General features: G+C 30.1%; 1 protein-coding gene across 1 annotated transcript; it reads left to right on the top strand.

Moving 5' to 3' along the window:
• Window positions 1-2,213: 2,213 nt before the first annotated feature.
• LOC107457557 (uncharacterized) lies at window positions 2,214-34,706 on the top strand. Its single transcript, XM_016075732.4, has 2 exons — window positions 2,214-2,477; window positions 32,839-34,706. Exons 1-2 carry the CDS (start codon window positions 2,470-2,472, stop codon window positions 33,902-33,904), a joined length of 1,074 nt encoding a protein of 357 aa, XP_015931218.1. The 5' UTR covers window positions 2,214-2,469; the 3' UTR covers window positions 33,905-34,706.
• The last annotated feature ends 37,383 nt before the right edge of the window (window positions 34,707-72,089 follow it).

The following is a 72,089-nucleotide window of genomic DNA, read 5'->3' on the forward strand; positions in this document are numbered from 1 at the left end:
ATATATATATATATATATATATATATATATATATATATATATATATATATATATATATATATATATATATATATATATATATATATATATATATATATATATATATATATATATATATATATATATATATATATATATATATATATATATATATATATATATATATATATATATATATATATATATATATATATATATATATATATATATATATATATATATATATATATATATATATATATATATATATATATATATATATATATATATATATATATATATATATATATATATATATATATATATATATATATATANTATATATATATATATATATATATAATATAACTATCTTTATTATTATTATAAACTAACTATGGTCTATATTTGTTCTATTTAGTGTATTTTTTATTATGCAAGCAGCGGTGAATAAAATGAGTTAAATTGCAGAGCTGTCGCTAGCGGCGAGATCCTAAGTAAAATGTTCTGCGGCACGTTTAATTTTTTTTTAAATTTTTTAAAATTTTTATCTAGGACCTCTAGGAAAATGGATTACTTAGAATCCTGTTATATATTTAAGAAAAAAATTTTGAAAAAAAAAAACATGATGAAATTGAATGAATAAGAAGAAAATCTAAGTATAAGAACTAAGTTCCAAAGAATGGACAGATTAATTTTTTTTGTATTTATTATTATTTTTAGTTTTATTTTAAATTTTAGGAATATCGTTTAATTTTTATGAATGATATTAAGTATGGAAGATTTAGAAGAGTCCTGTTTAATATCATGAAAAAATTTTGAAATATATCTTACTTTATGAATTTAATTTCTAATTAATATATACTGTTTTTGGGAGCTATACCTAGGTTATTACATATATGCTTGCAATTGAAAGCAAAGTTATAAATATTCAATGTCAAATTTTTTTTTTAAAACTAGTCAAAGCTTTAATAATTATTACAAAAAATTATTTTACTTTATGTAAAAAATTATTTTACTTTACTCCCTAAAGTTTTAGAAATTCGGGTCTTTGCCGAAGAACCCTATTGCCCCTCGCATGCGACGTTTATGTATGATATCTCAAAATAAATAAATCGATAATGTAATATTTTGGTTACCATTTTTTTTCTTCTTTTTGCAAATTGCTTTCAGCGAAATTTAACGCTTTTTGTCGCAGAAAATTAATTGATAACGAAATAATTTGACTACTACTTTTCTTCTTCTTTCTTTTTTTTAAAAATCTTTTTACACTGTTAGCCATCTGCCAAATATTACGCTTTTTGTGGTAAAAAATAAATTTATTATTTAATATTTTTGCTTCTACTTTTTTTCTTCTAGCAATGATTGTCAGCTGTCAAATTTCTCAATATTAGGTAGAAAGTAAGATCTAAAATTTATCCTCATCACTTTTTTATCAGTCATACAGCTATCATAAATTAAATTTATTATGCAGTGAATAATGAAGCATAAATTTTGTTATCAATGGAACAAAAACTTTTCACATGCAAAAATATGACATATATGACACGACATATATGACTAATCTCATTAAAGTGCATGTATATTTTTAAGCTCATTAACTAGGTTAATTAATCCGAAGTTATAAGTAAAAATAATATGGGAACATATTTTTATAAACTTTTGAATACATTACCTTGCATGGAATGAATATTTAGAGTAATGAAGATTTCATAATTATAAATTACGTTAGAAAATGTAATAATTATGTAGAGTTACATAATGATTATGATGACTACTGTGATCTAGTTTATTTAATAATTGATTCCATTCTTCTTTTTTGCTATTTCATTTGTCTGTCTGACAGACAAGCGATTGAAAATGACACTTCTTTCACACATACAATTATAATTTGCGTGCGAGAATAACTGATGAAAAAATAAAACTAGAGTACAATTTAATAGTAAGTTAACGGTATTAAAAAACACATAACGATTTTTTAATTCATTTATATTCAGAAACCATAATTGTTACGTTTCCCCTGGAGAAAAAAGAATCAATATTGGTATCGACAACGCAAACGATTTTTTTCCCTTACCGCCAAACGATTTTTGAATTTTTATATTTTGAAGCTCTAACTGTTACATTTCCTTGCGTTAAGAGAAGCGCCGGCATTAAGATGTATTAATGGGATATTTATTAACATATAGAAAAGGTAAATGTCGCAGGTGACCTTCCCCTTGACATTCGCCTGCAGTGTGTTTACAGCAGGAGTGCATCCGGTTCTACCTGTCCGATCTTCATCTCGGTCACAGCCTGGGGGTCGTATCATTTGCCGTAATTGAAGCTTGCTTAAGCAGAACGGGCAAAAAAGGAGGGCAAAAAGCGACTCGGACTCTTCAAGATGCCGATGCTCTTCTTCTCTACCGAAGAAACACTCTTTTGACGGCATCACTCAGTTACTGATCATCATTCTCTCTTCAGAAATTCCGATTGTCACAATCATTCACCATGAGGAGGTAAATAATCTTCATTTTATCATCTGCATTGTATATTTGTTAAATTCGATCCATTACTTAAAGGAGAAAGTGAATAAATGACTAGTGTTTAATCATCAAAAATGTTTATATCTTTTGAATGGATGGAGTTACTGTAATGTTTATTAAATTTGATTATACTCTAATTTATAATTTAGTTAAGTTTTTATATTAGCGCTCAGACTTTGAGGGGTTCTTTAATTAATTTTTTTTCTGTGGTGTTCTAAGGAAATGAATCACTTATTATCCGATTTTTGCTCGAATATTATTGATAAAAATACGGTTTTCTCTTTCGAATTGCATTCCAAAAAAACCATTCCATTTTTCTTTTTACTTTTTTCTTCCTCCAATTTTATACAATAATTTAATTTTTATATACACAACACTAGTTGTCCTTTGAAGTAAAAAAATTGTGTTTAAGAGTACCGTTTAATCATCATCTAAAGAAGTTGAATTAATTTTATTTTTTTAACTCCACAATTTTGATTTATAAGAAATTTTCTTTTTATTTGTTTCTTTCTTGTTTGGAGGTGCTAGGAAGTCTGTATCTACTGCTTTCTTTTTACTTCATCAATATTATTAAAATAGGTAAAAAAATGTTTCAGTACTAAAATACTTTTTTGATCAATACAAGACATCGATCCCTGTAAAGAAAAAATTCTTTTATGCTACTGAATTGGGATTTTTATGTGTTAGAATTAGACTTTAATTAGTTATGCTTAAAAATGTAAAGGGTGTGTTCAAAACTTCCCTCGCAGTCATGACAAATTCATTGAATAAACTTACAATTCCAAATTCTTACAAGATGTATGTTTTAAAATTTTCCATCTGATATATGTGACTATGTATTTAATTGTGAGGGTACCAGCAAATATTTTTTATAGGGTGCAACCAGGAAAAATATTTATGAAAGTACATCGAAAATCATGTACAAATATTATAATTTCAAAAATTTATAAAAGTAATGCTCTTTTTAAACTATTTAACTTTACTGCGTAATGAGCATTATAAAAACGAGTTCTAGTGTTTTATATAATTTTTAAATTTACTAAAAAAATATGGAAAAACTTATTAAGAATTAATAATGAATTTTAAAATACAAATTTTACTTCCAGTTTATGATTTGAAATCGATTTAATATGACAAGCAATAATATTTATAATTATTAAAAATTAATACCAGTTAAAATCAAAATATATTCTTAAATTTATTGACATTCAAGGGGTTGCAAGTGTTCACTCTGTGCCCTCCTTGCCGGCACCTTTGTTGAGTCTTTTTGCTTTTAGTCAACTGTAATACTTTTGCCTTACTTGATAAGTCATATATTGCTTTAACCAAAATAATTGCTTTAAACTTTTATGGGGACTTGAAACTTATAGTTTAAATCAATATGTTTAAAAAAAAATTACAAGAAACGTAAAATTATACTCAAAGCAGAGCAGGCTAATTTCTATCAAATTTTTAGAGTGCTATCAATCAAATTTTCACGGCGAATATCAATTACATTTTAACGGTGGCCTTAACCATGGTGGAAATTGTTACATTGAGAACCTTAAAAAAATGGATTTATGTTTTGGTATAAATATAATTCTTCATATTACAATCTGCATGTAGGGCTTAAGGTCAAATGTTCAATAAATTTTTCTTATACAATTTAACGTATATTGAGAAGAAAAAGTTTAAGAAAAATTCCTTTTAATTGCATACATTTTTAAACATAAATTGCTATATGCTAACAAAAGATCTGCTTATAGATCTATCGTTGTAAGGTTGCTTTAAAAATGATATTCCAATAATAAAAAATAAATAAATAAATAAATAAAACAACTTTAAGTATTCTACTAATTACTTGTGCCGCCATTATATCCTTATACAAAAAGAGATAGGTAATATGAAATATTAAAAGGTAAATTACTGTAAATGTAGATTAATCAGAAGCCATCTTTATTTTTGTGTTAAAATTTAGGGCTTTTTAACTACTTTTTTTTTAGACAATTCTGTTAACAAATTAATCCAATTTTATAATCTTGATTTTATGCAGTTACAAAACTTTAAAATTTACGAAAAAAAGATATATATGTTATGGTTAAGGTAATAAATCTGCCTATTATTAATAATTTATGTATATANTGTAGAAAATTATTATATATATATATATATAATAATTGCCAAGTTTTGATTTTACTGAGTCAATGTTAAAATTTCTTTTGAAGATGAGAGCTCTCAAATAAAATAAAACAGTAAACAAAGTACCAATGTACCTGCTTTATATTATAATTCCCATTTTAAAACAATTACTTTTTTATATATTAACATTTATTTTTATACATTGACATTGAACATGTTTTTTCTTCTTCTTTTTTTCTTAAATTTATAGAAAAGATTCCTCAGCAATCGTTTAGAGCCAGTGCTTATGTTCATCAACCTTTAGAAATAATTAATCTCCTACTTGATTTTAGGTCTATGTTCTTTTCTTTTCCCATCATCTTTCTTTTATATAAAAATACGTTTCAAATAATATTCTTTATTTCAAAACTTATTATTTACGTAATTTAATTGAACATTTTTAATCATACACAGGTGTCCAAAAGTTAAGCATAATTCGTAAAATGTGGTAAAATAAACATTGGTTAAATTGTTCAAATTCACTTGCGAAGTATCACTGTTAGTGCATAGACAAAAGATTTCAGTTGGTGTCGGCATAACGAGTATAAAGCCAGTTCTTGTTAACACAACAACTTAGATCAGACAGGCAATGAGAAATTGTTATACCGAGGTGCGGGTTAAACGATCAAAAAGGACGTAGGATGACATAAAAACGCTGAATGGACACGTTTTTCAAAGAAAGAAATATTAGAATGCTGGAACATGGATGATCTCAATCCGAAATCTGAATGTACCTCAATTTGTGATGTGGTGACAATTGCGGAGGTTTGAGAGTAAGAGAGACAGTTACTCTAAAACCAATACCAAGTCCACCAAGAGTAACAACCGGTCGTCACGACTGATATCTGACAAAAACTGCGCGACATCAGAAGGACAATTGTGCCAAAGAACTCAGCTCAGCGCTTATAGCCGTCGCAGAGTATCGTAAAAAACTGTTATACTCAGTCGGCTGGTCTATAATACCAGAAGACCAACCGTTTGCATTCCTCTCAAGCCAGCACATAAAAGCTCTCGTGTAATCTGGAGTTTGGAACATTAGCATTGCAGTTGGCAACTGTGGGCCAATGTGATGTATGATACTCCAAAAGAAAAGAAAAGTGATATTTCCTGAATGACTTATCGGATTGACTAATTATCGGATCTTCACGTAGGATTCAATCTTAACAGTTCAATGGGGTGACCTGGAATATGCTAATTAATTAGTGCTGACGATATTTTAAGTTACGAAACCGCATGCAAAAAAGTACTTTCTCTGAATAAACATACCTTTTTTTGTTGTTGACGGATTTGGATATCAGACCCTCAAAATATTGGGGGTAGTTGCATTCTGGGAAATATGGTCCCAATAGTTTGGTCAGAAGAGTGGTCAAAACTTCAGACCCTTTAATGTTAACTTTACTTTTTGCATATTTCGCCATACCTCGAAGATTTTTTTTCAAGCAAAAAATTTTAGATTATAATTATAACTTGTTCAACCGAAGATAATTCTCTGAAAAAATTATTTTTAATGATTATTTATTATTTTTGATTTAGATTATTATGAGATTTAGATTTTGAATTGAAAGGTACACAAATTTTTACATTATTTCAAAGAATGTACTTTTATTTGTCAAAATGCAAAATTTGAACCGACGAATAGCTGCTGAGAAATTGAATTTTAAAACTATTTTATATGTAAAATGCAATTTCTCAATTCACCCGATTTCGTTCAAATTGACATACAAATTACGTTCTTTGAAACACTGTAAAAATTTGTATATCTTACAATTTAGAATTTTTTGTCATTCATTATATTAAATAGAATAATAATAAATAATTATTAAATATTAATTTTGTATGGAATTATCTTTGAATAAACGAATTTGGAAGGAGTGGGGGAGTTCACCCTCTTTTCTATTTTTAATCTTTTTAATGTATTCTTACATTTTTTCTCAATTTAGACATTTTAACAACACTCATAACAGTTTTTCCACTTTCCTTATCATTTTATTCGCAATCCCTGAGAAAAGCTTAATTCTCGTGAAAAATTTTCTAAAACCACGATTTTTGTCCTCTTTATTTTAATCTTTATGTAAACATAGTCAGGAGTGTGAGTCCCCCCTCTCAATTTATGTTTTTTCTAAATAACAAAAGTAGTGTCCCATCTTCTAAAATGATAATTTTTAAGTGCATTTCTCGTTTTAGATTATGACTTTTAGCATTTCGAAAATAATGAAAAATTTATGTGAAGCAAAAATAATAATCTATCAGTAAAAAAATTGGAAACATAAAAATAGTTTTATTCAACATGTTTAGTACAAAGTTGACCCTTTTTTAAAATTAATATCCTAAGTTTCTAGTTTCCTTTATGGTGATTACACATTCAGATTTATTTTCTTATGGTTAATGTCTGTTTTTTTTCCAGTTCCATAAGAATGATGCTACGTATGTAAACAAAACTATACTTTCTGAGTCACTTAATTAAAATTTTAAGGATTCATAGTTGCTAAGTAATGGAACTATAAATTAGTCAAATATTTTGTATTGTTTGTCAAGTTTATTTAGATTTTATTCCTTTATTTTTGCCATAAAAAGAGCTTAACAAAAATACTTGAGAAAGATAGAAAGGTGTTTACTTATTATTACACATCCTATGTGAACATTGATTTCACATACAATGAATGTTAGGGTAGGAATGACAAACTATAAAAATGACATATGGACAACAGTGAATGTTAGGGTAGGAATGACGAACTTTACAAAATGACATGTGAACATTGATTTCACATACAATGAATGTTATTGTAGGAATGACAATTATTTGCAAAATGACACGCGAACATTGATTTCACATACAATGAATGTTAGGGCAGGAATGACAATTACTTTACAAAATGACAAATCCATCGATCATTGATTCCATATTCAGGAAATATGTAAGAATTAAATGATGATTTCAGATATATTTTTTGTATCTTTATATCTATTAAGCTAAAATATGCCTGAAAATTTTTTAGTAGAGGGTAAATGTCCTTGAAAATTTTTTAGCTAAAGGTAATTGATATTTATTATTAGGAACCTAGAATACCTTGGATATTATTATTAAAACAGAAGTGTACATTTTATATTAAACATGCAGTTTAAAACTTAATTTTTTTGTTTTAAATTTCTTTTTTAACTTTCTTAGATTGTTATTTGTGTTTTATGCAAAGTTTTCATTCTCATTGAAATATTAAGAGTTATATTCTAAATTAATTTAAAAAAATGAACAGTTAAATATTAGAAGAGAAATGTTGTTAAAAATTTGATTTTAGGAGAGGGAACACTTGAGGCGGGGCAGACTATTTTTGTTATTTAGAATAAATATAAAATTGGGGGGAAAAAACTCACATTCCAAATCTTATTTGTAAATTAAAAAAAAAAAAAAAACAGACCAAAAATCGTGTTTGTGGGAAATTTTTTAAGAAAATTGGAGGGCTAGGAATAAATTGATGAGGGAGATGGAAAAACTCCTGTGAGTGTTGTTAGAAGTCTAAACTGAATAAAAGTTTAAGGAAATAGACAAAAAATTAAAAAGGGAAAAAATCCTACAAATTATGATTTTGGGTAAAAATTATATTTATTGGGAGCTCTGAGCATAACTACACAGAAAAATAAAAAATCCCATCAATTTTTCCAGGTAAAATTCTTTATTGTCTGGACTATGAGTGAAGTGTCTCCTTTTTTTTTCTTGTGTTTTAGAGAGAGATGCTTCACTACAAAAGTAAGCAGCTGTGGGTGTTTTTTTGATAACATATCAAAATATCTTTAAAAGCTGCATGTTGTAAAAGATGTTAAAAATCATGATGATTTGTTAGTCTATCTTTTTATATATCTGTTTTAAATATTTATAAGCAGAGGTAACAAAAGAATTCTAATTTATTCAAATATTAGCGCAATAAATTTATCACTAGGAAAACCATTTTCTGTAACTACGAAAATTTCGTAGTAGTTAGGTGGTATGGCCTAATGGATTGAATAAGCACAGCAGTGATTTTGAAAGACAAGTTTAATCACATCAAAAATGAAATTGGAATAATATTTTTGTTTATGTATTTTACCTAAATATTCTTTGGAAAATATTTCATATTTAAATATAAGAGATAGTTAAAATTTTCTGCAGAATTTGAAGCATGAGTTTTATCACACAGATAAAAATAAAGTAAAACTAAAATATTTTAGCTTATATCTTACACTAAAGTATCCTTTCTAAGTTGCTTTCACATTTCAATATAAAAAAAAAAATAATTTTATATTTTCTCCCGAATGTTGAACTTAAAATGCATCATCGAATTATAACACAAGTTTTATCGCAAAGATAAAAGTAGAGTGAAACTAGAATAACATTTTTGCTAATATCTTTTTACAAAAACATTTTTTAAAAAATACTTTAACATTTAAATATAAGAGATAATTTTATATTTTCTGCCGAATATAGTTGATAGGCCACCGAATTTAAAAAGTTACAAGTTTCATGCCATCAAGAGTAAAAATGCAATTAAAAAAAAGCATAAAACTAGAATAACGAATCTGAAATAAACTTGAATATTTTAGTTGACGCACGCACTAATAAACGCACTAGTTCCCACAACATGTAGGCTAACCCATCGATAAATGAACTTATCCTAGTGATTAATGACCTTTTTAGGCAGTTACCACCTCATGATTAACTTCCCAAAAGTTACTCTCCTAAGCTGAATAGTTTTTGTCTCACCGGATAAAAAAAAAAAGCGTTGTTTTTTTTAAAGGATCACTGTAATTAAAGGATGACAAAATAATAAATTATGCAAGTTTTGTAATTTATTTAACCTCTCTAACTGTCAAATAGACACATTAAAATAGATCCAAAAACATCTTCTTTCATTTAAGATGGTAAACTAACTTAATTTTAAAAAAATGAAGGTTGTTATTCAAAGATTCTGTCTTGATTTTTTTTTTTTAAATAAAGAATTTTATGCTATTTAATTTCTGTGAGCAGTAACGTGCAGAGAAAGGATGATGTACGCAACGGTCCGAGGTGACTAAGGACATTATGGCCTTAAAAACTAATATTTTTGTTATGAATTATGTATTTTTTAACTTATTTGATATTTAAAACAGTCATTGAACAGCCTACCCAATTTTGAGTTTATGATTTCTAATGTACAACTCCGTAGCCTTGTAATTTTGAACCCGATTCAGAAGACAAGGGAGCTCCTGGATCAGGTATCGAGAGAAATTTTACCTTCGTAGAGGACTTTTTAATTGGAACTTATCCGCATTTGTGTTGCATGGAGAGGAAAACCCCGAAACCTCCAAGGCTAACCTGATGACAAGGGGACTCTAACCCATTATCCGTCTATCAGTGAGGATATTTTTCGTCAGCTCTGTGGTCGGTGCAAGCTGGGTGCGGAATTCGTATCGATCAGCCATCGCTGGAATTCGAACCCGGGTCGCCTCATTGGGAGGCGAAAGCTCTATCCCCTGAGACACCACGGCGCATGCATTTTAACTTATAAATATTTGTCTTTATCAAAATATTTCATAAAGAATAAAGCTGTATCTTCAGACAAAACAACCCTTTTAGGAGTATAATCGCGCAATTCTCCCTTCTCGGCCCACGGTATCATATACGAAATGACTTTTCTGATTCTAGCGGCACGAGATCACACGGGTATGATCTCAATTCGCCACTCTCGTATTATGGCATATTAAGTTTATCTATATTAAGAACTCCCCTTGCCACAAAATTTAAGGCTGTCTAACGTTATTGAAACAAGAAATTTTCATTTCAAAGAGGTGAGATTCTCTCTACCCTGATTCCCTTTCTCTCACCAACGCTAGCAAAAACCTATCTTATTTGTTGACCTGTAGTTAAATAGTTAACCTCGTAATCATAACCACGTAATCATAGTCACCGTTCCAGACGAATGGCGAGGGAGTTCTTTCCAAAGATAGACTAAACATACTCTTTAGTATGATGTATTAACTAGGAGCGGTCAAGCCTGGGGAAGCAATCCTTTCCTCTTCCATCGGTACTGAATAGGCTATTAATAATGTTTTAGGTAATTAAAATATTGTTTGCATTTTTTCTCTATCAACTAATTTCAGCTAGCATTTATATTAAAAAATAGATTTAAATTTTTTATGCATCTTTCCAGTTTATTTATCCTTGCCTTTTCCAATGCGTTACACCCCTCTTTTCCGGGGCATCCTTCGATCTGCAAATTTGTTGAATGTTAAGATAAAAGTTTTATCCATTTTTGCCAACACTCTATACTAATATCAAAATGGCGCAAAGTATCAAGATAAAGAAAGAAATAGTTTTCTAAAAATGTGATCCAATTTTTTACAGGATTACCACGGATCTTCAAAATTTTTAAAAAGGATATAGCAATAAGAAGATGAGCCTTTAACATATTTGCAACTACCATTATATAACCGCAATCTTTTAAATGAAACATATCTAAAAACTTTGGCCATACGAAACCTCTAAATGTTATTGTGGTATATTGAAAAAAGAAATCTATCACTAATCACTAATTTACTACCTCAATTAAGAATTTTTAGGCCTGTGGAAACCCTGTTCAAATATTTGAAATGTTACTTCGGTCTTACTTTACTTGGCTTTTAAAAATTTAATTAAATGATTTTCATTTAAATAATAAAATTTCCCAAAACTGATAATATGTTGAAAAGTTTAATAATTTTTGAATATTTAGGAATTGTTTCCTTTTTTTGAAAAAAAATTTCCAAACAACTCCATTCAGCAAAATAGTTTAAATTTAGCAGCAATTAATCCTTTCAGCAAAACAGTTGAACTTAAAAATTAAAGCTTTGAAACTGGCCAAAACTGATGGCACACTTTTTTTCTCAATATTTTTAACTTGGCTTTGTTACGAAGTGTAACACTTCAGAATACCCTCTTGTCACATGTCACGCTATATTACATAAACATCAAGTACTAGCGGCTTAGAAAAAAAGCACGGCATTAAGGTCACACTTCAGATATTATTTTCAAATTTTAATTATATGTCTTAATGGCAATTGTTAGGATGACAATAATAATGATTACACGTGTTCTTATTTTGTAGGAAATAAGATTCAGACATACCCGAAAAAATATTGATATGTTATAGAAATAAAATATCAATATAAATGAGCATTTAAAAGCAACAATACTTTTCATCTTGAAATGGTATTACTCTACATTCTCTTTTTAGATTGTTTATCAAAAGGATGTACCTAATTTTCTTGAAAAGTATAAATGTCTTAGAATTCCTTTTAATTTGAAACATTTAAAATGTAATCATGGTTCTTTTTTGATACGACAAAATAAATATCATAGGAGTATCGGATTTATATGTGCCTGTTTGAATTGTTTGTAAGGTATAATAGTAAAAGTTAATCTAAAGCAAAATAATTAAATTAAAGATTGAAATTATAAAAATTGAAAAATAAGAATTATAATTCTATTTAAAATAATCAGAAAATAAATTACGATTATATTTGAACCATTTGCATTCTGATCTGTTCTTTATTTGAAAAACACTTCTATAGTGGTTATATGTGTGTGGCTTATTCCTCAAGGTCTAGCTACAAGCTAGACCATGTCCAGGAGGTCACGAATCCTCAAAAAGTCATATACAATACGAGGGTAGTAATATATAATTAATATAATAATAATTATAAATATTTAATTGATAAATATTATTATTTTATATTATATCCGTCGTTGAATAGCCGACCCAATTTTGGGTTAGCGACTACTAATGTTCAACTACGTAGCCTTGTAATTTTGAACCAATCCAGAAGACAAGGAAACTCCTGGATCAGTACCCCCAGAGGTAATGATTTGTTATGGGAACATGGAGGACTTCGCGACTCGACAGATTTAACGTGCATGAGTCACCATTTACTACACGGGGAATCTTCGACCGGCTGGGATCGAACCCACGAACTCTTGGACATGGGCCCAGTGTCCTACCAACCAGGCTATCTCGCCCTCATGATAAATATTTTGTAATTATAAATAAAAAGAGCTCTTTTTACAGCTATAAATGAAATGGTTTTGATATCAGTTTTTTTTTCCTTTTCCGTCTTATTTACAGCCCTGCTTCGGATATTTCAATAAAGAACTTTTGGATTGAATGCTTAGGAGGATTTAATTCAAGAATGTCTGGGACTCGTAAAGCTAATTGTCTGTGTAAATTGCCTCCCTCAATTCTCGTAAGATGTAATTTTTGTCAGACAGCGAGTCTCCCTTCACCCGCAATATAATATATTAGCAGTTCAATTGGTAATATAAAGGAAACATACCACCAAATATTGTTCTTTTTGTATTCTTTTCAAGCTTTTATAGTCAATGGAATTATTTATTTTACATGACGAGTAAACGCACCGCAATAGAGATTTGGCCCGATGTGCATACATGTCAAAGAAAATTCAAATTACTATAGAGATCATGAAAATTATGAATTGTTTACGATAAGACTTTTTATTCAGGCCCGTTACCTCACCGCTAATACAGCGTTTGATGGAGGACGAGATCGTTCGGCCAGGAATGCCACTTGCCGTGAGTAGGGACCGAGGGTGTGCGGTATTGGTCCTCGTTAAACTGTTCTACCGTAAAGTGCTCGACTGCGTGTGCAGGTCGTCGGACTACCGAAGCGGGGGTGCCATCCCCTCTGCAGAGGATCAAAATTGTGATGGCATGTCTTCGGATCATCCTCAGGGATGTTTTCCAGACCGTCGCCAATAGCCCATTGTGTAGCTCTAGTGCGACAACAACAACAGCCCCTTGCCGTGAGCAATCCTCCGAGTAAGACGGAAAAAAACTGGACCATTTCATTGTTGCTTGTTTTCGGGAGAAGTGAAATAAGTTCTGTTTTTCATAAACTATTCATCACTTTCTCACTGGTAATAAAGTGCCCTATATATATATANGTTCTAAATGTCAGTATTCAGACACACAACAGAAGCTTAATATGAAGTTGTAAAATGCAGAAATTATATATATATATATATATGTAATAACTGTAAGAAATTCTTAAAGTATCTAGAATGAAATGATTTACTTACTTTTTCGTTTTCATATATATAACCGTGGAGTATAAAACTCCTCTTGATTTTTTGCTTACTGCCATTATTTTCGCGGTTACATGTATAGTTTGTCTAAAGTAAGAACTCCCCTACCCATTTGTCTGGAACCATGGCTGTGACTATGGACACGAGGTATAACTATTTCATGTAAGGTTGTGGGGTCACTGTTTTAAGACAAGTTATGGCTGAGATCGGCGAGAGAAGAGTAGGTTTGTTCTGTCAGCCCTAGAGTGAAGAGAAGCTACCCTCCCTGAAGTGCGTTATTCTTGTTTTCATAGCAGCAGACAGCCTCATGGCGGGGGGAGTTCTTACCATAGACAAACTGCACATAGTGTCCGCGTTGTGCAATAAATTAGTTCAAGAGCGTAGACAACGTGTTTATCTATATATGATTAAATTAACTAGATAGGGTGGATGTCAATAGCATTTTAAATCAGATGTATTACATCAAAAAAGTATTGAAGTATAAATTTTGCAACCGTTTTTATTTCTTGGTAAATCCGAAAAAGTTGACAGCCATGCTATATTATATGTATAGTGAACAGCCATGTATAGTGAACATGGATAAGTTAATGGTAAATTTTTTTATAATAATAAAACAATTAATGGAGTTTTGAAAGTGGGGAGCGCGTGCCTGAGAGTTATGAATGTCAAGACGGAAAAGAGCAAAAAGTTGTAGGAAAATCATTTTATTATAGCTTGTTTTTGGGAAGATTAAAATATCCATGACCACTGCTAAGTGTTTTTATTTTTTATTAATTTATTTTAACACATTTATGACGCGTATAAAAGATTTATTTCAGGGTCGGGTTTTTTGACGTCCTAAATTGGTTTTGGACAATGACACGTTGATTTTTCTGTCTTAAAGCGTTCAAAACCTTGAACATTGGTAAAAGGCAAAAATTCTATATGTGTAACCATTGTATAAGCAATAATTACATATATTAATAAATATTTGTTACTTTTTATACAATTTGCTTTAACTTATTAAAGGAAAATAATGTAATATAAAAGGAAGAGATTTATAACTTTTGAAGCTCCGTAATTCATTGATCAACATAAGTGAACAATACCTTTAAATATGAATAAATATGCTTTTAATACTGATAAATTATGTGTATGCGTAAGGATAAAAATGCGATATTAAAAATAATGATCAACTTTCTTAATAAAACAAAAAAATTTTTTCATTTTGTTTCTTGCTCAAAAATCAACATTTTATTTTTCACAATCTTTTTTTAGAATTGTGACATAATTTGAAAAAAAAAGGGTTTTGGGCAGTTCAAGACAGTTTTGGACAGGACGGTTTAAACCGTGGATTAATCTATTCTGTCCTAAACCTTGCAAACTCTGATTTATATTTTTTACCGAGAAAATGTAAGTAGGGATGAATACATTATAATTAAGAGTTGTAAGAGCTTATTTTAAAATAATCCACGAAAAACAGCTAAGAATGAAATGGTTTTACTACAATTTTTTTTAAAAAATGTATTCCGTTATGTCTTGTTGAAAAGACACAACACCTGATTTGTACAATTTATTATGATTTCTCTAAGTAGCTTGTTTAAGCTACTGAATGGAATTTGATTCATATTAATATCTTGTTTGCCCTTATGTTCTTTTTCGATTGTTACGGATCACCTTCCATCATGAACTAATGTTTCTTTTTCTTTTCTTCTTTGGCTGACTTACAATTCGTGACCTCATACACTGAATTCTTAAAAGATTGAAATAACTGTGAGAGTGTGTTGTTTAGCGAGACAAACTGCTTTTGCTATGTTTTCGAAATATGTTGAATAATTCTGGAGGAATGTGCGATTTTTTAAAAATTTGAAAACTCAGAAACTATTTGACCAATTGCGTTAAAATTTTATATTTTGCGATATAAAATTACATTCATTAAAGGAATATAAAAATTTGTATACTTTGCTATTCAATTTTTTTTTACTATTATTAAATAAAATATTTTTTGAAAATTATTTCTACATGAAATTATCTTTGGATAAACGAAACTTATAATGGTGCGCAAAATTCTTTCGTTTCTCTTATTAAGTTCTCGACATAAGACGAAATACGCAAAAAGTAAAATAAACATTCAGAATTCAAAATTTTCGATCGCTCTCCTAACTTAAATATTAGAAATATATTTCCTAGATTGTGGCTATCCCCATATTTTGAGGGTCCAAAATCCAAATCCTCTGAACCCAATCCAGAAGACAAGGGAACTGCTGAATCAAATATTGGGAGAAATTTGAATTCGTGGAGGACTTTTGATGGAACTAACGTGCATTAGCTTTACATGTAGAGGAAGACCACGAGAAACTCTCACGGTTAGCCGGTCGGTAAAGGGACTCTAACCCATGATCTGTTTACCACTGAGGATATTTCACGTCAACACTGTGGTCGGTGCAAGCCAGATGCGGATTCGTATCGACCAAACATCAGTGGGATTCGAACCCGGTTCATCTCATTGGAAGGCGAATGCTCTATCCCCTGAGCCATTGCGACTCTAACAGTTAGTATGTAAAAATCCATTTGGTTAGAACAATAGATATTCAGTGGTATTTTTTTCCGGTGGGAGCAGGAACTCTTTCTACCATTAAAATCCGATAGCAAAATGTCCTATAGAAATTTATTTTTTTTACTGAAACCTAGATTTGACAATCTCTTGATTAAACTTTTTTAAATTTGAAGTGACAAAAATGAAAAATTATCCTTTACACCTAACCGATAATTTATTACCAATTTGTTTCTTTCTGTTTTTCGGGGTTTATCTCCGTTATCTTCACATATAAAACAGGGTTTATACGCACCTGGAAAAAATTAATAAGTGATAGTAATATGAATATACATTTTTTTATATTATTATATTTTCAGCTACCAGAATATTTTATTCATTCTAAGTAAACACATATAGATCCGAAGGTGGTGGATATAAAATTTCAATTCTATGTTGGAAGCTGATATTAGGAAATTTTCAGTTTTTTAATGACAAAATTGATACCAGTTATTAATTTTTTCCAGGTACGTACAAACCCTGAAAAATGATTTATGCTGAGATAATCCCATTTAATACGCTTTAGTTTCTGGCACTCTTGTTTAACTAGAAAAAAGTAGTGACAGTTTTTCTAAACTCAGTTTTTGGTAAAGTCTTGGCGCAAAATCTTTATAGCGAAAAATTACAAATCTTAGATTTGGGATTCTTCAGACAAATTTTTAAATTTAAATTCCGTTTAAAATGAGAAATTATTCACAACATTTTATTATCAGAAAAAAAAATTGGATCCTCATGCTTATGTTTTACGCGGATTTCTCACAATATGTAAGTCAATATTTTTTCTGTTGCCCTAGTTTTGACTACTACACAGAGAAAACATACTGAGAGTTTTAAAAAAAGTTAGGCCAACCTAGAGCAAGCTATGCAGTTTAAAATGCATTCACATTATAAAATGTAAACAAATAATACTCAGGGCTTTCCGTAGGCGTGGGTGAACTGAGCAACCAACCAGGGTCGCTGAAATTTAGGGCCGCCAAAATTTCAAAGCTTGTTAATATAGTTGTTACTGTGACTGACTGAAATTGGTGGTGGTTGACTTCCACCAGTGAATGTTGACAAACACATAGTCGCTTTGGTAAATGTCCGAAATATAACTAGGTATACATTTGCCCGGTATGCCTTACATCAATGTTTTTTTTTTATATGCATTTAACCAGTTTTCCAAACACTGATGTTTCTCCTAATCTATCCTCAGTAGATATTAAAATTTTGGATAAATATAATAATATCAACGAATAAATTAATATCAAATCGGATATAACAAATGTTTCGGACATTCACCAAAACGACTATGTGATTGTTGACATTCACCGGTGAAAGCCGACATTCTCCTGATTTCGATCATTTACGGTAACATAGTTATGTTAAAAGTTTTTTTTTTCTCCCTCCACTTTCTTGCCATATTGAGAAAATTTCTTTAACTCTTACACTCATAGTTCTATCTTTTTCCCAGTTGAAAAGGTTGCTTATCTTGCAGCCCACTAGACATGTTGTGAAAAAGACATTGCTATTGTCATCGTCACTCATCTTGTTTTTTAGTTACTGTCAATGAATCAAGGTGTCTAGTTTCAGAAAGAACGGTGAATACTATAGTAAAACAACTTTACAATACAAAAACAATTTTACTGATACTATGTTAAATTTTGGGATTGCTTTAAAAATTCTTCTTACTGTTCCTATAACCATCATTATTGCAGAACGTTCAGTTCCAAAACTGAAACTGATAAAAATATATTTTGAGATCAATGATGATTGATGCTTGCTTTCATCTTTGGCACTCATTTCCATTGAGAATGATCTATCAACTTTTTTGAATTTTTCTGTTTTAATAAACAATTTTGCTGCTCAAAAAACAGGAAAATTGCATTATAATTAACTTATCCACATTTGTAAACAATTTTAACTTAACATTTAACTTAATATTAACATTTTAACTTAAAAAAATTACTTATAAATATGGATAAGTTAAAATGTTAAGTTTTCCTCATATTTGCTAAATCTTTTTTTCCTATTTCTAGGATTTTCCTATTTCTAATTATCTCAATTTATATTTCCAAATCTGCCCAATTTAATTTCAGTTAATGAGTGTAAATTTTAAAATAATAACATTGATGTGTCATAGAAATGAATTATTTTAAAAATTTCAATTATTTTCCATTTGTGAGTGGAATGCAATCCCTAAGACCTGCCGCGGTAATGTCAAGAAAAATAAAAAGCAGGGTTTGCATGATTAAAAAACATTTTACTTAAAAAAAATCATGATTTTTTAAAATCATAGATTTATGTAGAAAATATTATTTATACAGTACTGCATTATCAATATGTAATAATAAATCACTGATTTCAAATCTCATTGATAATAAATGTTTTATTCTTTTAATAAGGAATAGGTTGGTAAATTAAAAAAAAAATATATGATTTTTCTTTCTGTTCAAGATTTTAAATGCAAGTAAGAATGTACAGTCCCTGGCCAAATTATTAGACGCACTGTAAGATTCTGTGTAAAATCTTAATTTAGCAGGTGATATTATACAGCTTATTGTTTTTACGCCACTGAAACCGGTTTGTACTATTTTATGTTCGTGCGTCAATTGGTTAACATTGCAATGCAATACGTTGAAAATAAATGCAAATAGAAGGTATATAAAAAATCTCCTGAATAAAAACAAATTACATGTATGTTTAAATATAAAAGTATTGCATATAAATTATTGCAAAACATGTAATTATTAAAATACTACAGTGCGTGTAATAATTTGGTCTAATTATAATAATATACTAATATAATACCTGATATAATAAATATTCTACATTTATAAAATTTATCCGATCATCGAATTTATATTGATTATCGTCTAATTTAACCAACTGATACACAAGCGTAAGCAAGTGCTAACCGGTTTCAGTCGCGTAATAACAATAAAGCTGTATAGTATCACCTGATAATTCAGATTTTACATAGAATCTTAGAGTACTTCTAATAATTTGACCAGTGACTGTAACTTTTATTTCATTATTCTTTTCTTTTCATTTTTAATGTGCTCATATGTAGTGATTAGTTTGCCACAATTAAATACTAGTATAACCTTTTTATTATAAGTAGCGTTAAAAATTTTAATTTGCCGTATTGTTGTTAAATAATATTAAGTAGGGGAGAGTGGGGTCAATTGTAACAGGGTACGATTGTAACAGAGCAAAAATCTCGAGTGTCGAGTTCTAGATTTGGTTCCTAGGTGGCGCACAAGGTGTATTTAATAAATCTACATGTACACCCCTGCTGGCAATCATTTTTATGTACTTTTGAAAGAGTTACATCACAAAAGATATTTTCACGCTACGTAAGTACTTTTTTTGGTATTAGAATATTATATTGTAACAAAGTAATTTTGTTTAAACAAATAAAAATTATTAACCGAATATGTAAGTGGACACCTTAATTAACATTTCAATAAAAAAAAATTAGTTTTGTTAATTAACTAGCATTGTTTTTAACAAATGAAGCTGAAATGGCGTCTTGGGGACGATTGTAACAATAAGTAAAGGGACGATTGTAACAGCTGAAAATAAATAATCTTATGTTTACAAACCATTACTTAACTCTTTAAGAACCACCAATAGTTTCCTATATCATTTATATTATGTTGCATGTGCATTATTTTATTTGTCACCTTTCACAGCATAAATTAAAATTTTTAACCCCTTAAAGTTAAAAGTTTAACCCTTTAGGTCTCTGCTCATTATTATTTTTACTCCTAAAATATCACTACTATTTTGATCAATAAAAAAATATATCACAACTATGATAATATGTATAATTAACTATGTTTTAGTTGAATTTATGAACTGTTACAATTGACCCCGTAAGTGGGGACAATTGTAACAAGTGCACGACTGTCAAAAATTGTTAATAACTAATATAATAACATTTAAAATAAGGTATTTATTTTTTTTTCTAGTAGAGGATAGTCTACTTTACTCGTCTGTCAATTAATACTAATAATATATTGGATTTTTTGTTAGTTAAAAATAGTTAAGTAAAAAATGTTACAATTGACCCCACTCTCCCCTACTATTTATACATTTTATCATAGTTTTAATCGATAAACGAGAAAAGAATAAATAAAAAAATCTGATTAAAATAAAAAATCCAATTTATATTTTTAAATAAAACATGACTGTGATCAACTCTGATAAAATGCCTAGGTGTTTCGCCCAGGGCCGTGAAAATCCTAAGCACGCTCTTGGATTATTTCTCCTCTGCGTTATCCTGACATAATTTGTATGCATTTTGATATTTTGAAAACAGAATTTGCCTTGAAGGGTTTCTCCTGCAGTATAATGCTCCCAGTGTATGTTTTGTTATGAAAATATACATACATTTTTGTTAATAAAAATATTTTTATTTGTGATAAATGCGTTACTTAAAAATTTCCTGTTTTCCTGTGCAACCCTGAATAAGAAATTCAGTGATGCGATTCACATCAAAATAGCAAACTATAATTATCTCTTTAGTACAATAGAGATGAATCAAAAAGAATTTCTGGGTGATTAACATCAAATCGTTAAGTTTTTCCAAAAGTTAACACATGGTGGACCGACTAATTGATCTTACGTTTTAATACGCTGTAGGGTAAACTAACCAGTGAAGGAACACTTAAGCTTCGCTTGCCTTTTAAAAAATCATATTAATTTCAAAATTTGTAATTTTAGTTAAATGACAGTGTCAACATATTTGTCACTAATTGCAAATTATGTATAAAAAAAAAATTGTAGAGAACTTACATAATATTGTTTTAAAGTTTTGGAGGTTCAAATAACAAGTAGTAAGAAGACCAAGTAAAGGAACACTTAATTTTGGTTATTTTTTAATGCCTTTTTGAATTTATAAGTCATAGAAATATTTAAAAACAAGCCTATTTTTGAAATTATAACATATAAATACTTGGAAAATGTTAACTTTTTTTTGTAATCATGAATTAAAAATTAAAGTGTCAACATATTAACACATACTGTTCATTCACTGGGAAATTTATGCCCAGTAAAGGAACATGCCTGTTCCCTCACTGGTTAGAAGTTGTTTTTCATATTTTTAACATACTTTTGATGCGGAACATCACTAAAGGTACAAGAAAATTAAAGTTTATCTTTTATTTTCATTAACTTAGAAAAATACCCAGTAAAGGAACACTTGTTTATTCACTGGTTTTTCATCGCTTGGTGATCCAGTGAATATACACCCCCTTATTTCAGTACTTTATTATGCTATGATGCTTAAAAAAAGTAAAACGTAACTTCAATAACTATGTTTTGAATTCTCTTTTTCACAGTGAAAAAAATAAAACTATTATGTGCAATTAATTCCACTTCAAACATATAAATACAAACACTCACCTTATAATTTTTTCAAAGAAACAAGGTGTTGCAGAGATAATAACAAATTCAAACATTTTTCCAGAGAAGTCTATTTAACCAGGTTATCCAAAACATTGCTAGATGACTTCCTATTGTTTGGCAGTAAGCTATTGTTACCAATCAATCTAAAGAAAAACTTTCAAATTCTTATTTTCAATCAATATATATGAAATGTTCCTTCACTGGGTAGTGTTCCTTCACTGATTGGTTTACCCTATATTAATTAAGTTACAGTTCGACAGAGATCTAACTGTCATTCTTAACAAAGCTTAGATCCAGCTTAATATAATAAAATTTAGCTTTATCAATATTAACTAAGTTCTGTTTATCGTAGCAGGCGACGTTTCTTCTAAGTCACGTGTGTGTACTGCAACATATAATTTTGAAAGGTTGCTCACAAATTTAAGCAAACCGTTCACAATTTTTTTAATGATAACGTTAAAAGTGCAATGTTATTTATAATTTTTACAAAAAAAAGTTAGTGCAATGTTATATATAATTTTAACAAATATGAAAATATAGTGCCATATTTACAATTTTTCAAAACGAAGTATTTTGCTCTCCAAAAATAATTTATTTGCTTTTTTTTAATTGCACTTCAATCTAATCTTTAGCATAAGTTATTCCAATTGAGGTTGTAAAAATTAACTCTTTCAACGACTAAATTTAAAAAGATAAAAGTAAATAAAATATCCTGGTTGTTAAATACTTATTGATACAAATCTTGAGTTTGTTTATGAAATCTTAATTTTATTAACTACTTGAATAACGCGAATAAATGTGCATGGCATATTTCATTTATATCTAATCAAAACTTAAGTTACATGTCAAAAATTATAGACGAAACTTATAGACGAGATTTACGACTACTAATGTTCAACTCCGTAGCCTTGTAATTTTGAACCCAATCCAGAAGATCAGGGAACTCCTGGATCGAGTATTGGGAGAAATTTGCTTCCGTGGAGGACTTTTTGATGGAGATAACCCGCATTTGCGTTACATGGAGAGGAAGAAACGAAAATCTCCTACGGTTAACCCGACGGCAAGGGGACTCTAACCCATGATCCGTCTACCACTGAGGATATTTCACGTCAGCACTGTGGTCGGCGCAAACCGTTTGTGGAATTCGTATCGACTGGGATTTGAACCCGGTTCGAAGCATTGGAAGGCGAACGCTCTATCCCCTGAGCCATCGCGGCTCTATAGACGAGATTATAAAATAACATATTCTGTTATAAATAAAACAAAAACACGAAATTTTAAAAAAAAAAGGTAGCTTACTTTAGTTTTAAAAAATTCCGCGCACTACTATCTTCTTCTCGCGCAGTTCAAAACAATGTTTGAAAACAATGAGGGTTGACATAAGAAGTAGGACTCATAGGATATGGGACTAATGTGGACAGCTGGAATATTTTTACTATTTAGTAACTCAAAATTTCATTGTAAATTTTGGAAGATTGGAAAAACTATGTTGCACTTTCTCATGCAGTTGCGTAATAGCGCAGTTTACTTTTAAATAACAAATTAAAAATAAGGTTTTAAGGAAGGAAGAAGGAAGATTTCCATTTATTTTTGTTGAACTATTAAACTATTTTAATTTCTTTTAATAATAAGAGATGTCATGTTTTAGAATACTTGCTTATTGCATATTTTAATATTCACTTATGATTTGTCCTTTTAAATTAACGAATGAAGCTCTTAAGCGAATATACGCTAATGTGAGTTAATGGTACAGTCAATATAAGGCTTTCAGTGTTAATAATATGGGTGTGGGTTATTCTCTACAATTATTAGGATACTTATTTACAAAATTAGATTAATTTTGTAAAGTATTTCCTTTATTTAAAAAATAAATAAATTTCAATTTATTTTTTTTTCTTGCGGAATTTGATTAATACTGTACAGTGTAAAAATTTGATAAAACTACTAAAAATTAAACTCAGTGGTGGGACAGCCTATGGAGGGCCAAGGCCTACTGTACCCATCTCACTTTTCTTAACATTTGGACTCTGGGGTGTAAGAGCAGATGCTCCGGTTGGGTGGTCAGCCTAACGTGGTACCCCCAGTGTTTAGTTCCCAAGCATGCTTGGTACTCATTTTATCAACCCACAGAAGGGATGAAAGACTGAGTCAACCTTGCCCGGCCCGAGGATCGAACCAAGGATCTGTGGCACGACAGCGCGAAGAACTGCCACTCAGCCACCGGCTGTTAAAAAGTAAAACTAATACTTTAAAATGCTTTAAGTTTAACTATTGGACATCTGAGAAATTTTTTGAAATTTTATATAGCAGTTGTAAAATGCGTATTACCAAAATTCTATTAATGCCTCAGTCTCACATGTGTATTTTTATTTACTTGATCCGATGCATATTTTGTTTGGAGATATTTGATCTTTTCCACACTTATTGGACACCCTGGGTACGATAGATCTAAAAGTCGTATTGTGATTTGTAAATGTTGGCTAAATTCAACCCGTCAACGCAAGCATAACATCTTCCTTTGGGGACAGTTTTATTCTATTCAAATAAGGTGAAAACGGGTAGCACAGTTATTTCATTGTTAGTTTTTATCTTTTAAAAACAAATCATGCCTATCCACCATGAGGTATGTCTAAGTAAGATAAAACTTCGAATTTGGATATTTAATCATGCAATTTTATTTTATTTTATCCGTCGTTGAAAAGCAGACCCAATTTTGAGTTTGCGACTACTAATGTTCAACTCCGTAGCCTTGTAATTTTTGAACCAATCCAGAAGACAAGAAAACTCCTGGACCCCCCAGAGGTTTTGATTTGTAATGGGAGCATGGAGGACTTTGCGACTCGACAGATTTAACGTGCATCAGTCACCATTTACTAAACGGGGAGGCTTCGGCCGACAGGGATCGAACCCACGAACTCTTGGACATAGGCCCAGTGCCCTACCAATCAGACTATCCCGGCCTTTAATCATGTAATTAAAGTTTTGAATGGTAGTTAATAAAAAAAATATCTTCTTAATTTAAGCATCAATATACAGTAAAAGTTCAATAAAACGAGTACGGCACATTACCAGAAGTCCACTATTAAGTGAAATTTCCAAGTCACAGTCAAAATTTTAATATTACTTATTGAAAAAAATCATAAGTTTAGAACGAGTTAAAATTTATTAACTTTCCGCTATTACAGCAAAAAAGAGTTTGGGAGATAAATTTCTTTTTGCCGTTTTAGTAAGCAATATTTCACGAATAAAGGTAGATATTTTTATATATTTCTAGTATAAACATAGAAAAGCGAAAAATAAACATTGTTTTCTTCTTGAAATTTTTATTCTTTAATTTTTATAAAGAAATGTGCGGATGACTAACGGCTAAGTTATCTTTTTCCTAATAAAAGGAAAAATACTCTCGCTTTTTTTTTTTTTTTTTTTTTAGAAATCTTGAAATACATTTCAAAAGAATGCGCCTTTAGTAGACCACGTATCTATCATGCCTCCATATTTGCATTCTTGTTCAAATCAATATTCACTGTTATCAATAACGTCAAAAAATATTGCACATCATTTCATTTTGTTCATATAAAATATGAAAAGTTAGTTTTCTAACATTCCTGTCGTAAACCCTTACAGGACTCCCAAAGGTCCACCAAAACTTTAAAAATTGGTAGCAAAATCTATGCAATAAAATGTAGTCCTTGATTTTAAAAATTGATCTTTAAATTTTTCTTGATCATTACACTGATTTGAAAACTTATTGCATAGATACAAGTCTGGAACCTGCTTGATGAATATTATCTAAATTTAAGTGGTTGCAAAATTTACGAACATTTAAAATTGGTTTGATGTGTAGTTAGCAGCCAGTTCAATATTCTTGACGGACTCTTGAGAGCCCTGCATTTACGCTTTTCATAAAGTACAGAGCTACGTAATTCAACTTACATTCTGCAGGAAAAACCGGTCAACGCTAGATATGTATTTTAAATCAAAATAATTGTTCACTTTTTAGTCTTTTTTTGTATTCATTTTGTATTCCTTTTTAAAATATTGAATATGAGTATTTGCTTCTAACGACAATTTCATCCGCTATGATGGATTGTCATTATAACGGAATTTTACTGTATATTAGCACTCTTTTCCAAACAACAATAGTTTCTTATTAAAAATGAAAAGTGTTTTTGGGTAAAATTCAGCAATTTGACTAGACTATATGGTTATAAAACTGTGCATCACTACATGTTGATTTGCATGTTATTTTTAATGGTATTTATAATTAAAAATATCAATACTGTATTGATAATTAAATTACAACATCAGTAGTATTTATAATTAAATTACAAATATTTTAGTAGTAAATTTATGCTGTATATGAAAAACAACCTTTCGTGGAGTACACTTTTGTTTACTGTAAGCTCTTAAGAAAATTAAGAAGAAAAAAAACTGGTATCGAAATTTATAAAACAAAACCTCAAAGATTCACTTCTTGTAAAAAATTATTCCTGTTGAGGAATCTCTGTGACGGATTTCTGTTATAAAAATATTAAATTAGAAAGCAGTGGATTTTCAAATATCTGTATAAATATCCTTTAAATATCTGTATTTATGCAAATGATCTGTGCTTGAATGTCCTTGGAAACTTCCTAGCAGAGGGTAACATATTGATATTTATTGAAACCAACCTTGGACACCTTGGATATTATTAATTTTAGAAAAAATAAATTACAAATTTTATACTAATTATGCTAAATAAATCTTTTAATTTGTTTCCAATTTTTTTGCTCTGTTAAACTATAATTTTGATTCTAACAACACTCACATAAGTGGTGCTAGAAATCTATAATTAAGTTAAAATTTAAGAAGCTAGGAAAAAAATCAGAAATGGAAAGAACGATTACGATTTTGAGGAACGTTAAATGATGATTTTGAACGAAATAACGATTCGATCTACCTTTAGTGGTGGGTACCTTTTTATGCATATTACTAGATCTCACAAGAGAATTTTCTTTAAATTCCAAACCTCTATTAGTTATTCTCTTCTATATTTTTCCTTTGAAGTACTGAAAGAGACGTCATTCCTATGCTATAGTAGTCATTGTTTCCATACTTATAATTATTTGATTTATTATCATGCCGAAATGTAGTAGGTGTAGAATTTGAAGTAAATTTTCAATCCTGAAACAAACAAAACAGTTATTTGCAATGGATTTTTCCAGTTTTTTTTAAATCACTCCCTGAAAAATTTTGATCACAAATTGCGGATTCGTGCCTAGCTCCCTAAAAAGCACAATAGTACAAAAATAAAAACTCCAGCCTATTTTTCCAGGCAAATTCCTGTATTGCCTGGACTATAAGTTTGATCTTGGGAATTGTTTTACGCGTACTTCTTTTTTAATTGATCTTTTAAACTAATCAGAATGTTTTTAAAGCATTTTCTTACTGAGCTGATTTTCTCATTTTGTCCGCTTATTATTTATTTGTTGTTAAAAAAGCGCGATCTGTATCCTTGTTCGAAGTGTACTCAACATGTGGCTCGTGACCTTATTTCGACCTAATGATAAGCCTACTGTGGACCGTAGGGAATCTGATGAAGGCGAAATCTTAAAAATTTACTTCCTACTCATTTACATTTAACGACTTCCTTTTATGTTTAAACTAAATTTGAAAAATACCGTACATAAATATAGATTCTGAATTGTAATAAATTAGCTATGGAGGTATCGATTAAAAATTTAAGTTGAATATTTTCACACAATTATAAGTATTTGTATAACAAAAAATATATATGAATCGAATTTGCAAAGTATAAAAGGCTCCTAAAAGCATAATAATCGATTTAAATTTATTCCTAGATTCATAAACATGTATGGGAGATATAATTCATAAGCATTCCGTCTAATGATCTAGGAAGTTACTTAAAAATATTAAATGTTTACGTATTTTATGCGGTATGGGAGACGAATGTTTATGAATCTAAGGTTAAGTATAAAGAATTTTACGAGGCCGCACTGACATAAGTGATGAGTAGCTCTGAAATTGCAGGGCTCGTAGTTGTGCTGATTATCTGGACTTGATTTAGCCTAATTGGGGAACGAGGCAAAAACTTCTTTGGGAGCCCCCCTCTGCTTCAGTAATGAAGAACCGAACTTTATGGAGGTATTAAAATTTTTCACCTCGTTATATATATGTAACAAGAAAATTCACTAGAACCTAAAATACCTATAAAGTCCCCCTCTTCCAATGGTCAGACGAAATATCATTCTGTTCATTTTATTGATTTTCTGACAATTCTAAGTCAATCATGAAAAGGATATAGCACATCTGAAGAGCCAAAATTTGACAAAAATGCTATTTAAATTTATAATTAGAAAATGTAAAGCAATGTTATTTTAACTAATTTATTATTTTCCTTCGATTAACTGAATGAAAGATGCACAAAACGGTCCACAATGGGTTAACTGATTGTTAACTTTGTCAACTAGCTGTGAAAAATTCTTATCCTTGCTGACATTAGGGCGGAATTCAGATAAATTTTCGCAATTACGATGGCTCTATTTAGCCAATCAGAAGCCCGTATTTTTGCAAACATATCGCCTTTTGCGATATTTAAAAATCAGGGTTTTGATTGCCCAAATTTGTCCATCGTAAGTGCAAAAATTTAGCTGAATTTATCCCTAGAAAGCCATGGATTTACGAAATATAGATTTTTTGTGTTCATACGATAGATTAATGAAGAAGCTAACATAAAACTGACGGATTTTGCACAGTACTGATATATAGTATAAAAAAAAGTTCATTTAAGAAGGAAACATAAAATAAATTTTGATTCGGGAGCCCCCCTCTGATGTCGGGGCCCGGGGCAACTGCCCCGTATGCCCATGCCTTTGTCCGGCTCTGCTTGATTATCATGTGCAAAATATTTTGTCATTACTTGTCCTAATTTTTAGATTTTTGTCCAGATATTCCTGATTTGCGTGTGCGTTCCCACACATCGGGATTATCAATGTTTAAAACTTTGATAATCCCTTTGGATTTTAGTCATTTTATTCGAAAGAAACTTAAAAATTTTTTAAAAAATTTTTACGTTTATGTATATAATATAAAATATTATGGTGATAAATTTAGAGATCATATGCTTATTTATCATATTTAGTAAATACTGCAAAAAATTTTGTAGGATGGAGTTTTTACACAATACCTCTCTTTTATCTTTGATCATTTCCAATCAACAATGCAGTAATCATATTCTATTACTTTTTAGGGTGAATTGTGGGATCGTCTATTAAAATTATTTAAAACAAAATGTTCACTGTTTTTATTTTGAAATTATTGAAAGCCAAATTTAAAACTATTTGATTAACAAAATCTCAATTGCAATTTTTAATTATATATCGGCATGAGGAAATATCAACTAATTGATACAGGTAATTTTTTTTATGAGAATACTAAAACTTTTTCATGTATTGATTTGAAACTATTATGAATTGTTCAGTATTGATAATATTATACTGAAAAGTCTTAAAACTTTCTCTTCTAAACAAAGCAATTCGAAAATTTAAAATTGTAAAATTTATTATTCTTTTGTTGTGAAATTCGCTATTATTACACTTAAGTAGAGCAAATTATGCGTTTGCATATTTTGAAAGTAGTATGATATATGTAAACTGTTCCGAAAATGCCTTGATTTTTTTCTTTAATCCACTATGAAGCCATCGAGCTTTGTTTTTGAATTGCAGTGGTGTGCAGGGAGAAGTCAAAGGAGTCATGACCATGAACGAGCATTTCTTTACATTTTAGAAAAATCAAAGAATCATAAATTTTTGGAACTTCCGTATACAATTATTTTATTTTATAACCGCCGTTGCACAGTCCACCCAATTATATGGGTTTACGACTACTAATGATCAACTCCGCAGCCTTGTAATTTTGAACCCAATCCAGAAGACAAGAGAACTCCTGGATCGAGAATTGAGAGAAATTTGCCTTCGTGGAGGACTTTTTGATGGAGCTAACCCGCATTTGCGTTACATAGAGAGGACGACCACGAGAACCTCCCACAGTTAGCCTGACGGCAAGGAGACTCTAACCCATGATCCGTCTACCACTGAGGATATTTTACGTTAGCACTGTGGTCGGTGCAAGCCGGATGCGGAATTCGTATCGACTGGGATTCGTACCCGGTTCGCCGCATTGGAAGGCGAACGCTCTCTCCCCAGAGCCATCACGGCTCTCGTATACAATTATAAAAAAGATTATTAGATTTAGATTTTTATAAATGCATGTAACTTTTCAATTTTTTTTTTTTTAAATTTAAATTAGTTTTTTGCTCGTTCCTTTTTTTGCTTAATTTAGTGATTTCACTATTCTTTACAGGGGCATCTAACAAAAGAATCAACCCCTGTCATTCACGTTCGACCAGTGGTGCGCTGATGTGGTTGAGGGGGCCTTAGAAATTCAGCCAAAGGGGGCATTCAATCGATGACTAATGGCACTGAAACCTTAAATCTATTTCTAATATTTTTAATAAATTAAATTTTCTCAATTTGAGTTAAGGAAAGTAATTCATGAAGACTTAAATACAATTTTTTTTAAAAAATAATAATAATTAAGTAGTAGGTTATTAAAATATAGTCCTTGTTTACACTCAATGAAAAATGTAAAAATATTTTGTCAAAAATGATTTTTAATATAAAGCAGTTTCTGCATACAAATGGAAGCGGAAATTATTATATTATTTACTCAAGGAATTATTATTATTTTATTTTTAATGGCAAGATTAAAAAAACCTGCAGCAAAAAATATAAAGAACCATAGAGAACAAGAAAGTAGTTGTAGCGATAGTTGATGAATCCGAAAGTTCCCTGTTTACAAGAGAACATTTGGTAGAAGAATGAGTAGATCACCATTCATGACGCATCAACTAGAAGGGCCATGACCAATCCCAAATTACAGAGACTGCAGATAAGCGAGAATTATTGTTCTTATTTGCGTGAAAATGAATTTAAAAACACGTATTTCGATTCTTCTAAATATACTTTTATTGGCTTATTTATGTTCTCATAAAAAAGTGACTAAAATCCTCTTTTCAGGGACATAAATTCATAAAAAAATTTATTGGGCTCTCATATTAAGATTAAAATGATAATTTCTAATGTTGTAATGTAATTTCTAATCATTTTAGTTTCAAAATTCATTCATTTAATTTGAAGTCAAAATATGAATATTTATGTCTTCAGTATATTATAAGCACATATGTCTTTTTTTTAAAATAAATAAATAAAGAAAATAAATTTCAAGAATGAAATTAATGAATTACCAAACTTTATTTTTTCTTTCTTTCTTTCTTTTGTTAAAAAGGTTTTGGGAACTTTTTTGTGCCTACAGCCTTTTTCAAAGAACGGTTCTTGTTTTTGAAAAAATAAAAAATAAAAAGTCGTAGCAAAAGTTTTTATTTTACAGAAAATGGGTAGTTCTCACGACTATAATTTGTTAATAATACAATATTTATGTTTGAATCTGAAGTCAAAGGAGTAGATAAATGAAGGAAATATCCACTATGTACAATCGATTTTTCTCAAAGGCGCTTTTTTAAGTCATTGCAATATTTATTACCCGGCGTTAGAGGGTTAATGAACTAACCAATTAAAAATGATAAAAAAAAGTGGTAACTCAATTATTTCATTCTTGAAATTTACTGTCAAATTAATCAAAGAATTCGCGTTCAACGCAATGTATAGAAAAAATAAATATCTATATTTAAGTCTAAAATTAGGCAATATTGTAACCAACGCAAGAGAATCCATAAATGTCTTTCCGCTTTCTTTCATTAAGTCTTTTTTTTTATCACAACATAGTGTTACGTTTTCGTCATAGCAATCTTAGATGCGTTAATATCCTCATAACTGCTAACTTTTACGCTTTTTTTGGATGTGAAACTATTTATTTTGATTATTTTTCTAGAAATTCATTTACTTCAAATCACTATATCTGCATACTTATCAGTAGCTTTTATTGTTTTTAGGTTGTGGTGATCAAAATCATTTTATTTAATAAACCAAGATTTAAATTTCTCCAAAAAAGAGCATTGCTATCACAGGAAAAAATCTTTGTAAAAAATTGTAAAAGATGACAGGCATGATTATAGTAACCCATTTAAGATTACCATTGATAAAACGCAACTACTATTATGTTGCCTTAATATTTCAAAAGCCCAATATTAACACTAATTAGCTTAACGCTATTATTTTATGCAAGTAGAAGTGTGAAATATAGAAACATCTGTTCTTATCTGGGAGAAAAAAAGGTAAAATAAAGATTAGGCTTAAAAATTTTTTAAATGAGCAAGAAACGAAAATTTTTATTTCCCGATAAAAACATCTCCGAAATTTCTCGAAGGCAGCTTTTTTTTCTTTATTGGTATTACATAGCTGCCAATAATTCCTCAAATTTTTCGAAAGATTGTAAACAGGGTGTTTTTCATAATGACAACCCATAACAAATTTTTTTTAAAACACTCGGCAAAACTTGTCGAAATAGTAGCAAAAATCACGCATAAAATAGAAATTGATAGTTAATTTTAAACGAGGAAATAACGAAAACTTAATAGAAATCACGCAAATCACTACTGAGGTAAGCAGAACTAAAAGCATAGAAACCAGTTTAATTACCTGATGAAACTTGGAGATTTTTCAAACCATCACCATTTTACTTCTCCCTGTTTCCCCTGAAATCAAGCATCTTCTGATGCTAGTAGTTTTCGTCTTCCTCAGTAATGATTCGTTAAGGTTTGATAGTATTTTTATTTTTTATTAACTTAAACATGAACTTAAGACCGTTAATATACAATCTCTTTTGACTTGAGACTCTAATATATATTAAGGGTGATCATTTCGGAGTACCTAATAAAAATAGCCTGATTTAATCGATGATTTATGACATATGAAGCATTGCGTCTTTTTTTTCATATATAAGATTGTAGTCATACAAAGTCTAACAACGCGAATGAAACACAAATAGTGCTACAAAACAAATATACTATAGGCACTATTTTTGTTTCATTTACGTTTTTCATATTTATTCATACATAGCACCCTTTCTTTATTTGGGTCATACTAATAATTAATTTTTATTTCTTTTCAGACTGGTATTTAAAGAACTTTTTTGGACTTTTCTCCTCATTACTGTAGTTTTAAGAAGCACTGAGGGATCTTTAATATCTAAAAGAGCAGCAACAAAAGCACCATCCAGCTCTTCAATCTCAACTACAGCCTCTACAGTAGCTTCAGTAGAATCATCCACTCGAAAATCTACAGGGAGCCGAACAAGGCCTAAAGCAACGTCCAAACGAAAAACAACTACCACAACAACTGTAGCATCCACTGTTGAATCTACAACTCCTTCTAAAAGGCCCAATACTTCATCCAATAAAAAGAAGCCAGAAAGGGAAAAACCTTCAACAACTACTCTCTCCCCCATTGAGGTAATGAATAGACTATACCAAATGCACGGTATGGCTTCTCATGGAGTGTCTATGAGTCATTCATATCCTTCATCTTCTTCCACATCAACAAAGAAAAAAGAAGGAGCACCTTCATCTTCATCCATGGATGAAATTTACAGACTTCACGCTATGGCAATGGCTCAAGCTTCTCACAGTAACAAAAAGAAGCCAGAATCTTTACCCAGTAGCTCAAGTGAATCTTTTAAAGATTCTTCCCATACAAAACAGAACTCTCAAAGCAACTCGATGGAAAATATCTATCAACAGCATTCATCTCTGCCATCTTCAATGCATCATATAATGGCACAACATTCTCAAAGTAGCTCTAGACCTCAAAAAACAGAGAGTGTCCCCAGTTCTTCACAGGATTCACACTCTTCTTTGTCTAGCATAATGCAACCTCTATTGAAGCAACTGACACCAGTTGGAGCTGGAATAAGTGTAGTATTGGCTCCTTTGCTGCTTTTTAATGGATTTTTAACTTTCTTCAGCAACATGAGCCGATTTCTTAACAGCTTTGCACAAACAATTTTACCTGTACGACGACCAGGCCCTGCTCCAAACCAACCAAATTTTTTTCAGAACATCGGGCCAGATCATTTGCAAAGACAGCCAAGAGATTGGCTCGTAAATGCAGACAATCTCAAAGATATTCACCAGTTTGCTGAATTAATTTTAAAGGCTCTGCGAGAAAATGAGGGTTAACTGAAGAAGAAATCTTTTTCGCCATTCAATGTGAGCGAATGTATAGTGCCATTTTAAAGTTTCTCCTTGAAAAAAAGAGGAACAGAATTACAAATATACTATTTACCTTTAAGTGTTTGGGCACCTGTGTTAGAAAAGAAAAACACAACGTATTTATATTCAGTAGTTAATGAATAACCTTCCTTAATAAATAACCTTAACCTTAATAAATAACCTTTACGAGAGGCAATTTTAGGGGCAAGCTTTTCACATATCCTTGCATCATAGCTAGTCTCTTCCATTTGATTGGAGAAGAGATAAGTTTTTTTTTTTGCATATTTCGGACGCCTTAATTCAGCGATCCAACTCGTCCCAGAGTTTCACGATAGGATCTGGGTTTAGGGAAGGGCAGTTCAGTTAGTTAATCCCATTGTCATCATACGAATCCATTATAGACCTTATATCAGCTAACGGCTAGAAATAATATGGGTCCAACCTTTTAACTGTCACAACGTAGAAGCACACTGCTATCCAAAATGAAAGAGGTGTCAAAATTGAGAGATTATCATGAATTTGAACCAAGGGCTCATACTAGTAGAAACAGTTCCAGACCAAAATTCCACCACCACCGATATGCATGAGTGTCCAAATAACTATTGGTAGATTGTGTATATGTTATGTGAGCTTTATTGCTCACTTTTTAAGATTTGTAAAAATCTAAAGTATTATTTATTTTCCTTAGAATATTATCATTTGTTAATTGTATTAATTTATTATTGAATGTTTATATCAAAGGCTATTAAAATTATTAGTATTATGATGATCTCCAGTTTTTGTTTTTGATAAATGAAAAATAAAACAAAATAACATTATTAAAATTACATTAATTCGATTAAGTAATCAAATCATTGCACAAAAATTACAAATACTTGAAAAATTATTTTTCATTCTGTGACTAAAGCTTGTGAAATAAGCTTCATCGCAAAAATGTAAATTTTTGCTTCTTTCAACATCAAAAGAAACCACCTTATTCCACAAGTATAGTCTGTCTATGGAAAGAACTCCCTTCGACACTAGTCTGGTACAGTGGCGATGACTATGGTTACGAGGTTTAATTATTTTAGGAAGGGGTGCTAGGTCAATATTTAAGGCAAGCTTTAGCTGGGATCAGCGACAGAAGGGAATCAGAAGAAAGAGAAGCTCCCTTTCTAAAATGCATTGTTTCTCATTTCCACAGCAACAGACGGCCTTAGACTTCGTGGCGAAGGTAGTTCCTTCTGTAGACAAACTATACTTATAGTTTCTTCCTTGACAATCAGAATTCGTTATGTAATCAAACCAGTTTAACCTCTTTCCATAGTATATCCTTATTTTGTATATTCCTTTCTTGTATTATCACTATTTTATATTCCTTTTTCCGTCTTTTGCGCCAAAATTTACTCACAAAATCGCGAACTCTACGGTTGAATAAATTAACGAGGACCGGCACTGCTCATCCTCAGTCCTTTTGCAGTCTGATAAAAGTGGTCAACCAATCGTTCACTGATCGATACCAGTGTTGCTTGAGATCTACTGGGAAAAAAAATTCTAAAGTTTGATGAAATGAGTTGAGGTAGTCGTAAGGTTACGACTCATGGCAGCAATGCAGCACTTAAATAAATGGACAAAGCAATCACCTTCTACTACTAAGTTTTGTACTACGGTGCTTTGTTCTGCCCCGATTATAAATCACATGCTCATAAGAGGTTTTGTTAATGAGTTTTGTGCAGTCTGTGGTGCTTTCCTAAGTTCTTCCTTTTTGACGGAATATGATAGCACTACTGTATTTCTGACGCTATCACTAGTGTCCAATTTTTATTTAAGCAACCCCTCCTCCCCATTTACACGAAACCTACGTTGAATTGAACAAGGGACGAAAATCTCATTTTTTAACACCGATTCACCCAGTTTCTTTCAGGCAAGCATTGTCGTGTAAAGGCAATTCCGAGTCGGGCCAGTAATCACACGCGTGATGATTAGCTCCTTGCATCACAACGATTTAAGCTTTAGGTTTACGACTACTAATGTTCAACACCGTAGCCTTGTAATTTTGAACCCAATCCAGAGGACAAGGGAACTCCTGGATGAAGTATTGGGAGGAATTTGCCTTCGCGGAGGACTTTTTGATGGAACTAATCCGCACTTGCTTTACATGGAGAGGAAGAATACGAGAACCTTCCACTGTTAGCTTGACGGTAATGGGATTCTGACCTATGCTAGATTAGAATTCCATTAGTTAGTCTACCACGAGGATATTTCACGTCAGCGCCGTGATCGATGCAAGTCGGATGCGGAATTCGTATCGACCAGCTGTGTCTGGGATTCGAACCCGGTGCTCCTCATTGGAAGGCGAGTGCTCTAATCTCTGAGCTTTCGCAGCTCTTACCACACTATTATAAAACTCATTTATTCAAGGAGAATATCTAGAAAAATATAATTTTTAACATTATCAGTTTTTTTGTATTTATTTTAATAGTGAGCGATTAAAAGGAAATTTAAGGTATGAAAAATTTACTTTGCATTAAGCTAGGTAACTATAAATGATAAAATCCAAAATTTTAGAGGAATTGGGAGAAAAATGCTTGAAAAAATGCCCTTATTTTTTAAAATTTTTATTAATATGTATCATTTTGCGTTGGGAAATTAGTGAACTGAAGATATAATAAACTCAGTATATACCAACCTTGCTAAATATTAAAAAATATCAAGTCTAAATATTAAAAAGTATCTCCTAAACTATTTTTTGATTACAGAATTCACAAACTTTTATAAAACTATTGCAAATATTTTTTTAAAAAAGTGCCTCCTTTGGTTGTAGGAACTTACTTTCTTCGATTACTCATTGTATGCAATAGTTACAATGTTTTATTAGAACCATATTTCCGGATTCTGTCGAAGCCTATATTTCAAAAGTCAAAGATCCATATCCAGCTGGAAAAAAATTTTTTTTTTATAAATAATCAAAGCTTAAAAAAGCTAATTCATAAAATTTCAGTCCTCTTTATAAATCATTGGTCAATTTTAAATTTGTTAATTATTTATTTCAGTCATAATAAACTTGGTAATGGCGCACAACAAGTATACGGTGAGTATAATTGTAGAAAAAATCAGAGAAATAAAATAGTTTCTATTTACATGAAACTGAAGAAGACATAGGCTACATGTCTGAACATGTGGCTTTGTAATTTAATCAGTTTAATAAATATGACATCACCGTTTGAAAGAGAAATACTGAAAATAAACTTACAAGCCTCGGCATTGGAAATTTTTTTCTCTGATGTCTTTACTTCCAAATGTATTAAAAGTAGCAAAATGGAACATATCCTGATAATAGCAGCCATTGTTTCAAAATTTTCTGAATCTTTTAAGCAAATATTCGTATAAGAAAATTTGGAGTTAGGTACAAGCCATTGTTTGGAATTTTATTTATTTATTTTCTGAATATTGAAATTTTATATATTTAAACTGGTGCACAGTACTTAAAATGAATTAGAGACGAAAAAGTGTAGGAAAACTAGGATTTTTCTAGAAAAATAAAATTTTTAACATTATTAAATATTTTTAATTTATTGTAATAATGATTGATATAAATGGAATTTAAATTTTAATAATTTTATATTACATTAAACTAAGTTATTTTAAGTGTTAATATTAAAAGTTTTAGCAGAATTATACGAAAATTTCTTGAAAAAAATACGATATTTTTTTTAAAATTTATATTATTGTTTCCATGAATCATTTTGTTTGGAAGTTTGTGAACTGAAGACATAATTAACTTAACATATGCGTCCTCCCCTCCCGCCAAATATTAAAGATTATCAACACTAATTATAACTTAATTATATTAAAAATATCAACTCTAAATATTCAGAAATATCCTCTAAACTATTTCCCGGTGATAGAACTATAAAAATATTTCTTTTAAAATAGTGACTGCTGTGGCTATGGCAACTAGCTTCCCTTGATACCCACACTTTGTTTTATTAGAACCATATTTCCCGGATTATGGCTTGCCACATATTTTGAAGGTCAAAAATCCAAATCCGGCAGAAAAAGGGTGCATCGATTCTGAAAACGTACGTTTTTGTATCCGATTTCGAACATAAAATATTGTTTGTTCTAAATAAATAGTGCAGACAATAATTTGAAGTACAAAATCTGACACAACGTGACATTGAGACACCGATACTAAAAGTAGTTCAATTTTTACCCGTTCGTTTTTCTTAACTTTCCCTCATTTTCGAATGTTTGGCGGTCTATTTGATCATGCTCTTGACGAACAAGATCAAGCGAACAAGATCATGCTTAACATATATGGATTGAGTAAAATTTCTGCTGGATTAGAGGGAACAGTCGTTAAGTTTAGGTAGGAAATAAATTGCGGGCAGAAACACTTTTCTTTTTCGCTAACAACAGGGCCCTGAGACAGCTCTAACGCTATCTCAGGGAATCTCTCTATTCTTTTAGCTCTAACGCTGAAAAAAAAATTTTTTTTTAATGATGTTTACTTCGAAGCACACAAAAATCTATTCTAAATTTCATCTCACTTTTTTTTCTTTGGTTTGTTTAAAAAAAATAGAATTCCAGGTGTTAGTTCGACGTTTCAAATAATGTTATATTTAAGTTTTTAATATTCAATTTATTATTATATCATTATATATTATGATTATCCCTTATCTTTTGACTCAACGTTTTTTTCTATGATGTTTACTTCGATGCACACAAAAATCTACTCTAAATTTCATCCCATTTTATTTCTTTGGCTTGTTGTCAAAAAATAATAATGAATATTCAATTTATTACTATATATTATGATGATCCCTTATCTTTTAAATCAACGTGTTTTTCTTTTCTTTTTGAGACGTTTTTTTGACTTGGGAAATTGTTTTATGCAACCTAGATTGAATATTCAAAAATTGGGAGTTTTTTTTAAATGCAATCTGAGCATTCTGGCTGTCCGGACAACTAATCAGCTGTCTCCAATCAGCTGAGATTTTGTGAATTTTTGTGGATTAAAAATAAAAGAAGCTCAGTCAGGAGTTATGAAAAGTTTTGTTCATTAACCATCTTAGGAGAGTTTTCCAGTTTTAATTTTTTGTTGTAGGTCTGATAGAAAAATATTCAAGATGAATGATTGTATTATACCAAACTGTTTGATTTATAAATTTTTGCTTGAGTTGTGGGTTATTGTTAACTACAGCGTTTTCCACTGCAATTAATGGCGTTTCTTAAGCATAAATTTAAACTATTTTTCTATCAATGTTTATTGGTCAAACATAAATTCACATACCATATTCCAAAATACTTTAGCTGACGTGAAATATTCTCAGTGGTGGACGGATCATGGGTTCCCTTGCCGTCAGGCTAACCGTGGGAGATTCTCGTGGTCTCACAATACTTGATCCAGGAGTTTCCTTGTCTTCTGGATCGGGTTCAAAGTTACAAGGCTACGGAGTTGAACATTTGAAATCGTAAAATGATAAATTGGATTGGCTGTTCAACGATAATAAAAACAATATCCTTCATATTTAATTCTAATTTTTTAAAAATTAATAATAGTTAGGGCACAAACATACTTTAATTGAATGAACATACCAACGAATTGGGATTTTTTAATCTTCAAAACTATCCGCAGTATGGTTCCAGAAGTTTGGTCAGAAGAGCGATCGAAACGCTAGCTAACTTAAATGTAAATTTTACTTATTGCGTACTTTGCCATGTCTCGAGAAATTTTAAAGCTAATCAGAAACATTTTTGCACACAAATATAAAATTTCTTTATTCAAAGATAATTCCAAGCAGAAAAATAGTTTTTAATAATTATTTTACATTTTTTAATACTTTATTAAACAATAGTGAGTAGTAAAAAAAATGAATTTTAGGGTACATAAATTTCAATGAATGTTATTTAAATGACAAAATAGAAAATTTGAGTGCAATCATTCGAATAGTTTCTGAGCTATGAAATTTTAAGACCGTCGTAAAGTTAAAATTTGATTTCTCTAAAACAATTCGACTGATTTCGTTGTTATATATATATTTCGTTCAAATAAAAATACATTCTTTAAAATTATATATAAAATTTTATACCTTACAATTAAAAATTTTCAATTCAACAAAAAAAGACCATTATTAAATAAAATAGTGAAAAATAATAAATAATTATTAAACAATTATTTTTTGCAAAGAATTATTTTTGGATAAATTAATTTTATAATTGAATGCAAAAATATTTCGATTTACTTGAAAAGTTCTCGAGATATAGCGAAGTACTCAAAAAGGAAAGTTCTACCGCTCTCCTGACTCAACTATTTGGACACTGCTTTCCAGATGACTGCTAACCCCCCATATTTTGAGGATCAAAATTCCGAATCAGCCGACAGGACTGTGCAGGGGTCAGGGAACTGACTCAAAAAGGTTCTGGATTCGAATCCCGGGCAAGGCATGGGTGTTCTTTCATCCCCTGTACAATCTGTCCTTACTGTAGGAGCATCGTTGGCCCACCTAATATGGTGATCCTGAAAGAGTGGTCAGCGAATCTGTTTTCAGATGCTTGCATTGACGAAAGGTTATTCCCCAGATGGGCATTAGAAAAAAAAATTGGAATCCGCCGAAAAAAAGTTATGTCTATAAAGAAAAAATATATACGTCGAATTTCGTAACTTTAAAAAAATCTTCTGCTATAATTAATTAGCAAATTATAGGTCATCTCTTGAAACCATTAAGATTCGTGACAATTCGATCATTAGCTCAAAAGTTCTTCAGGATATCCCGTTTCTTATTTCGCGCCTATTACACTTACGCATTAAATTGCCTTTTCGTTTATTGTTTTTTCTCGTTAGTAACTTTTTGTTTTATCATAACAATGGGTTTCCAATTAACCTTAACATTTTGCAAAACTATTTACAGAAAACTTTTAAAAGAGAAGGAGCAGGTGAAAATATGGAGACATTTCTAAACTAACTCTATGTAAGCAATCTTGTACATAGAGTTAGTATAGAATAAGATCTTTCCTAAGAATTTTTGCTAGAATAAGATCTTAATAAAATCCTTACTGGAACAAAAGCATTTATTATGTTATTGGGAGTACAAATTAGTTCGGTCTGTTTTCAAAAGATGGCTCTGGCTGTTATGACTGTTTCATAGTGACAGCTTGTTTCGGTGGTTTTAGAGAGGTTAGACATCTGTCAATAATATTCAGTTTATATCGCTTTATGCTTCATACAAAAACCCTGTTTTTTACTTTGTTGAATATGTCAAATGTTGTGGTAACTAAGCAGCATTTGCGGGAGGTTTTATGTTTCTGCTTTAATTGCGAGAAAAATGCAGTTTAAGAGCATCGAAGGCTTGTAGAAGTTTATGGTGACGATGCCTTAACTGATAAATCATGTTGGGAATGGTTTTTCACGCTTCAAGAATGGTGAATGGTGAAGGAAGAATGGTGTTGCATGCTATGAGCTGCTACAACCTGGCGATTCCATTACTGGCGGTCGTTCTAGGCTACAATTGATTCGTTTGAGCCGTGCAATACGAGAAAAACGGCCGGAATACGAGGAAAGACATGACAAAGTTATTCTTCCGCATGATGACTGTCGGTCTTATGTCGCAAAAGTCGTAAAAATTATTTGGAAACGCTCAAGTGGGATATTTTACCTCACCCGCCGTATTCTCCAGACATTGCTCCTTCTGATTACTGGTCGTTCCGACGGATGCAGCATGATTTGGCAGGTCACCGGTTCACTTCCTTCGCAGAAATCGAAAATTGGTCCTTATCTTGGATTGCCTCAAAAGATGACGCATTTTTTTGAGATGGGATTCGAAAATTGCCTGAGATGTGGGAAAAAGTAGTAGCCAGTGATGGACAATACTTTGCTTAATCTGTTCATTCATTTTGTTCAAACATAAATGCATTTTTGACCACAAAAAAAAACAGACCGAACTAATTTGTACACCCAATATTTATTTATTTTCCGCTGATTAAAAAATCAAGTTACTACAATCAAAACATTAGTGCACAGAATCAATTATCAATTTTTTTACAAACTATAACACGGTTTAAAATATTTTTACTTTTAAGGAAATTAACATAATATTTGTTGTTGTTTTTTTAATATCTAAAGAATCAAGTCTAAAAATATCAAAGTCCATCAGTGGACTGATCATAAAGACACGGTTCCCAGTAGAACACCGAAGTCAAGCATCACTGGTTGCGGTCGGTAAGAGGGTGGAGGACCACTTTGATCAGCCTGCACAGGGACCGAGGGTGCGCGGTATCGGTTCTCGTTAAACTGTTCTACCGTAAAACGCTCGACCTCGCTTGCAGGTCGTCTGGCTACCAAATTAGGAGAGCCATTCCCTCTACAGAGGATCAAAATTGCAATGGCATGCCTTCGAATCAACCTCAGAGATGTTTCCCAGACCGTCGCCAATAGCTTATTGTGCAGCTCTCGGGCTATGAAAATAAAAGTACCCATCTACCTATAAATAAAATCAAAGAATCGACAAATCTGTTGATAGAATGAGAGAGAAAAAATCTTTTGAATTTGAATCCGAAGTAGGTTTTGCAAAACTGAAGCGAAAAGAAATTAAATATTAAAAAATTATTTACTACATTTGACAGATCTAAGTAAATCTTATGAGAATATAATTATCTTTATTATTAAACTAAAAATATACATGCCTTATATAGTTGTTTACTTCTGTTTCAGCGGAAGATTCAGCATCGTGCGAGGTAAATTCAAATTCTCATGCTCGAATCGTAAGTAAAATACCGTTTTGGTCTGACGTTTTCCATACGTACGTCAAAATTAGCAAAAATAATTCATGTAGGGAAAAAAATTGGTGTAAGCTTTCTGATCTCTGTGTAAGTAAGCCCTCTCAATAATTGGCTTTACCACACCCTTTAACACTAAACATACCAACACTTAATGTATACCTATTTCTACCATAGACGGACAAATTATCGGACTTTATGTTTCTTGATTGAATGCATGAAATATGGATGTTAGGAAAGAAAAAAAAATAAAAAAAAATTATTATAATTAAACAAAATTTTATATTGTCAATTGTTATGTATTACAAACTAAAAGAATGAGAATTTTTTATTCATTGCTCAAAGCACATTTTACATATACAGAGTGTTTCCATTGTACATTTTCAGCAAACATATTTTTGCTAATTATTATTATTTCTATAATTCTTATAATTATTGTTATAATTAATATTATTTCCTCTAAGAACTTCTTCTGTCTTGATTGTTTCGACATTTTTCTGGGTAAAAACTAACAGTTAGTTGGAAATGAAGTAAAGTTATCAAAATAAAATATAAGCTACTTACCAAAACATTTAGTTTTTGCCCCTTTTTCTAACACAAAAATGCCAATCTATAATTTTAGGCACCTTCTTGAAATTTGAATTCACAGTTATTCTGATTGAACTAACTACGCAACAGTCTTTGCAGAACTGTGCAACTATTGAATGCAATACGTTGAACACGCATTACATCGTAATTTCTGATCCGATAACCTTATTGTTCTCCCGGTCAAATGACCAGTTGTGGTAGAAATAGGTACATGACAAGTATTATTCGAAGCAAACAACATACAAAAAAAATAATAGAATATCAACAGTATATAACAGTTAGAAAAGTCATTTAGTACAAAAACGATAAGATGAAATGCGCATTTTCAAAGCAAAAATTCTTAAACGATGTTTAGTGTTAAGGTGAGTATGAACACTCGATTTGGTATTAAGTTGAAATAACACACAAGTTGTAGAGTTTTTCATCCACCATAGTCCACCATAGATCCATTGAAGTGCCAAAAAGTAGTTTCATTTTTCAAATGACTTAGATAATTTTCAAACCATGTAGATTATCTGAATATTACCTAATAGGAACTGGTTAAAATGAAAATAGGATCTTTGCTGGAACAATAGGATTTATTATGTTATTTATTTATTTTTCGCTGATTAGAAAATCAAGTTACTACAATCAAAACATTAGTGGACAGAATCAATTATCAATTACTTTAAAAACTGTAATTTGGTTTAAAATATTTTTACAAATAAGGAAGTTAGCGTAACATTACTTATTTATTTTTTAATATCATAAGAATCATGTCGGTAAATACAATCAAAGAATCAACAAATTAGTTGAGAGAATAAGAAAAAATTTTTTTTTGAACTTAACAAGACAGAAATCAAGGGTGCGCGGTATCGATCCTCATTAAGCTGTTCTACTGTGTAGTGCTCGACTTCGCGCGTAGGTCGTCTGGCTACCAAAATATGGGAGCCATCCTCTCTGCAGAGGATCAAAATTGCGATAGCGTGTCTTCGGATCAATCTCAGGGATGTTTCCCAGACTGTCGCCAATAGCCCATTGTGCAGCTCTAGTTTGACGTAAATAAAAATACCTGTCTGCCTATAAATACAATCAAAGAATCTACAAATTAGTTGATAAAATGAGAGAGGAAGAAAATATTTCGAGCTTAACGGTACGGAAACCGTTAATGTGGACATTAGCTAAATAAATATCTGAAAACTCTTGATTCCTCACTTTAACGGATTACCTTAATTAATCTGCTGATTAGCTAGGGTTGCAGCATATATTAACGGCTTTTGAGCTTTGGCAGTAAGGTATATAATTTTTAACTCGTACTTTATATTTTTGAACTTAAAAAATGAAATTTGTTTTACATTTGCAATTTTCGAAAATAAATTATAATTAACGTTTCTGACCGAAAAAATTATCAAACTTTAGGCCCATTTCGGGAGACCTAAATGTCTTTCAATTTAATTAATTCTTTTTCTTTTTTTTTTCTTTTTTTTTTNTTTTTTTTTTTTTTTTTTTTTTTTTTTTTTTTTTTTTTTTTTTTTTTTTTTTTTTTTTTTGCTAAACTGAGACCACAATGACCACTTGAAATATTTAATAAGAGGGTTTTCGGGATACACCCTTATGCCTATTAAAACTTCTTGACCAATAAAAATTAATCGTTATTAGTCGATGATCTTTGGGGTTTCTTCCTAGAAAACCCTGCGGAGGTGTCATACTAACCCACTTCATTCAAGAAAAGCAAGGTTGCAGGATCTTTATATTGTGGTCCCCCAAAGGTAAAGGATGGGCTTCAGAAATGATATTCCTAGTTAATTGAACCAAAGGTCGTAAGCCTCTCCATAAGATGACCTTGATTTAAGCCTCTCACTTACCTGCTTTACTGATACATTTTGTGGTGGCCTTGTGAAGGTAAGTTCTCTCTGTACATTCATCTTATTAAGTGACCGGTGAAAGTTACGTAATTTTACGCTGTTTCTATTAAAAGATGTAAATAATTCTCTAGATGTAAATAATTCTCTCTTTAGATAATTCTCTGGATTAAATTATTTATCCACAAGTAATTTTCTTAATTTTTTGTATAATTGTTTTGATAGATTTAACGCTGTAAATTTTAATTTTAAATGGTTTAATTATTTCTCCACAACTATTTTTATTTTATTTTTCTAGCAATCATTTTAATAAATTTAACGCTGTTCCTATCATAAGACGCTTTTTAAATTTTAAATTATTCTCCAGTTTTTATTACTTTTAAGACACAACCAATTTGTTTGATTTTTCATGTAATTGATTTGATAGAATTAACACTGTTTCTATCAAAAGATATTTTCTAGTTTCAATTTATTCCCCAGGTTAAGTTATTTATATAAACCTAATTTTTTGATTTTTTTTGTTGATAGATTTAACGTTGTTAATTTTAATTTTAAATGGTTTAATAATTTCTCCACAACTATTTTTATTTTATTTTTCGTGCAATAATTTTGATGAACTTAACGCTGTTTCCATTATAAGACGCTTTTAAATTTTAAATTGTTCTCTAGTTTTTATTATTTAAGATACAACCAATTTGTTTGACTTTTTATATAATTGATTTGATAGAATTAACAATGTTTCCATTAAGAGATGCTTTCTGATTTTAAGTTATTTTCTAGGTTTAATTATTTATCTAAATCGAATTATTTTGATTTTTCATTTAGTTTATGTGATTAGTATTAAGTGACTGGTGAAAATTACGTAATTTAACTCTGCTTCTATCAAAAGATGCTTTTCAAATTTTAACTTAAAATAATTCTCTAGATAAAATTATTTATCCACACTAATTTTTTTCACTTTTTGTATAATTGTTTTGATAGATTTAACGCTGTTAATTTTAACTTTAAATGGTTTAGTGATTTCTCCACAACTATTTTTTTTTTTTCATGTAATCATTTTGATGAATTTAGCGCTGTTCTTATAATAAGGCGGTTTTAAATTTTAAATTATTCTCTAATTTCTATTAAAGACACAACCAATTTGTTTGACTTTTCATATAATTGATTTGACAGAATTAACACTGTTTCTTTCAAAAGATATTTTCTAATTTTAATTTATTCTCCTGGTTTAATTATTTATCTAAATCTAATTTTTTTGATTTCTCATAAAGTTGTTTTCATAGATTTAATGCTGCTTCTATCAAAAGATGCTTTTGAAATTTTAATTTTAATTCATTCTCCTTATCCACAACTAATTATTTGTTAACTTTTCGTATAGTTGTTTTTATAGATTTAAAGCTGTTAATTTTCATTTTAAATTGTTTAATTATTTCTCCGCAACTATTTTTATTTTATTTTTCATGCAATCATTTTGATGAACTTAACACTGTTCTTATCATAAGACTCTTTTTAAATTTTAAATTATTCTCTTGTTTTTATTATTTAAGACGCAACCAATTTGTTTGAGTTTTCATACAATTGATTTCATAGAATTAAAACTGTTTCTATCAAATGATGCTTTCCAATTCTAAGTTATTGTTACGGTTTAGTCAATTATCTAAATCTAATTTTCTTGATTTTTCATGTAGTTGTTTTCATAGATTTAGCACTGTTTCTATCAAAAGATGCTTTTGAAATTAGAGTTTTAATTAATTCTCTAGGTTTAATTATTTCTCCACAACTATGTTTATTTTATTTTTCGTGCAATCATTTTGATGAATTTAACACTGGTCCTATCATGAGACGATTTTCAAATTTTAAATTATTCTCTAGTTTTTATTATTTAAGACACAACCAATTTGTTTGATTTTTCATGTAATTGATTTGATAGAATTAACTGTTAACTGTTTCTATCAAAAAACGCTTTCTAATTTTAAGTTATTCTCAAGGTTTAATTATTTATCTAAATCTATATTTTCTTTATACCTATTTCTACCATAGACGGACAAATTATCGGACTTTATGTNTATATATATATATATATATATATATATATATGCAGTTTTTTTTTTCATAGATTTAACGCTTCTTCTATCAATTGATGCTTTTGAAATTATAATTTTAATTAATTCTCTAGATTTAATTATTTATCCGCTACTAATTTTTTGTTAACTTTTCGTATAGTTTTTTGATAGATTTAACGCTGAAGATCAAAAGATGCTTTTTAAAATTTAAATTACTCTTCAGATTTTTATTTATCACCAGCTAATTTTTTTGACCGATTCAATTCTGTTAATATATATCAATCAATACATTTTAATACATCGTATACAATATTATAAATCAAAAGACGCTTCTTAAACTTTACTTAACTAATTCTCTTGGCTTAATTATTTGTCCCCAATTATTTATTCATTTTTACTTTTCCTATGAATGGTTTTACAGATTAAACGCTTTCTATCAAAAGATGCTTTTCAAATTTTAATATTAAATAATTTTCTAGATTTTGTTTTTTATCCACAACTATCTTCTTTTTTTACTTTTTGTATAATTATTGTTTCATTAAATCAGCGGTACAATTGCTTTATTTAAAATCTAATTTAATCTAATCTAACCAGTGATATTTCTACTATAAGGTATGTTTTGATATCTTAAGGGGAATTTAAAGTAAAAACTTGTAATTTTTTTTTTGTCATTTAAACTAAATGAGATTTTTTTAGTAAATTTTAAATATTGCTTGGTCTAAATTTGAAATATATGAAAATTTACAGAAATTTATATCAATAAATCCAACAATGTTGTTTGGAAATATGTAAAACCGAAAAGAAAAAAAGTTGCAAACCTATATTTCACATCTCAAATGTCAAATCTAACGCCATAAGTTTACCGATTCTATTATCAGTTTCTGAAGGAAAAACTGGTAAGGGGCAAAAACTGGTATTAAAACATTTTAATTTATAGCTGCTTTACTTTAGGAATAAAGTAAGCTCTTACTGTTCTTAATTATAGACTATTCCTTTTATATTATTTAATTTTCCACAGGTAAAAAAGAAATTGAGTTTTTTGGGGAAAAAAAACTTCAATGAAATGATTTTCTTACCTCTTTTTGTTTATTCTTTCACGTTCTGATATATACGCACACACATATATATTTGCATCAAATGGATAATAAAATTTTCTGCGCACTTTTCGTAAAGCTTGATAATTTTTAATATCTTGCGTACTTTTTAAGGGTTTCACAAAAACTATCAAAATTTAAACTATTGCATTATAAATATCGTTGAGTAACTTATTTTTATTCTCTTTTTTTCGTATAATTACTTCTTAATGCAGTGATTAGTACTTAAAAATAGATTAACGCAGCTTCAGTTATTATTTTTTTTTTTTATATAAAAGTTTTTCTAGAAACACTGATTATTCTAAATGTTTTCTACTAGATGTAATGTAATTCTACAGTAGACACAATGATACCTTAAATACGCAAATCGTATGAAAAACACTATTTTGGAAAGAATTCCATTTAAACTTCTTAAAAGCTTGTTTCGCAAAAAGTAAAAAATAAATAAATAAATAAAATAAAAGTAAACGGCAATTCAAAAAAGGCCCTATCTTTCTCGTTTATGCGAGTTTCAACTTTAATTTTTAATAATATTGTCACATGTGTCTTCTGTCGAATTTTGTAAAAATAAGAAAAATAAAATTAAATTTTGCGGTGTTTTTTTTTTTACCTCTTTAAGTCAGATTTTAACTTATTAGTTCGTGACCTTGAGTTTTAATTGAATTAAAATTAACATAGTAGTATTAAAATTTACATAGTAGTATTGTATCGTTCGAATTGTGCGCAAAAAAGAAAAATAAATCCGAAATTCACAATGCTGTTCCTCTTAATTATTTCATTACTTGTAAGTTCATATTTAGTGCTTTAATCGGAAGTTGAATGTATTTTTTTTCTTCATTCGAATCAAAATAAAAATAAAAATAAGAAAAAGGAAAAATTTAAAATATCACAGAGACTTTTGACCACAGGCCATATAATCATCTATTAGTTCATAACTTGCATCCTAGTTGAAATAAAAAAAATAATATTGCCCAATTTGCACTTTTAAATTACCTAAAAAGAGAGAGTTTTTGAAAATCGTTCCTCTTAACCGCATAATCATTTGTTAATTTACAACTCGTGTCTTAATTGAAATAAGAACAGATTTTTTTCGTATTCAAATGTAAAGATGTAAAAATATGTTCAAAATTTCACTGGGATTTTCACCTAATGGCATTATTAATATTATTTAATGCATAGCTTCCATTCTAAATGAAATAAAAGCATAAATTATCATAATTTGAACGTCAGATAACAGCATAAGTAATTTTTGAAAATATGTTCCATTCTTGATGACAATTACTATTCTCATTTACAGATGCATCAAAAGATATATTTTCTTCTTATTCTGTGTTGCACAACTGTCTTGTGTATAGTTGGAGAGTCAGAAGTTCCCTCAGCATTGCTAGAAGAATCGGAGTCTCGTCAGCTTGGTATAATTGGTTTCACAGCACTGGGAGTTCTTATGTTTCCTATTCTGGTATCCTTGGGTATGGCAAGTTTCGTTTCACATTTACCTACAGTTTTCAAAGAGCTGGCTTCAGAATTTGGTATACCAGCAACACCACCAAGATACATCTTCCGAAGAAACTTTCCTAAATTAATGAATCCTGTGTTAGCGAGTCTACAAAGGTCCGCAATTAAACGACAAGAAAGAGTTGCCAAAAAACTTTATGCAGATTTAATGAATATACAAATGTAATTCTAAGCCATAAACAATTTCATTCATCGGACAGAAAATGAGTCACCCTTGAAGAAGAGCATTCGTAAACACCATGCTCTGAACTTGAATACCATGTGGATTCAATAAGGCATTGAGTCCACCTGGTTCTGAAAATTGTCACATCCAGTTTAAAAAACGTCACAGATATGATCCAAGTTGATTTTGGATCTTTACCCTTAGCTGTTCTATTATGTATCACAGATTTTTCTATGAGGCTCAGATGGGTGTCTTTGCAAGACAATCGAAACGTATTTGGGTGAGTGAGTGTTCATAAACAAGTTCTATATTCTCCAGATCCGATAAACTTAGCAACAACATATTTTTTGATGAAGATGTTGATAGAAAAACAACACCTGATCCACCGGAAAATAAAAATGCTGGTTCATGTTGGTGGCTACCTCAATAAACAAACTCAATCCGCAATAAGAGAAACACTCCTAAAATGCAAGCCTACCTCCGACTTAATGTGCATGATTTATTTCTCTAAGGGTGATCAATATTTAGCTAAGCAAGCTCATGAGAATATGTTATATTGAGCAAAGACTCACATTTTTCAATGCACAACAAAAATAATTCTAAAAGATATTTATTAAATGTGTTTGTGGCTTAAATATTTTAATTACAAAAGTATATTTCTGTGTCAAAATGTACTAAACTTTCATCATAGTGAAATCAGTCCAGCATTATCATTATAGGAGACACTAAATTTGATGTTTGTTAACAAAATTTAGTTAGTTGAAGTTTTTCAATTGAATCATATGAACATTTTACTTTTTTAAGGACTTTAAATGCTATTCTTGAAAACAAAATTTAATTCGTGATACATCATTTGAGCTTGAAAACATGTGCTAACTCAAGACAGCATGACTAAGTGCTAATTAGTAACATGCAAGTTTTAGATACACTTTTCCAAAGAAAACAACTCTAATCAATCGAGTTTGATTATTATTGTCATACATATTGCTCAATTTATATTTACTAGTTAAAATAAATGTTTCATTTTTAAGTATTATTTTACACAATCGTCATGTCGTTTGGGGTAATGAGAGTTTTTAACGTGAACGCGTAAAAACAATTTTTGAAAACGATTTATTTGAAATTATTCTTTTGAAAATGATTTATTTGAAATTATTTTCTTGAAAACGATTTATTTGAAATTATTTTTTTGAAAACGATTTATTTGAAATTGTTTTCTTGAAAACGATTTATTTAAAATTATTTTCTTGAAAACGATTTATTTGAAATTATTTTTTTGAAAACGATTATGTTATAATATTTTTTTTGGGGGGTATATCAATTATCTACACCTTCATAGTAATATATTTACTATCTTTAGATCTTCAGGAAGTTTTAAATTATCTTTTTGAAACTAAAATGGTAAATGCATTGAAACCTGGATAAATTGTGGAACATCAATTTGATGGTCAACTTGTTTTTATAATACTTTACTATAAGAGAAGCTACATTGAGGTAGTAGTACTTATCCATCAAAGTAAGTAATACTTATCCATAGCATTTCTCTGAAAAAATTATTGTTAGAACCGAAATATATATAGGTTTCATCCATGTATTATCAAATAAGTTCTTTGAAATGAAATTAATTATTTTAGTTTGTTACTATGTTTGTATCTCTAATATTTTTGTATAAAAAAAGAGATTCGTGCAATTTTTATTTTTATGTAAAAATGTATTTTATTCTACTTGTATTGCTCTGAATAATTTATTTATCGTTAGCTCATCAAATTCTGTGTTATAAGTAAAGAATAATTTACCTTTGAGAAGAAGTTATCAATGAACTTTTGTAAAAATAAAATTTTATTCATCTATGCTGACGAATTTATAATTTTCTACACATTCATTAAATACTTTTGAAAAAAAGATTTTTCTTTTTGGTTTTACTTTTAGAGTTTCAATCATACAGAGACTCACTACACGAGAAATTTTGAAATCAAAAGAATTCCTTTTTTTTTTGTCTGATTCGTGTGAAGCTACAATTTGTGTCTTTAGGAGGGAAGAGAATTGATAACTTAATTTTTAATATTTTGTACTAATAAATCATTTAACCAATTTTTCAACAGAATTTAATATAAAACAAAATATCCGTTCGTATTCCTTATTAACTATACTCATAATTTTTTAATAAATTTTTTTATCTATTGGGTAGGCTCCTTCCTTAGGTTGCCTCCATTATTGTCAAGTTATTTACAGCAGGCAATACTTTTTAATTGTTTAGTACGCTTTAATATGAAGTCTAAATATCAGAGTTCCTGTGCAAGAAAGTAAGACGAGGGGCGGACCTAGTGTAGACATGAGGCTAGTGTGAACATTTCTATTATTTATCAAAAGTTTATTTAAAGTTAAGAAGATATTCATTCAATTTGGCTTCTATATAATTCAAAATGAAACAAAAGTTCAAATTTTAATAAATATGATACTAAATATGTCCAAAATAATGATTAGTAAGCTTTTGAAAAATGTTTAAGAAGTAGTTGTCACCCTCATACTAATTTTGTATCTTTTTTTCCATTTTTTTAATGCAAACTAATCACGGTTATTAGTGAGAGATTAATAGTGTTTTGGAGTTAATAATGTCTATTTAAAATTATACAAATTGAAGAGGAGCTTCAGCATTCTCTGAGAAGGGTAAACGAAATGTCATATTCTTGATTAAAAAAAACAAACATGAGTTTTAATTTTGTAAGCAAAACTTTAGATACTAGTTACTCACAATTGTTCTTTATTTTTCGCACATTAATATATTTTACATGACTCATTCTTTAAATATGGCGTTGAAGTTGAACTTCATCTTCGTCTGAAAATTCAAAATCTTATAATTTTGGAGAAAGGCTCAGCAAACTTATATTCTTGGGAGAGGGAATTTCCATTTTGTTAAATGAAATTCCTAATTTAACTGCTTCATAAATAAGTAAGTAATTAATAAGCTTCGATAAAATAAATAATTATTTCGTTCCTAATATTTTCTGATTATGTTACTTTTTTTCCACCAATATATTACAGATTTAACGATTTTATACTTAACTAGCTGAATACTCGTTCTTTATATGGGTTGAGAAAAGAAAGTAAGCAATCAATAAATCAGTGCTGAAAAACGATATGACACAAAATTGGAAGACATAAACCAACGCAATCAATAAGGCTAAAAAATATCCATTTTTAATATGTTAATATTTTTTGTCCTTCCCATTTGCTTTACGTTATTATATTAAGCAAGAAATATTTTTAACTGTTCTTTCCTTCAAATTAAAGATTAACTGATGATTAAAGATGTGGCATGATTCTGTTGCTCGAAACCAACTCAGGAAAGGAAAATTTTCTACAAAGCGATTTTCTCCCCTATTTATCCTTTTCGAGAGGTCGTGAAAAGCGTCTTCCCACAATATTTATATTAAAACTGCACAGAATTAGCACAGTTTTGATAGGTACGAAATATACTAATTGTACCTATGTTAGTACATTTTTGATACCCATCAAAATTGCACCAATTAGTATCTATTACCAAAATCAATTTAACATCATTGGTGTCAATAATAGAATGGCGATTTTTTACACACCTTTTAAATAATTTGGAGCCATTTCTCCATTGATTTTGCTTTCTAGTCCGCAGCTTAATTATTATTTCAATTGGTACTTGTTATCAAAATTAAATAAGCAACAGTGACGTCAATAAAAATTTGGCGATTTTTTTTAAGTTTCTCTTCACCTAATTAATAACATTTCTTCATTAATTTTGCTTTTTAATACATAGCTTATTATTTTTTCTAAAATTCAAATACAACCTGTATTATCAAATAAATTAATTTAAAAATCATGGTAAATTTCTTTAGTATGAAACTAAATTAATAATTGCTTTTTAACTTCCTGTTTCATCACTTTTTAACGCCTCTATTATTAGCCAAACAGTATTTGCTTTTTCACAGTTTTTAACTGTTTGAAGTTTTATTTTTCATAAAAGGGGGAGGGAGGGTGAAGATATAATTGGTGTCTTATCTCTCAATTTTTGGTGAAACTGGCTTGTTTGAATTGAAAAAAAAATGAGCTCCATGATGACTTTTAGACACATGGGCTTTTCAGTGCCAAGGAAGAAGATATAACAATTAAGAAATGCCTAAAACAAGACCTATGCATAAATTTTTTTAAATAAAAAATGTCAAATAATGGCATAATTTCATGCTTGTTTCTTTTAAATAAAGAGAGAAAAAATGGATTTTCGTAAATATCCCGATTGAGGTGACCCGGGCTCGATCCCAGCTATAGCTGGTCGATTTGAATTCCGCACCCGGCTCACACCGACCATAGCGCAGGACGTAAAATATCCTCAATGGTAGACGGATCATGGGTTAGAGTTCCCTAGCCTAGCCAGGTTTCCGTGGTTTTCCTCTCCATGTAAAGCAAATGCGGGTTAGTTCCATCAAAAAGTCCTCCACGAAGGCAAAATTTCTCCCAATACTTGATCCAGGAGTTCCCTTGTCTTCTGAATTGGATTTGAAATTACAAAGCTTCGGAGTTGAATATTATTAGCAGCCGTAAACCCTGAATTACGTTTACGGCGACTAATGTTCAAGAACGGTTATAAAATAAAAAATAAAATATCTCGATTGACTAAGCAAAATTTACTGAATAGAAAAAATCTTTGGTAGGTCACAGCTATCTACCGTGACCTCCCATTCCGGCGCCCCTAAGAACAAGACTGGGTTTTACCGTTATAAGGCAAAATTTAGAAAATAATTTTACACATTTGAATCTATATTTTTTGGTCATCAATCATTTTGACAGGTGTCATTCTTGAAGATGATGTCATATCCCTGGAAATTAAACTTTATATTTCTTTGAAAATGGAAAAAAAAAGTCTGTTTATTTTGAAAAAAAACTAGATTTAATTTTAATGTAATTTCTTTAGAAAGCAATTTCACACACTTGCATCAAGAATCCAATGTTTTTTGGTATTAAAATTTTCTTATTGAGTCATTATTCAAAATGATATAAACTTTGAAAATGAGCTTCAACTTCATTAGAAAATGGCAAAAAATATATCTTATTCGACGAAAACAATACTAGATTTAAAAGTTAAAAAAGAAATTTTCGAAATTAATTTGACACATTTTATTGAGAAGTCTAGCTTTTTACTTCTTTACTTCTTTTCATTAGAATCCATGATAAATCTTAATAATGACTCTTAATAATTCAATACAAAAAATGATTTTTAATAATTAAGATATTTTTAATAATCATTAATTTATTTAATGCTTATCGAAAGAATTTTGTATTGGCTTTAGAAACATACTTTTACATCATTTTAATCTGTAAAATTTTAAGTGACAAAATTTGATTAGTCAAGAAGTTTGTGAGAAATAAAAATTTAAAAATACGAAATTCCGAAACTGATTTCGTATTTTACCATTTAAAATGTTTTAAAATTTGCATGCCTTACAACTCATGTTTTATCTTAAATCATTACATTTTAAAAATCAATAAATCATTTTTACAAATCATATTTTAATTTAAACAATCTTTGGGTAAATAACTTTTATAATTGTGTGCAAAACAATCTTATAAGTTCAATAAGTTTTAGGGACATAAGTTATCGAAATTAATTTTGATTTTCATCCTGACTAAACTACTGCGATGATTTTTTCCAAATTGCGACTACCCCCTATATTTAGATAGTTTAAAATCCAAATCCAAGTTTTAAAAAAAATTGCCTCTTGGATCAAGTATTGGACGAATTTGCTTTCGTGAAGGATCTTTCTGATGCAACTAACCCACATTTGCCTTACATGAAGAGGAAAAACACGAGAACCTACCACGGTTAGCCTGACGGCAAAGGGACTCTAACCCATGATCCGTCTACCACTGAGGATATTTTACGTCAGCAGTGTGGTCGAAGCGAGCTGGGTGCAGAATTCGTATCGATCAGCAATCGTTGGGATTCGAACTCGGTTCACCTCATTGGAAGGTGAGTGCTCTATCCCCTGAGCCACCACGGCTGGCTTCTTCAGATTTTAAGTTTTTGTGCCTGGTTTGTAAATTAGATTATAAATGAAATTAGCTAATTAGCATGTTTGAAACAAACCGTTGTTACCATTGGCACTTATGAGTCCGATCATTAGTGCAAAAGTTATTTAGGGGTAATTTTTCAGTTTGGTACTCTGTACGTTATTATTTAGCGTTTTATTTTTATAAAAACTAGTTTGCAAAGCATAAAATGCATGATATATTGTTTCTAATTGGAAAAAAAAGGTGTTTACCCCCTCCCTCCCTCCAAATAACAAAATCTAGAAAATTGTTGCTTCTATTTTTTTATATATTTCGATGGCATTTGTTCGGAAGATATCCCAACCGATCAAAAGTTTAAAATGAATAAATTATTTACAAATGATTTTGGTTTTCAAGGTCTTGATGAGACATGCCTTGAAGTTATAAATGTTTATTTAAGAATACAATATTCATGGCACGTCATGTTCCATTTAGGGCAAGTTTAAATTCAAACAAGTGTGAAATATATTAACATTTTTAGTTATTTTTATCCTGTTTTGTGACTCGCGTGATTTAATTAGGTTGAAAGTCTCATAGTTTACGGTTACATGAAATTAAAATATAAACATTATCTCATGTTTTCATAATCTAAAAATTTTCTATGGAATGATAAGATAATTTTAGTTTGTGTAAAAAAATTAAATATGAACTGAAATATTATAATGATAATTTAATTTCTGTATAGAAAAATATAAGTTAAAATTTTATGTTAAAATGATAATTATACTTTTTGAATCGAAAAATTTCAATCAAAATATTAGGCTTCAATGATAATTTGAGTTTCTGTAAAAAACAATTATGTTTCACTGATATTTTTACTTTCTATAAATATGTATATGAATTAAAATACTATGTTTTAATAATAATTTTGGTTTCGGTTTAGAAAATTATCAATTAAAATACTATTTTTCAATAATAATTTTAGTTTCTGAATAGAAAAATATGAATTAAAATACTATGTTTCAATGAATTTTAGTTTCTGTAAAAAAATATGAATTAAAAGACTATGTTTCAATGATTATTTTAGTTTCTGTAAAAAAAACATACCAATTATAGAAAATATAACAATAAACATTATTATTTTATAACCGTCGTTGAACAGCCGACCCAATTTTTGGGTTTACGACTATTAATATTCAACTCCGTAGCCTTGTAATTTTGATTCCAATCCAGAAGACAAGGAAACTCTTGGATCAAGTATTGGGAGAAATTCGCCTTCGTGGAGGACTTCTTGATGAAACTAACCCGCATTTGCGTTACATGGAGAGGAAAATCACGAGAACCTCCCACGGCTAGCCTGATGGCAGAGGGAGTCTAACCCATGATCCGTCTACCACTGAGAATATTTCATGTCAGCACTGTGGTCGGTGCAAGCCGGATGCGGATTCGTATCGTCCAGCCATCGTGGGATTCCACCCCGGTTCACCTCATTGGAAGGCGAAAGCTCTATCCCCTGAGCCATCGCTGGTCAGACATTATTATTATGTTAAATATAGGATTATTACAAGTAATTGATAATTAAATATAATTTATTTTTTATCTCTTGAACGCCAGAACTTAAGAAGACGCCATACCACGGTAGAAAAGTTTCGTCACAAATTCTCTTCCTCCGTCATTACTTATTTAAAATTTAAAAGTAAGAAAAAGTAAGTCCAGGCAAACCTAGAGTAAGTCCTGAAGTTTCAGTTGCTGAAAAAAATACTTCAAAATGTTAAAATGCAAACAAATTATTAGAAGAGAACTTCACCGTTGCGTAATCCCACATTATCTTCTCATAATTTATTTTCATTTGTATGTTTTAAAATTTACCATGGTAGAAAAGTTTCGTCACAAATTTTCTTCCTCCGTCATTACTTATTTAAAATTCAAAAGTAAGAAAAAGTAAGTCCAGGCAAACCTAGAGTAAGTCCTAAAGTTTCAGTTGCTGAAAAAAATACTTCAAAATATTAAAATGCAAACAAATTATTAGAAGAGAAATTCACCGTTGCGTAATCCTAAATTATCTTCTCATAATTTATTTTCATTTGTATGTTTTAAAATTTACCACGGTAGAAAAGTTTCGTCACAAATTTTCTTCCTCCGCCATTACTTATTAAAAAATTTAAAAGTAAGAAAAAGTAAGTCCAGGCAAACCTAGAGTAAGTCCTGAAGTTTCAGTTGCTGAAAAAAATACTTCAAAATATTAAAATGCAAACAAATTATTAGAAGAGAAATTCACCGTTGCGTAATTCTAAATTATCTTCTCATAATTTATTTTCATTTGTATGTTTTAAAATTCTCTTTTCAGTATTTGAAACTTCATGGCTTGCTCTACAATTATCAGAACTCACTTTTTCTACACTTCAAATTTTAAATTAGTAATGAAGGAAAAAGAGAATTTGCGAGGAAAATTTTCTTCCGCAGCATGACGTCCTTTTAAAAAAAATAAAAACCACTCTGGATCGCCTTTGTTCAAATGATCTGGTTTTAAAGGACTAAGTGCCAATCTTAATTCATCATTAATTAAGTTTCAAATTAAGATGCAAAGCTTACTTTTCTTGAACAAACGCATACCTTTTCTACAAAGAATTTGAATTCTTGACTCTCAAATATGGGGAAAAGAGTAGCCGCAATTTGGAAATATGATCTTAATACAATGGTGAAACAATCTAAAGAGAAATGTTTTTTTTTCTTTTGCAATAAAAAACTAACAATGCAAACCAAACCAGGACAAAATACGATCCGATATGAGATCAATGCACTGGAAAACAAAAATGGGCACAACCTGTACCTTAAATTAGGAACTGGTCGCATATCCAACACAGCAACTGACCGATACCCTGTCAGTCAGAAAAAAACATGTCTATTAGTGTGTATAATCGCCTCTAACAGCTATACAACTCTCGCATCGGCGTTTCATACTATTTACCAGGGCCCTAATCAATCCCTGTGGCAACTGCACCCACTCTTGCACCAAGGTGACTTTGAGCTCACTGATGGTCGTTGGAGCGGCTCTTCGATCTGCAATCAAGTGTCTAAGGTCTTCCCGTGCGTGTTCGATGAAATTAAGGTCAGGGGACATTGCTGGCCACTCCACTCGATTCTCCGATTGGAGGTATTTGTCCGCCAACTGAAACCGGTGTGAACTGGAGTTATTGTCCATGAAGATGAAATTTGGTCCCTAAGCTGCATGGAAAAGTCTTATATAGGTTGCAAGGATCGTTTTCCTGTACCGTTGACCTGTCAGAGTACCTCCATTGAACTCATGAAGGTCAGTATGCCCATCTGCTTTGATGCCTGCCCAAATCATCAGACCACCTAGACCATAATGGTCCTTTACAACAATGCTAGAGGGCCGATATACGATTTTCGGTTCCTCTCCAGATGATTACACCTCTCGAGTCACAGTCCAGACTGCTAGACTGAATCGCGACTTATCACTGAAGACAGGTGTTCTTTTATCACCATGCTAGATGGTCCTTTTTGTGGTTTACAGTCATATGGATGCAGAATACAGGGCCCAAGCATGCAAGCCACTTGCATTAACCGCTTCCTTCTCGCTTCCGTCAAAATCAAGGGGGGAGCTTTCGTCTCCTGTTTATCACGTCCGTGATATTTCCAGGCTAGAGCGTTCAAAAGTAATGCACCAAATAGGTTTAAATATATCCATCTCTAGTCCCCCGAATTTTTTATTTCTTATTTAACACACTAGATGGCTGCACTAGACTATTTTAATGTAACTGGAGATAGTTAGTTTATTTTAATCTATATGTCACAACTATCCAAATATATGTGATATGTATTTCGTCCTCTTAACTTGGCTACTTATTATCTTTGTGAATACACGTGGTTTGTGTTCTATGATGAAATATTTTTTTAATATTGTATACAGTATGAAGTCAGACCACTGTTCCTGTCTTTGTAGACTGTTTCCCCTGATTGGATACCACATGTTTTGAAACCCTAAGGGCCCTACAACAGGTAGCCTGTGATTGGCCTGTCTCGAGTCGTTCAACAATCCGCCATCTTGTGGCATCGTCTAGAACAAGGGTTTCCAACTGGCGACCCGGGGGCCGCATCCGGCCCGCGAAGCCTTTTTTTGTGGCCCGCGAACTAAAATAAATTAGTTGTCATTTTTTGCGGAAAATTTTCATAAAAAAATCTATATGGGTTTAAAATACTTCTCTCGTTAATAAAAACCTAATTTCTTCGTTTCTGTAAAATTTAACATACCAACGGTGCAAAGAACGGTGCAGGTTTTGCATTCAAGAAAATATTTATTCAAATACAAAAATAATCGGTTATGTTGCTCTTTTTTATTTCACTTTTTTTGTATTTTGTGAATATAATTTAGCATGTGCGTATCAGAAAATTTCTCGAAGAAATTCTCCGATTTAACTTTTTGAAACCACTCATTTTGGACGAGAATATTTACACACACATTTGTAAATTTTAAATTTAAAATGTAAATATCTATTCTCTAGTGGTTGCATCAGACAAACCTCAATTTTCTCATTGAATATTTTGTGTGCTACTATGTAAGTTTTAATACCTTAACAATTAGATATCTGTTGCACATTAATTGTTTAATACATAGGTGCACATTAAAATTTTTGTAGCCCGAAATTTTATTATTTATTTAATATTTTTAAAAATATTATTAATAACAATTAAATATTTTTAAAAATCTACTTCTTATTTCAATTCGTCATTCAATACTTTTGTTTCATACAACTTGGAAAAACTCTGACAGTGATATTTAATGTTCCTTCAAACATAAAAGAGTCCTACAAAAATTTTTGATAAAGTTGCGGCCCGCCATTTGATTTGTGTTTTTAGTTATGGCCCCCTACCTCATGCAATTTGGAAACCCGTGGTCTAGACGATGATAACTGACCATACAAACGGCAGGTAAACAATAAAATTCAGAAAACAAGGATTGTGCTAAGCTACGATGTATCAAAACGTAATTACACTACAAGATTCGGCGAGCAAATGCACAGAACACTACATGGCAGAGGTGTCCGTGAAGAACTTAGCTATCATCTGATACCTTATTTACGTATAAGCGTTACTTATTTTATTCTTTTTTTATATAAAAAAGCCTTCCTTTAATTGTTTTTATCAGTGTAGTTTTAAACAAGACAATGGTTGAAATTTGGCCTTTTAATGTTAATTTAACTTTTTGCGAGAACCAAAAATACATTATACATTTTTCATAAGTTTTCAAAGTAAAAAATAATTTTTTTATTTATCATTTTAAATTAATTTATTTAATGGCAACTGAAAAATGTTTTGAAACGGATATAAAAGTTTTTACCTCTTTTTTAACTAATTGCGTAAGTTTCAATTATTATCTAACTCCGTGTAACTTTAAATGACTAAATAAAAAATTTGAATGAAATCGTTCAAATGATTTCTCACCCTTAAAATTACAATATTTTATGTATGTATTATACAAAATTGACACAAATGTCTCCTACTTTTCATGTAAACAACTCTTATATGTAAACATGTAGATTCAAACTGTTCTGGCAGAGTATGCTTAATTCAGCGCAAAAAAGTAAATTATAAATACACGCGAAAAACTCATGTTCTAATGATGAGATATTCATGAACTAAGATACAATCGTAATGGTTTCAGAGTCATGCTTTTTTTTTTCTTCTTTTTGACGCAATCGGACGGATTTTGACGGAATAATTTTACTTAAAAAAAAAAAAAAAGCTGTAATAGATTTCACAAGCAAATATAAATTATAATTCTTATAAAATCTTTGTTACCTCATCTCATAATTAAATGTACTATAATCATGAAATACACACGCATTGGTGAAACTTTTTGTTGTTGTCCAGCCTTATTTCAAATACTTTATATTTCATTTACTAATCTACCTGGCAGAATATTTAAATAGACTATAGAATAAATATATGATATAAAATAAATATATAACTTAGAATAGTTAGACTATAAAACAGATATATATTATAGAATAATTAAATAGAATATAGAATAGATATATAATATATAATAATTAAATAGACTATAGAGCCTAAATAGACCGTATACAGCCCTAAATTCAAGTACTTCTCTAAATGAACTTTAAGCATGATTAGATAATTAATGATAATTCTAATGATAATTTTAATGATCAGATTAAGATATACATGAACTAAGATATTTTAAGTTGCGACACAAAAACATTCTTCTTCTTTTAATTTTTTTTTACTCTTCTTTAGACGCAATCGGACGGATTTTGACGGAATACTTTTAGTTCTAAAAAAAGCCACGACTCTAAGAGATTTCACATGAAAATATAAGTTATAATTGTCATAAAATATTTGTAATCACTAACATTTTTCTCCTCTAGGAATAATGAAATGGTTTTTTAATATCATATTATTTCATCCTGATTCCATTCCTCGATTCAAATATCTTTTTAATTAAATGTACTATAATCCTGAGATGCATACGCATTGGTAAAACTTTTTGTTGTTGTCCGGCTTTATTTCAAATACTTTATATTTCATTTTCTGATGTGCCCGGAAGAATATTTAAACAGACTATAGAATAAATATAGAATATAGAACAGTTAAATAGACTATAAAATAGTTAAATAGACTATAGAATAGATATATAATATAAAATAATTAAATATACTATAGAATAGATGTATAATATAGAATAGTTAAATATACTATAGAACCTAAATAGACTGTATACAGCCCTAAGTTCAAATATTTCTCTTATTGAAATATAAACATGCTCATTGCTAAAGCTTTTTACCGTTGTCCGTTTCAACTTTATTTATTGATATGCATGAAGGAATGTCTTAAGATTGAAGAATTTATTTTGTTTATTGATGTGATTAATTTATTGACAGCCTTCTCACGATTTCTAAGAACAGTTTTAATTCTCGTAACCTTTTATTTCCGGAAGTAGACCACGCATAATTTAAAACATATTAAGTACCTTGGAAGATATGTTGAAACTGTTATATACTTCTCTAAAAATAAATAAAGGTCTTAAATGTAATGAATTTAAAACATTTGGGGTGGTCTTGGAAAAATTTGAAAAGAGGAAAATCATTTCTTCCTTTTGAATAAATTTCAGAGAGAAGTAGAGCATCAAAATAGGAAAGAAATGTCAGGTTACAGCCCTTTTGGATTTAGCTGGAATATAATTATAGGAAATTTTATAAAAATTTTCGCATTCTTTGCTTGCAATTTTACCGTACGTTTCAGAAAAATTTTTTGCTAAATAATTTCATAAAATCAACTCATATTTTTGTTAAAATAAAATTTATTAAAATTTCTTTATTTTGAATCTTTAGGAGTAGTTGAGCATCAAATTATGAAAGATCGGTCAGGTGAAGATGACAACCCTTTTCTTTTTTTTTACTTAGATTCAATAAATGACATCAGTAATTACTTGATTAACAACTTGATTTTCTTCGAAAATATGCAGATGGAAATAAAAGTCGACTTGTTTCAAGCGCTCAAAAATAGGTGTCCATTCTCAAGACTTGCCAGACGTGAAGGAAACTGGCAAGTTCACGCTTGCCTAGTCTTGAGAATAGATGCCTATTTATTTATTAGCGTAAAAAAAGAATATTTTTGTTTTGTTTTTAATTAATGTTTGAGAGTAAAAGTATTAACGAATTTAGTGTCTGATATACACGCCTTTTTTACTTTATTAGATTGTATCTACATGAAATTATTAAAAAATTTCTAAATTTCTGCTTATAATTTTAAACTATATTTCAAGTTAACATTTTCGTTAAATCATTTTATAAAATCTATCAATCTTTCTTTTAAAACCTATCTTTTGTAAGATCATCGTCTTGCTAATATTGAAAATGAATCACATTTTTTCGTTTTGAATAGTTTTTGAGAATAGTAAATCATCAAGATATGAAAGAAAGGTCACATGGCTGTCCAATATCCCTTAATTACTTTACAGTATGCAAGGTTATAGTTACAGGAAAAAGATATAATTTGCAATTTGTTTAGTTGGTCATTACTACAGTTACTGCTTTTGAGTAATCTTTTTTTAAAAAAATTTTCTTTTTAGCAAGTTATTATGATGTTGTAAAAATAGGAGAATCTTATAAGAACCGCGTAGGAGAAAATAGGATGAGAATCTGATATTAAATTGAAGAAAAGGGAAGGAAAAAACTGCTCAGACATGCTAAAAAATATATGTTTATAAGGGAAGGAAAAAACTGTTCAGGCATGCTGAAAAATATATGTTTATTTGAAATGGTTATTATTTGTTTATAAATATTTTGATTAAATATAAACACTCACGCTAGCGATTATTTTGGAGAGATTAATTGCATAAAATCAAGAAAAATAGTTATTAAAGACTGAAATAATTAACGCAAGTTTGAACACTAAATATCATTTTTCGTTTCTTTTAAACGTAGATTTAACAATAATATAAAAATATACTACGATCTGCGAATATTCAGTTGATGTGATATGGTTATTTATAGAAATAAAGTCATTTTCTCACAATCCAAGTTCTAAAAGTTTTTTTCTTTTTAAATAAATAAAATTTTAATTTATGAAAAATAATTTTTTAGCATCTCTATGATACTTTATACTAAAAGTAAATATAAATAGCTTCAATTATGTAAGGATAAAATCTGGTCAAAATCACAAAAAAGTGGGATTTTCTCAAGTCATTACTACAAAATTTTATGTTTTGAGCATTTATATTCCGCGCTTGCATATTTCGTTTTTAAAAAAAATGTGAAGAGATAATTTTTTTTTTAAATAATGCTAAGAAAAATCTGTATTAATTTAAATTTAATAGTGTGCCAGGGATTCATCAAATCACTTTTTGATTTTAAATGTCCTTTCCAGAAACTTTTGATGTGTTAGCTAAGACCGCAGAGCTACATACAGGTACTGTCCAATTTACAATAAACCGGTAAAAATATGTAAATTTGCGCTCCGGATAGTTTGTTTTTTTTAAATTTTTTTATAACCAACGTTGAGAAACTAACCACTCTTGAATGTACGACTACCAATGTTCAAGCTAGAGAGTGGGAATATAAGGATTCAAGGACTATTCTAAAGGACTAAGGGAACTAAGCTTAAGAGGACGACATACCACGGAAGAAAATTTTCATGAAAAATTCTCTTTCTCCTTCATTTCTAATTTAAAAGAAAGAAAAAGTAAGTTCAGGCAAATCTTGAGTAAGTTATGAAGTTTCAATTGCTGAAAAAAATACTTCAAAATATTAAAATACAAACGAATTATTAAAAGAGAACTTCACCTTTGCGTAATCCTAAGTTATCATATCATAATTTATTTTCATTTGTAAATTTTGAAATTTTCTTTTCAGTATTTGAAACGTCATGGCTTACTCTAGGTTTGTCTGAACTCACTTTTTCTACAAATTTTAAATTAGTAATGAAGGACAAAGAGAATTTGCGAGGAAAATTTTTTATCACGGTATGGTTTCCTCTAAAAGCATACTTCATTTATATGTAGATTACATAGATTAGTTCCTAGATTATTTTTTCAGTTTTTCACAAATAAAAGTTGGGGTGGCCGGGATTGCCTGGTTGGTAGGGCACTGGGCCCACGTCCAAGAGTTCGTGGACTCGATCCCCGCCGGCCGAGGTCTCCCCGTTTAGTAAATGGTGACTGATGCCAGGGCTAAAGAGAATAGAAGGGCTGGTTCACTCCTTTGAAGTAGCTCTCGCCACTCCAATCCTCCGATTTTCTCTAGTGACGTCACTTTGGCGCAAAGCTCGCACTTTTACTTCAAGAACGGAGCGTTTGGCCTTACTAGCTCTAACTAATATTGGAGCATTTCTTTTTGCGAGATATTCTAAGACATTTGTTATTTTCTATAATGACTTTCCTCAGTTTTTGCAGTGAATTTACAAGAATTTAAAACTATTATCGAAATGCCAGTTTGCGCGATTGCAACTTGCAAAAATTCTGATATAAAAACAAAAGGAAAAAGTATAATTTTTCGCGTGTTCCCTAAAGTAAATGAACAACTATGTAAAGAATGGATTCCGAAATGACACAGTTAATATAAAACAGCAATACGTTTATTCTGTCGTAAAGAACTTTTATAAAAATTCATTATCTAAATAGAAACCGCCTCGTTACTTCATAAAGAAAGGCAGGTGAAAAGAATTAAAAAATAGATAAAGTCAAAGAAAATTAAAATGTAAGTAAAAAGTATAAATAAAATATATAGTATATAGTTGAAATTCTCCTAATTTCATAACATATTTTTTAATGTAGTTATTCTAAATATTTATGATTTTTTTTAAAAATTATATTCTCTTCAATTTAAATATCTATATATTATATCATCGTAAATTTAAATGTCTATAAACAATTGTAAAATTTCTGATGTCATTATGAACCTAAATTATTATTTTGTTTCAGTAATTAGCGTTTAAGGTTGATGTTTCCTAATGATTAAGTATGAACAAATTGCTATTAACGACATATTTTAAAATCAGGGATTCTAAATTTAACTTAACTTATCTTTATAAAAGAATATGTAGATAAAAAAAGTGTCGATATATGCCTTCATTTTTCTTAATAGTTAAAGTTAAAACTGAACTTTTTAAAATAAAGTATTTATCGTGTCATTTTCACCAACTAGCAAAACATTTTTATAAGTTTAAAATGGTATTTTTTGTAATATAATGGCCAAGAAAGTTTTTTTGAACTATGCTTATGAACGGAAATAATGTTTTAATTACGTAAAGTTTGAAAGCTAATAACCAGAAAAAGTCTAACTTATTTTTACAAAGAGAAGGATGCAAAGTTATCATAATATCTTTGCTTGCGATCTCCGAGATCTGTGGACACAGTGACGTCATGAGGAGGGAAATCGTAGCTTCAGCTCTAAGAGCGGAGTGAACTAGCCCTTCTATTCTCTTTAGCCCTGGACTGATGCATGCTAAATCTGTCGAGTTGCATAGTCCTCCATGTTTCCATGACAAATCAATACCTCTGGGGTTACTGATCCAGGAGTTTCCTTGTCTTCTGGATTGGTTCAAAATTACAAGGCTACGAAGTTGAACTTTAGTTGTCGTAAACCCAAAATTGGGTCGGTTGTTCAACGACGGTCATAAAAAAAAAATTGGGACATGTTCTACAGCATTTGTTACCTTGTTTTTTCTACCAAAAACAATGCAACTTCTGGAAATACTAAAGAGGACACTATACATCGCCAGAGAAATCCTTCGTAGCTGATTTGCTTTTCCCTTTATAAGTTATGTAAGTACAGAAAAAAAGTGAGTTAAGTTTAATTTAAAGTAAACTATGAAAAAAAAATTATAAATATCAAAATGAAAACACAGGATATGACAAGATTACGCAGTGTGGATATTATTCCGCCATAATTTGTTTGCTTTTTGATAAAACAATTTTTAGCATTAGAAACTGCATGATTTCCTCTAGATTAAAATGAAGTCACTTTTGTTTCAAATATCTGTTGAAATGAAAAGGAATTTTCCATGAACAATTTCCCCTGCGGTCGTTTTTCAAAGGCTTTGTCATAATTCATATTAGCGTTCTTCAGCGAATAATAGCTTTTTTCCCCTTCATAATTTGTAATAGTTATTATAGACTATTAAGTTAAATTTCGTTAATTTTTAATTAATTCCTTTTATGCTAATCTGTTTTTATTTAAATAACTGGCGTTGAGCAGTCGACCCAATCCTGAGTTTACGACTATCAATGTTCAACTCCATAGCCTTGTATTTTTGAACCCAATCCAGAAGACAAGGGAACTACTGAATTAAGTATTGGGGGATATTTGCGTCCGTGGAGGACTTTTTTATGGAACTAGCTCGAATTTGAGTTACATGAAGAGGAAAAATACGAAAACCTTCCACGTTTGGCCTGACGGCAAGGGTACTTTAACCCATGATCCGTCTACCACTGAGGATATTTCACGGCAGCACTGTGGTCGGTGCGACCCGGGTGCGATAACGGTCGAATCGACCAGCTATCGCTGGGATCAAACCCGGGTCACCTCATTGGGAAGCGAGTGATCTATCCTCGAAGACACCATGGCTCAACTCCGTAGCCTTGAAATTACGAACACAACTCAGGAGGCGAGGGAACTCTGGATCAAGGATTGGGACAAACTTTGCGCTACATGGAGAGGAAAACCACGAAAACATCTCACGGAAATGGCGTAAAATGTCTAGATTATAGGTTCCCAACATGTTTTAGTTCACCACCCACTTTGCGAGTCAAAAACTTTTAACGCTCCCTACATAAATGTTTTTTTTTATCAAAAGCTCATTAAACTATTTCTTAAGGAAAAGGAACATTTTTATACATTTTTTGATCTGACACACTCTTAATCAAATCGTTATTTTATTGAGAGTTCCAGATATTCCTTCCAATGATATATTTGAACGTTTATTTAGTCATTTTTTTAATAATAGCTCTAACATATCAAATATAATTGTTTTCATGGAAATGAATTCAATGTGTCACTTTCAATTAAAATTAAACAATTAACCAATCATCAATTTAAATATTAAACAACATATTTTTTATAGATTTAAGAAAAATGAATATAATTGGATAAAACTGTGACTTTTCAATATTTCCGGTTCATGTAATATTAGGTCAAACATTTTTAAAATCAATTCAGAAGTTATAATTTATAAGCTAACTGTAGAATATTCGATTTTTTTTTTAAGTGTGAAGGAAGTTTAAATTCTTTAAATATCTTTAAAAAAATGAAATGTTTTCTTCTTCTTCTTTTTGAAATAAACAAATGTGTTTAGTTAAATCAAAGAATATACTGGCTGTTTAAGTGAAATTGCGCCCCACGTTTAGATGTAAGTCTAATAGAAATAATTTTAATTTCATAAGAATGTCACAGGGACAGGACTCTATAAAGAGAATACTGCAAAGTTACGAATTTAAAATCGAATTACTTCAGCAATATTCTTCAGAAAAAAATTTATATTAATTGCAACATGTAAAAATTTCATCATATTCATCATAGTTGGCCAGACAGCTCAATGTGGGCCAATGCCTTCCTCAGAAGATTTCTCCATAATGACTTCCGATTTGTCTTTGATCTCCAATTCTTTTCATTAATTGCGAGAAAATCAGACACCACCGAGTCATCCCATCTCAACCGCGGCCTTCCCGCTTTCTTATTCTAGTGGGTTTAAAAAGCAGCATCTTTTTTATTGTATTGTCATCACTTATTCGAATCACGTGGGTTATCCAATTCATTATCTTTATTTTTAAGTATTTAATAATATCGGATTGTGTATAAAATTTGTACAGTTCAAAGTTAAATCTCCTTCTCCAGTTATTGTTTTCATTTACACCATCAAGTGTACTCCGCAAAATATTTATCTCAAACATTGCGATACAATTTTCCTCCAGTTTTGTGATTGTCCAAGCCTCAGAAGCGTATGTCAAAACTGGCCTGACAAGAGTTTTGCAGATTAAGAACTTTGTTTTTCTAGAAAGAAACCTAGATTTAATAAATCTTCTCAGCCCATAGAAAGCCCTATTTGCCAGATAGAGTAGGTTTTTTATTTCGGGAGTTATTCTGTTGTCAATAGTAATAATTGATCCTAAGTAAGTAAAACTCCTTACTGTTTCAAATCTATAAGAATCTATTTGAAGATAGGGGTCTGGGACTCTGTTTCGTGAGAATGACATATATTTTGTTTTCTCTACATTTATGACTAAGCCCATTTGTCTTGCAGTCACCTCAAGGCAAAAGAAATGCCTGCTTCACGTCAGGAAGGGAAAGAGCAATTACATCAATATCATCAGCATATACAAATAGTTTTACTGATCTAGTAAAAATGTGACCACTGGTATTGATGCTTGTATCACGAATAACTCTCTCAAGTGCAATAATAAAAAGATGACGTGTTAAAATTTAGTGCAATTTTAATTAGTAAAAAAGATTTGTAGATAAGTTAAGTTAAAAGAAAGAAATGTTCACAGAAATGTTCAAATTAATATTGAGTTGTCACTGTCCAAATTATAAGAAGCATACATTGAAACTACGCAAATATGTATACGCTTATCCTCATATATTGAAAATTATTCACTTATGACATTTTTGCTTATTAATAAATTTGATGAAGATGTGTGACAATGACAACATCATATTAACAACATTTCCTGAGAAATACATTGAAATTTGACGTCAATAAATCATACGGAAATAAACAGTGATCTTTGGCATTTAAAACTTCTTAAAAGGCAGCTAAAGCAATTGTCTTGAACGTTTTTCTAAAAACATAAATAACGATATAAGGATGTCTCATTGTTACTTTATATAATACATTATAAAGGTAAATAATTTTTTGCTGCGAACTTATAAATAGAGTGAAAAATAACTTTTAACCCGTTTGTGCGGAGCGTCTTTTTAAAAGGACGGTTAATTTCTTCAAAGAAGAAAAACAAATGGTAGTACAGGAATGTCATTCTTAAGATGCATTTTACAGAAACAAGGTAATTCGGTCTGTGTTGAAATATTTGGAATGTAAGTATTTATACTGGTCAGGTCTTCAGTCAACAAACAGTGCTTTTTCAAAGCTAAAGTGGTAGGTAACAGAATGAAATATCCACTTGGCATAAACAAATAAGTTTTTATTTATTTATTTTATAACCGTCGTTGAACAGGAGACCCGACTTTGAGTTTACGAGTGCTAATGTTTAACTCCGTAGCCTAATAATTTTGAACCTAATCTAGAAGACAAGGAAACTCTTTGATCAAGCATTTGAAGAAATTATGCCTTCAAGGAGGACTTTGTATGGAACTATTCCGCTTATGCGTTACACGGAGAGGAAAACATTAAAAAACTTTCACGATTAGCCTGACGGTATGAGGACTCTAACCCATGATCCGTCTACCAATGAGGATATTTTACGGCAGCATTAAAGTCGGTGGGAGCCGACAGCCGAATTAGTATCACCAGCCATCGCTGGGATTCGAACCCGGGTCACCTTATTGGGAGGTGAGTGCTCTATCCCTTAAGCTACCAGGGCTCAAACAACTATGTGCTGCCACTTTTTTCCCATAGGTTTCTTACATATATAGACCCCTTTACTATAGGCTTTAATGGGTTAAACAGGTTATAAGAATCCAAAACTATTTTAACATTATGTAAATGATGAATGAAAAAATATTAAAACAATTTGTTAAAAGTCCAAAAAGAAAAAAAAATAGAGAGAGCGAGACGGAGAATTATCAAATCATTTAGTGTTAAAATTTTTCTGTGTTGAGCAGTAAGCAGTAAGCTGTTCTCACAGTAATTGGTTAGTAATTTTTTTCTCGTAAACTGCTAAATTAATAATTACCTTAACAACATTTAATATATGCAGAGTTATATATACGGGTTTGGTGAAGAGTTTCGAAGAACACCCAATTTATCGAAACCAATTTTTTTTAAACATTTTATCAAAGAAAATGGCTCGGAAATCAGGTTAGTGTAATATTTCTTCTTTGTAATTAGATAATTATATCGTAACGAAAGTTTTTTTTTCTCTTTAAGAAGATGGAGATGCGGTTTTCCTATAGATGATCAAATGGAAGGTGCCACTGAACTTGATGCTTCCGGCAGATGACACCATTTTAAGAGTCCTGTTCTTCGATGCTTATAGACACGACTAGAATGGAATTTACTCTCAATAAGGCTTCGAGCAAGGTATTGCCTTCAACTTGCAGCTTCTAACAGGTAAATATGAATTAGATTTTGCTCCATGACCATTCATCAAACAGTCTAGCTTCTTTTACCCTCATCCTTAACACTTATATTTTCAGATAATTATTTTTGTCTAAAAAGTAATAGAAAATTTTTTGCCATTTAGACGGAACAATTTTAGCAAAAATATTGAAGATAATATAACAACTATTTGAGTAATTTCAGCATTAATGAAAGTTTTAATTACTTTTTCGATTTTTTTTCCATTTATTTTGGTAAATGCTTACATGGAAATGCTTAGTTTTGATATAAAATGCAAAAAAAATCTATTTTTACGCTACAGTCTCTAGTCAAATTTTCAGACACACTATTAGATTCTATGTA

The sequence above is a fragment of the Parasteatoda tepidariorum genome, chromosome X2 (assembly GCF_043381705.1).
Source record: "Parasteatoda tepidariorum isolate YZ-2023 chromosome X2, CAS_Ptep_4.0, whole genome shotgun sequence".
Lineage (NCBI taxonomy): Eukaryota > Metazoa > Arthropoda > Arachnida > Araneae > Theridiidae > Parasteatoda > Parasteatoda tepidariorum.